At 43.4% G+C, this 53,223-nt stretch overlaps 1 protein-coding gene across 1 annotated transcript; it reads left to right on the forward strand.

Annotated features, from left to right (window-relative positions):
* Positions 1–2,043: 2,043 nt before the first annotated feature.
* On the forward strand, positions 2,044–41,889 carry synpo2lb (synaptopodin 2-like b). The gene is made up of 4 exons (XM_078199345.1): positions 2,044–2,284; positions 30,729–30,880; positions 31,922–32,757; positions 38,586–41,889. The coding sequence occupies exons 1-4, from the start codon at positions 2,180–2,182 to the stop codon at positions 41,390–41,392; spliced, it is 3,900 nt and encodes a 1,299-aa protein (XP_078055471.1). The 5' UTR covers positions 2,044–2,179; the 3' UTR covers positions 41,393–41,889.
* Positions 41,890–53,223: the final 11,334 nt, after the last annotated feature.

Consider the following 53,223-nt stretch of genomic DNA (forward strand, 5'->3'; position numbering starts at 1 on the left):
AGATCTAAAGGTGTGGAAGCATCAGTAATTTCATCAACTGTTCATTAATTCAGACACAGATCCAGTGGAAACACCCTGGGACATGAGGACCAGCAGTCAGCACTGCACACAGCTGCCAGACCTGCTGAAATTTTCCAGAAGTCTGTATTTGTTTCAGATTCCAGCATCCGCAGTATTTTGCTTATTTTAGATGACAAGAGGGAGCTGAGTCAAGGTTTGGAATTTGCTGCAGGTGAATGGCATTCCTTGTGAAAGATTAAAGAACTCACAATGGAGTCTTTGCCTCAGTATTAATACCCTCCTCCCCCTGTTGAATTGTCATGGAGAAGGGAGCTCGTGTTCAAAGTTGTGGCTTGATGTATAACAGGGTATTCAGGTCCGAGTGGTGTTAGTGGCGTCCCCATCATTGTAGTGGGTTGTCAGAGTCTATGAAACCCCCTTGGCCAGTATGGTTAACGCCCCTCCCCACATGATATCCCAGTATATCATGATGTTATAAAGCTTGGAGAGGAATGAAATGATGGTTCCCATGACATTGCTGTTCTTGTCCTTCTGGTTGATAGTTTGAGGAGAGGGGGTTGTGGAGGATTCTGCCCTTTATGAACTGTGTGAAATTTCTCTTCTGAACAGTAGAAATAAGAACTCAATATTTACAACTGGGGGCTTGTAAATGGTTCACATGTTGGAGCTTTCAACATGAGACTGCAACGTTTCAATAGGCAATTTCTCAAGGGCAACGAGGAATGGATGATAAATACTGGCCACCCAGCGACACCATGTCCCACGATTGAATAAAAAATAATTAGCATGACCCTCCTCATCATCTCTGTGTTTCGGAAGTGTCAACTGTGAATCATAGAATCCCACAGTGCAGAAAGAGGCCGTTCGGCCCATCAAGTCTACACCAACCACAATCCCACCCAGGCCCCATCCCCACAACCCCATGCATTTACCCTAGCTAGTCACCCTGACACTAAGGGGCAATTTAGCATTGCCGATCCACCTAACCCGCACATCTTTGGACTGTGGGAGGAACTCGGCACACCCAGAGGAAACCCACGCAGACACGGGGAGAATGTGCAAAGTCCACACAGTGACCCAAGCCAGGAATCGAACCCGGGTCCCCGGGGTAATACTAACACTCTCACCTCTGACTCAGAAGGCCAAAAGGCTTGGGCACAAAAAGCCAGGCTGACACTTCAGTGCCAGTACTGAGGGAGTGCCGCACTGTCAGAGGGTCAGTGCTGAGGGAGTGCCGTACTGTCAGAGGGTCAGTGCTGAGGGAGTGCTGCACTGTCAGAGGGTCAGTGCTGAGGGAGTGCCGCACTGTCAGAGGGTCAGTGCTGAGGGAGTGCCGCACTGTCAGAGGGTCAGTGCTGAGGGAGTGCCGCACTGTCAGAGGGTCAGTACTGAGGGAGCGCTGCACTGTCAGAGATGCCGTTTTATTTTAGTTTCCAAAAGAGGTTTCCAAAAATCAAAAATGTTTTCTGTAAATGCTGTGCAGCAGTAATGTGCATGCAGCAGGTTACTAATGAATGCATTTCTGTCCGTTGTTATAGCCTTTGGTAGTCAGGACTCGCAGGGAGTGCGAGAAATAAATGTTATTACCAAAGCCAATTTCAAATTAATATAAAATCTTGAACATGATCAGTCAGCGATCAGCACTGTTCCTTCACAAATCATGATGTGGAGATGCCGGCGTTGGACTGGGGTAAACACAAATCAACAGCCCAAAACTCTGTGATATCTTCAAACTGTAACATTCAGCTGGGAGACAGAGCTGGGCACACTGTCTCTACTGATGGCACAGCCCAGACATGTGCCTTTGCAAATGATCTTATTGCTCTTGGTTCTGACATGATAAACAGGACCCAGAAGAGTTTTTTGTCCGCTTTCTTTCAAGTCTGGGGCACCCATTCGCAGTTACCTTTCAGATATTTCCATAGCGCTGCTCTGAGATTGACGCAACATGTGTTGGAGTCTGGCTTTCGACCAAGACAGGATCGAGTCCCTGGTGTTAGCTCCTGCATTGCTGCACAGTCACACAGGAGACTGCAGCCGAGTGTCTCCCAGAGTCAGCAAGCAGCCAGCTCGGAGCCTGAAGTGAATAATGGCGAGGATCAGGGCGATGGAAAACTCTCAGGGACCCCCAGTTTGCTGAAGGGCAGCAGGAGAGGCGATGGGGACCACTAAAGAGGCGCTCGTCACCCTCGCTGGTGGAGCGCCCTGGGGCTTCAGGCTTCAGGGAGGATCCCAGCAACACAACCCTCTGCAAGTCTCTAAGGTAGGGGAGCACTGCGATCACTGAAAGCCCAGCCAGAGAGAGATCTCCAGAAACTCGCAGAGACCCTCAGAGAGAGAGAGCCCAGAGAGAGAGAGAAAGATCCCAACTGAAGAGAGACCCTCAGAGAAAGAGAGCCCAGAGAGAGAGAGAGAGCTCAATCAATGACCCCAAACACTCCCAGAAAGAGACCACCCAGACCCCCCCCCCCACAGAGAGACCTCAATCAGCATGAGACCCCAGTGAGAGACCCCAAATGGAGAGAGCCCAGAGAAAGAGAGAGAGCGCTCAAACAATGACCTAAAACACCCCCAGAAAGAGACCACCTAGGCCCCATACTTAGACTCCCCAAAGAGTGAGACCTCAATCAGAGAGAAACTCCAGAGACCCACATGGTGGAACTCTCCTGGGGAAAATGAACAGCAAGAGTCAATGTCTGGCCTTGCGTACTCTAATTCTCAGGTGTTAATTTGTCCTGATCACTGTGCATGTTCCAGTCTGAAACAGAATTGACCCAGGTCTTGTTCAATTGGTTTAAAGTTTCCCCAACTTGATCTCGAGGTTCCTGGGGTAAAAAAATGGAGAGTCAAACGTTTGGAAATTTGTAGATAAACTAAGTTTAATATTGAACAGTGTGGAGTGCAAACAGCAGGGTTTCTAAGAGTAGGATAGAGTCAGGATTCACAAACACCAGATCGTTTTACACTGCTGGTGATATCCATGGCTCAGACAGATTAATCTCCAAACTGTTCCTGTCCATTTCAAGCTCAGTTTTTTTTAACCCTTTTTACCCATGATTACAGAGCTTGGGCAATTGATTGCAGTAAATTCCTTTTGGATATATTTCAATGAAAACCTTCTCTTGCACTGATCATGTGTTTGGTGATTAATGGAGGAATGCTCACATACTTGGTGAGGGGGAGAAGATGGTGTGGATATGAGTCAATGTCAGATTGAATCAAACTATTCACCCCATTGAGTTAAACTGTCCTTGCAGCCAGAACTGGAGCTCATAACATGAACAAATTCAGGTTCCAAAAGACAGAGTCACCATCAATTCTTTTCTGAGCTGATTGAAAATTCTGGAATATAATGAAACAAAATGTTTTAATTGCTCCTAAATTCCTACATTACAAACCTGTCGGTGTTTTTCCATCTACTTAAGATAATGGACAGTACATTATAACAGTGACAACACTTCAAAACGCATTTCATTGGTTGTAAGTCACTGTTAAGACACCCTGAGGATGTGAAAGGCACTGTAGAAATGCAAGTCCTTCCTTTGGACCCCGAGTTATTATTATTGTTGTAAATCTCTGTAACTTGGTGATTGCTAGGCTTCTGTCTCTCGGGATAGGTCAAGTTAACTCAAGGTCAGAAAGCAAAGAGAATGGTTCACAACCATCATTCATAGTTACAAAATATGTCAATTTTCTCACTGAATGAACCATTGTTTTTGCCAGAAAAATAATGGTTCGGACTATTGGATGTAGATATAAATGTATGTACTCATCCCAACTGGCAAATCCCAAATCATTTCTGATTCCATTATTCAGATCGGTATTTGCTTTAATGCTCGGACAAACACATATTCATTCACATAGACAGCACAGGCACAATGGACTGAATGGCCTCTTTCTGTATCATTCTGTGATTCTAAAATGACTGGATTCTTTGCCCTCCTGGCCTGGAATTGTGATTGATGATAAAATAGTTTGCTGCAATTGTGCCAACATTGGAATCTGAGCTGACACTTGGAGTGAACTCACTAATGCCAAATGGGAGATTGTGACAAGTTATGAGGTGACAATTGTGCATTCGCATTGTTCCTAGTTGGAATGAGAGCACTTTAAAGGACTGATCACATGACGTCCTGATGATGTCAGCGGCCATTTGCATGGGCAAATGGGCAGTCTATCCTAACAGCTCTTGTTAGTTTGCAGCTTTGTGGTCTGCAATTTAATCCTTCAGAAATACCATAAAGAAAACTGGCGACAAGGTGGGTGATCCACACTGCGCACACCGGAAAAAGAATTGCAGAAATCTGGTGGAACAAGAGAAAAAGTTGTTGGTCCACGCTGCAGATATCCAGAAAGACTTAAGAAGTTAAAAAACAGCGCTGCATCAAAGCTGGTGACTGACGGATGCCGAACAACAGGGGCAGACATTGAAGGAACCAAAATTTAAACAAAGATCTCAGAGAAACAACATTGAAAAGAAGCTCGCCACGTGCTCCATTCGGAAAGATCTGGAGCAGTGCAGGGAGCATTATGAGTTGCAAGTACCCTGCAACAATAAGTTTAGAGCTGGTAATGTTGTAAAACTCGGAAGGAAACAGGCTGACCTCGGAGGTATCTTGTTTGAAAAAAGAAGAGTGGGAAAGCTAAAACAAAAAACTTTAAAGAAACATGCCATTGTCTTTAATGGGGAGCAGGGAAACATGATAGAGATCTCAGTCAAGTTAAAGATTAAGGACAACAGTCAAGCAAGATATTTGAAGGCTAGGTCAGTGCCATACGCAATCAGGCCTAAGGTGGAAGCAGAATTAGAACGCTGGTCAAGATGGGAGTCTTCAAACTGATGAATGTCAGTGATTGGGCCATGCCGATAGTACCCGTGACGAAGTTAGATGGATCGGGACACATTTGTAGTGATTTGAAGGTCACTATCAATCCGGTACTGTGTGCAGAGCAGTGCCCTCTGCCCCTGATTGATGATTTATTCCCAGGTTGACTGGAGACCAACACTTCAGAAAAATTGACCTTAGTCAAGCTTATCTTCAGATGACTGTGGATTCAGATTCACAGCAATACATGAGATTTGTGACACACAAAGGACTATTCAGGTATAAAGGGTTTCCATTTGGCATCATGTCCACACCTGGGTTGTTCCAATGTGATCCAAGTGGATTAGAAGGAGTCCTGTATTACTTGGATATCTTAGTGGAAAGAATGAGGAAGAATATTTCCACAACCTAGATGCCACACTCCAGAGACTAGAAGATTATGAATTAAGAGTACGGAAAGATATATGTAAATTTTTCAAATCTTCTATTGAATATCTGGATCGTGTCACAGACACAAAGGGACTGCACAAATCGTCTTCAAAATTCAAAGCATTACTGGGGCCCCTGCATCTCAAAACCTCAATCAACTTTGTTCTTTTTTGAGTTTATTAACCTATTCTGGAAGGTTTGTCTCTGATGTAGTGACCATCCTGAAGCCTTTCCACAACCTAGTGGGCGGGATTTTATGGCCCCATTCATCCCAAAACCGTAAAATCCCGCCCGAGGTCAACAGACTTTTCCATGTTCCAGCCTTCGCCCACTCCGATTCCTGTGACGGACGGGACAGTAAAATTCCAGCCATTGTGTCAAAACAGGAAATGGAAATATGTGGATCAGTGTGAGAAAGCGTTTGTACAAACTCAAGAAGTGCTACTAAAGTCAGAAGTATTGACAAACTTTGATCCAAATTTACCTTTGCAACTGGCGTGTGACGTGCGTGGAGCTGGTGGTTTCTCACAGAATGCCCAATGATGAAGTGAAGCCAATAGCTTTTGCATCAAAATTCTTGAGCAAAGCAGAAACAAACTATATACAGATAGAGAAAGAAGGTCTTGGAATCATTTTCGGAATCAAATATTTCTACCAATAACTATATGGCAGGAAATTTACCTCATTAACGGATCATCGACCACTGATAACAATATTTGTCCTCATGCTGGGATTCCATCTGTGGCAGCAAGCCGGATTCAGAGATGGGCATGGCTATTGTCAGCATACATAAGATAAAATATCATATGTCAAATCTCCATAGGAATGTTGATGGACTCTCCTGAGAACCTGACAATACTCGAAACAATCGGGGAAGACGGTATCTCAGTTGAGAACAATTCAACACTGAGTCAATCTCCGAACACTATGTTGACTGCGGTGAAGATAACCATGGACAACGTCCAAACTAAGCCAAAAGCAGAAGAGGTTGCAGTCAACATGAAAAAGCAGACGTCTGAGGTTCACCAACAACCACCCAGAAATCAACATTCTCCAAAACAGCTAACCTAATGACTGTTTATTAATTGTTCATATTGAGAATTTTGATTGTTAACGTTATATTGTATTTAGTTGCAGGAAACTCTGATGTAAAGCAGGAGGCAAGTGTTATATATATGAAGGTACTTTAAGGGACCAATCACGTGATGTCCTGATGACATCATTGGCCATTTACATGGGCGCTCTACCTTAAAGTTAAAGTTTATTTAATAGTATCACAAGTAGGCTTGCATTAACACTTAGAATCTTAGAAACCCTACAGCACAGAAAGAGGCCATTTGGCCCATCGAGTCTGCACCAACCACAATCCCACCCTGGCCCTACTCCCTTATCCCTACATATTTACCCACTAATCCCTCTAACCTACGCATCCCAGGACACTAAGGGCAATTTTAGCATGGCCAATCAACCTAACCCGCACATCTTTGGACTGTGGGAGGAAACCGGAGCACCCGGAGGAAACCCACGCAGACACAAGGAGAATGTGCAAACTCCACACAGACAGTGACCCAAGCTGGGAATCGAACCCAGGTCCCTGGAGCTGTGAAGCAGCAGTGCTAACCACTGTGCTACCGTGCCGCCCTAACCACTGTGCTACCGTGCCGCCAATGAAGTTACTGCAATGAAGTTACTGTGAAAATCCCCTAGTCGCCACACTCCGGCACCTGTTCGGGTACACTGAGGGAGAATTTAGCCTGGCCAATGGACCTAACCAGCACCCCAATAGCCTGTAGAGTAAACACCTCTCTAATAAAACTCTGTTTGTACCTTTGTGATCTGCAAGCTTATCCTTCAAAAGTATAACAATTTATTTGTAGAAATACTTCAGGACCCAGACCATTGTGTCAAAACCACTGTCCTTTCAGGTCTACAAAGTAAGCTGTCTTGGTTACAGATACACTGGCAAATTTTGGAAATAACTGACAAACTTGTGAAAACAATTTCAATTCTACGCCAATGTTGTTGCATTTCTAAATTCGGATCTCCTTGACCAATACTGTCTAATTGTCAACGTATAACTCAATGACATATTGTCACAACTTAAAATTAAAGTTAAAAAATAAAATTAAAAGAAGATAAATATTTGCATTTAAACGGCACCTTTTACAACAGCTATGGGGAGAGAGTGGCATAGTGGTAATGTCACTGGACTAGTAATCCACAGACCCAGATTTAGGGAACGTAGGCTCAAATCCTGCCGTGGCAGCTGCTGGAAAATAAATCTGCACTTGACAGACTATTCTCTACTTGATCTGGCCTACAAAAGCCTCTAGATCCAAGGCAATCTGGCCGATTAGGGATGGCTGACAAATACTAGCCTTGCCAGTGACACCCACGTCCCACGAGAGAATAAAAATAAAACTGCATGTCCCAAAGCACTTTAGGCTTAGGGAAGTACTTCTGTAGTGTAGCCTCTGTTGTAATGGAGGAAACAGGCAGCCAATTTACACAGAGCAAGCTCCAACAAGCATGAATATGGTCAGATCATCCGGTTGTGTGATGTTGAATCAGTGATAAATATTGGCCAGGACTACTAAATTAAACTAAGCACTGACAAAGTTGTAATATGAATGGCAGAAACTATCACGCTGTGTCAGGGTTAGCTACAAGGAGCAGAGCAACATTGCCTTTGAGTTAGAATGGGACTGGGATTGTGAGGAAACTTCATCATTTTCAGAGGGAGATACAAGTAGCAGAGGGGGACACAGTTATAGAGACAAAGAGAGACAAAGAAGGAGTGGGGGAAGGGGCTATGATCAGGAAAACATTTTCAGAGAAAATTGGTGAAAAAATTCTCAGCAGGATTTGTAATGTTGCAATGGGATTGTAGCAATCTTTTGGCCAGTGTACATTTAGGGTTAGAAAAAACGATAGAAACACAACTGAATGAAGTTACAGCTTCACATCATATGGAGTACATTTGAGAGTGGTGTGTGTTGACTAAATAGACCTATTGTATCTATGGAAACATTTCATGCAACAGATTCATTTATCTCTTTTATAAAAGTTGGTTGATGGTTTAGGAAAGCTGCAGTCTTGTTTTGGGGGTGGAGTTAAGGCAACCTGGTACCTGGCCTTAGGCAATGGAACAATGGAAACCGTAGCCTTAATTTAACGTAATTTGAAGAAATTCAGAAATGGAGGCTTGATTTGAGATGCAGGTTAGTTCAGCAAAAACAGAAATTCTAACCTTATTTTGTTTAAAATTAGGACGAACTGAGAGGTTGTTCTATCATATAATTCAGGAAGAAGTGCCCTTGTTTTTCCAGTGAGTTTATAATCAGTGAAATGTGCAGCCTTGTTGATTGATATGACACTGGAACTTGTCATGAAAATATGAATCCTTTGGTGCAACATAAGAAATAAGAGAGTGCATAAACTATATGGTCCATCTAACCTACTCTGCCATTCATTCTGATCATGGCTCATTGTGGCGATTGTCCCTTTAAGAGCAACATAGCAGAAGAAGGTCACCTGGCTTGGGGGGGGCCGAATGGGACCGAGAGTGGGTAATCATACCAGGGGGCGGAGTTCTCTCTTAGGCAGAAAACATCGAGAAGGCATATACGGACTGGAGCAGCTGGTAGGGTGCTCCAGGGCAGCTGGTGGGGTGCTGGCCTCTGTACAGTTTTTCCAAATTAATAAATACCTCTTGTATTCCTGACTAAGCCTGTGAGCATGTAACAGTATACCAATCCTCTGCCTCAACTCCATTTCCCTGCCCACTCTCCTTATCTCTTGATTCCAAGTGATTGAAAAACCGACTGTCTGATCAGAAATCTAGCTACAGTATCAGACAAATGCTATAAAGCGAATTCTAAATTAAATTGCAATCATTGGTATGAGGTCATGTGTGCCAGTTTTCAAACCTATATTACCTGGGAAGTACAGAAATTAAAGGGCATCGTGCAAAGTGCCACAGATATGAAAGCTGTGAGGTCACTGTTGGTATTTTTGTGTATCTGTTGTCAGCTCCGGATTTGTGCTACTGCTGGTTGGCAGTGCTGGATATTTTGAAGGTTACTTTGTGGACACCTGTCCTTGCTGTCACGTTGAGGGGAATGTTTCAGTACAGCAGAGGGTCACAATAGGAAATGTTGGTACTCAGAGGGACCTGGGTGTTATGGCCATGAATTACAGAAAATTAATAAATAGGTACAGCAAGCAATTAGGTCGACAAATCGTATGTTAGTCTTCATTACAGAGGGTTTGGAGTACAAGACGAAAGAATTCTTATTGCCTTTGTGTAGGACCATGGTGAAAATACACCTGAAATGCTGTCTACAGTTTTAATCTTATAGGAATACAAGAAAAAGGAGCAAGAATAGGCCAATTTGTCCATCGAGGCTGCTCTACCATACAATACGACTGTGACTGAATTTTTGCTTCAACTCCATTTTCACACCCACTCCCCATAGCCCGGAGGGACTAAAAATCTGTCTATCCCAGCCTGAAATGTAACCAACAATGGAGCATCCATAATCGTCTGTCTTAGAGTATTCCAAAGATTCACAACTCTTTGAGTGAAGCAATTTCTCCTCATCTCTGTCCTAAATGATTAGCCCCTTATCCTGATGCAGTGACCTTGTGTTTTAGGTTCACCAACAAGTAGAAACAATTTCTCAGTGTCTACCCTATCAAAGCCCGTCACAGTTTGTAGGTTTCAGTGAGATCACCTCTCATTCTTCCAAATTCCACAGAATATAAGCCTCTCAAAACAGGACAACCCACTGATCCAAGAGATCAATCAAGTGAACCTCCGCTGTACTACCTTCAGTGCAAGTATATTCTTTCTTAAAAGTGGAGATCAAAACTACACACAGTAGTCCAGATGTGGTCTCAGCAAAACCCTCTCTCCTGAGCAGATAAAGGACACACTTGCCTGCAAAGGAGTGGGATGCAGGTTCACTGGACAGATTCCTGAATTGAGGAGATTGTCCAAGAAAAGAGATTGAATATATATTCCATGCAATTTAGAAGCATCAGGGGTGGTCTCATTGAAACATATAGCATTGTTAAGAACTTGATCAGGTAGATGTTGGGAGGATGTTTTGCATGATTGGTGCTCCATGTTTCTTCAGAAGGAACCCTTCAAAATGCAGCAAATGAAAATACAACAAAACTTTCTCCAACTTATAAATCAAAGAAAGGGTTTAATAAAGAAACTGCATTACTCCAAACTTGGGGCCTCGTCCTGGGCCACTCCAAACTCTCCACAATTCTACATAGTTCCTTTTTTATAGTGAATCAGCTGGTCAGCTGACTATTACATCACTCTGTAATTGGTTCCATGGTTTACTGGGTCAGCTGACCCTTACATCTTGTTCCCATTGGTCACATTACCTCCAATACAAAGTTGTCACCGGTTACATTCTAACACTCTAGAGTCCAGTGCTTGGGTCACATTCTCAGAATAAGCGGTCAGCCATTTGGTTCTGGGGTGAGGAGGTATTTCTTAACTCAATTGGTTGTGAACTTTTTGAATTATCTACTACAGGGAGGTATGGACATCCGGTTACTGAGTAAATTCAAGACAGATCTCGACAGGTTTTTGAGCACTAAAGGAATCTAAAGGAATGGGGATAGGGAAGGAAAGTAGAGTTGAGGTAAACAATTTGCCATGATATTATTGAATCAGAAAGCAGGCACCTCGAGCGAATGGTCTACTTCTGCTCCTATTTCTTATCTTTTTATTTTCTTATGTTCAAAATGCCTGAGTACCTCGCACCACTTTGCCAGGCCCAGTGAGGTGCCGTATTTCAGCTCGTTTGACTTAAGACATACCAGTGAAAATTATGTTATTGATTTCCTTTTGGGACTTCAAAGAAGGTTCCTGGGAGTGTGCCAATATTTTCAGAAGGTCCGATGCACAAAATGAAGTTTGAAAACTGTTGTCCTTACCAACTGATTTCACTTGGTGAGATTAAAGTTAGTTGGTGTGGGAAATAGAAAACTTCAGAACTTTTCACAGATTCGGAATAAGACACATAATTGGAACAGAGTACTTTTCTGCAACTAAACTTGAAGTATCTGACCTGAGTTGGCTTAGAGTGTTTAAAAGGTGTGGTGGATGTTACGATCCCAGCTGATGTCACTACTGCACAGTCAGATCCTGGAGTAAACCCTGGCTCAATAGACTGTAATTTTTAATTTTTGTTTTGGGATGTAGATGAACAGACTCACAGGATGGCTGATTAACCTTTAATAAAATAACAAAATATTTATTAAACAAGAAATTATTAATTATAATACACCACTCCTTCATCCTAGCTGTACCTTGACAGGTATTTACAGATTTATAAAGAATAACCTCTTTCAGTATTGCACTGCCCTGGAACACCATATGTATTCAAGCTTGCACACAATCTCACAGGTACCCAACTATGCCAACAGAACACTGTTTCAAAGGCTGTATTAAGGAGTCACCAATCTTAGGGTCACCACAATGTCTGGCTTTTCGCTAGCTGACTTCTACAGGTCTGAACCTTGCAGCTCTGTGGCATGGTGGCAAAGTGGTTAGCACTGCCGCCTCACAGCCCCAGAGACCTGGGTTCGATTCCTGCCTTGGGTCTGTGTGGAGTCTGCCTGGGTTTCCTCCGGGTGCTCTGGTTTCCTCACACAGTCTGAAAGACGTGCTGGTTAGGTGCATTGGCCATGCTAAATTGTCCTTCAGTGCATCCGGACCAAGTCACCGGAGTGTGGTGACTCGGGGATTTTTGCAGTAAATTCATCACATGTTAATGTCAGCCTACTTGTGACACTAATAAGTAAATACTGTGAGCCTCTCTCTGTCCCTTTCTTTAACGTCATTGAACAGTACCTTTGTCGCTTTGACTCCAGTCTTCCTGCGACTCCTCACGCCTTGGTTTCTGGAAATTTCTGTTCTTTGACTTTTGGGAATTGCTGCCTGCCTCTTACTCTATTATCCTGCCTGCACTGGCAGTTTCTGGGAGTGCTGCTCTCTTCTGGGTTACCTGGTTCCAACTGAACTCTTAACTGTTTCTGCTTTTAGTTTGGGCCTCTGCTTGCTAAGCAATAATTTAATTTTTTTAGAAGTCTGTTATTGCTTTTATGTCATAAATCCTCAATTACAATGCAGGCGAAGTTTAAAGTGAAACTAAAACCTAGAGACATGCAGGCACCTTTGTTTAACATGAAGCTAAACTAAAGTTTTAACCCTTCCTTAGCACACAACTGCAAAAACACAAATTCAACTGAAACTTAAACTTATATCTTATTCCTAACACCCACAATGCAAACATAAATTATTTAAACTATCTCTACTTCCTAACATGGAAAATATCTCCAGCTGCTGAGACAATGAAAGGCTGAGAAATACAGAGTCGGAATGCTCCAGTCAAGTCGATGTCTGGGCTGTGTTCGGTGATCTCAGCAGGTCTGGCATTTTGGGGTCTTAGTACTACTGGGTCAGTGAGGGAGAAGACCCACTTGCAAATTTAGTGTAAAGTCACAGAAAGAATACATTGAAGAAGTTTTTTTCTGAGTACTAGTATTTTATTATTTTCTAAAATATTGTCCTACTTCCTGTTTTATGTGTAAAATATTGTCCGTTGAGTTCATTACAAAGATTTACTTTCCACAATGTAATTAAAAGGGGACATTGTTATATATATTTTGTTGGGAGATCACTTTCACTCAACCCATAGACAGGAAATAATCCCTTCTTCTGCTGGATGTTCTACAAAGGATTTGGATTTGAGACATCCAGATGTGGTTATGGGGAAGTGAAGGGCTGTTTAAACACTGCATGTAAGAGTAACTGTGTGTTTGGTGCTTGGTCTGTAATGATGCCAGCTGGCTTAGACTATAGTGTTCTGTGGTGGATGCAGGCTCGAGTATATTGCTAACACATCACTGCAGGATCTGAAGAATCGTTCTTTGCACAAAAAGCTGTGGTAAAAGTGGCATAGGATTTGTTGCAATGAGATAGTACAACCATGAAGTCTTTACCAGAAAGCTCTCTCAGTATCCAGCATTCTGTGGCAAGACCTTCTTCGCATTTCCTGATTCAATATTTTAAGCTCGTGATACATCTTTCATGTTGTGGAGATGCCGGCGTTGGACTGGGGTGGGCACAGTAAGAAGTCTCACAACACCAGGTTTAAGTCCAACAGGTTTATTTGGAAACATGAGCTTTCGGAGCGTTGCTCCTTCATCAGGTAAGTGAGTGACCACTCACCTGAAGAAGGAACAGCGCTCCAAAAGCTCGTGATTCCAAATAAACCTGTTGAATTTTAACCTGGAGTTGTGACACTTCTTACTGATGCATATTTCATGGAATAATGCAACCCAGAAAGTGGCCATTCATTCAAGCAACCCACTTGATTGGCATCTCTTCCACAAACATTCGCTCCCTCCACCACCAATGCTCAGTGGCAGCCGTGTGCATCATGTATAAGATGCATTGCAGCAACTCATCAAGGCTCCACAAGCAGCACCTTCCAAACTCACAGTGCTACCATCTAAGAAAGACAAGGGCAGCAGACACATGGGAACACCACCACCTGGAAGTTCCCCTTCAAGTCACTCACCACCTTGACTTGGAAATATATTGCCATTCCTTCACTGTCGCTGGGTCAAAATCCTGGAACTCCCTCCCAAACAGCACTGTGGGTGTACCTACACCACAGGGCCTGCAGTGGTTCAAGAAGGCGGCTCACCACCACCTTCTCAAGGGCAATTAGGATGAGCAATAAATGCTGGCCTTGCCAGTGACACACGTATCCTATGCTGGTTGTTTAAAAGAGCTATCCATCGCTCCTTCTCCCATAGCCCTGCAAATTTTCCCCATCAAGTATTTATCTACTTCTCTTTTGAAAACTATTAATGAATCTGGTTTTACTGTCTTTTTAGGCAGTGCATTTATGTTGTCATTTATCTCAAGAGGCTTGGAATACAAAAGCAGGGATGTACTTCTGAGGCTTTATAAAGCACTGGTTAGGCCCCATTTGGAGTACTGTGAGCAATTTTGGGCCCCACACCTCAGGAAGGACATACTGGCACTGGAGCGGGTCCAGCGGAGATTCACACGGATGATCCCAGGAATGGTAGGCCTGACATACGATGAACGTCTGAGGATCGTGGAATTATATTCATTGGCGTTTAGGAGGTTGAGGGGAGATCTAATAGAAACTTACAAGATAATGAACGGCTTAGATAGGATGGACGTAGGGAAGTTGTTTCCATTAGCAGGGGAGACTAGGACGCGGGGGCACAGCCTTAGAATAAAAGGGAGTCACTTTAGAACAGAGATGAGGAGAAATTTCTTCAGCCAGAGAGTGGTAGGTCTGTGGAATTCATTGCCACAGAGGGCTGTGGAGGCTGAGACGTTGAGCGTCTTCAAGACAGAAATTGATAAATTCTTGATTTCTCGAGGAATTAAGGGCTATGGGGAGAGAGCGGGTAAATGGAGTTGAAATCAACCATGATTGAATGGTGGAGTGGACTCGATGGGCCGAATGGCCTTACTTCCGCTCCTATGTCTTATGGTCTTATGCATTCCGGGCTATAATAACCTGCTGTATAAAGCAAATACTCCTCATCTCCCCATTTATGGGGAAGGAGCTGTAAGACCCATTGTTCATCAGACCATACTAAGGACATACTTACCGTGACAATGAACCATTTTATTTCATTTTATCTTATGCCTGGCCACATCAAACTTTGCAGCATAGAAAGAAGCTATTCAACTCTTCATTCCTGTACTAAACACTGTGAAAAAGCGATCCACTTGGTTCCCATTTTCTGGTCCTTCTGCTATTCTTTTAAAAAGCTTTCAAATGTTTGTGTATTTTCCTTTTGAAAATGATTCTGGAATCTCTTTCCCTGCTCTGTCTGGCAGGATATCCCTTGTCACAACAACCTGATACATAAAAATACTCCTAACATCTCTTTTAACAATTTTAGTAATAACCTCAAGTTCACAAAGTTACTGACCAATGCGAGTAGCTTATCCTTATTTATTTAATCAATATTTTTGGTTCCAATTATGAGCCGCTCTACCAGTTTTTCCTTTATGGTAGTCATGACTGAATGGCTTCTTTTTGTGGCGTCATGACTCTTTGGTTCATCTTTGTGACTAAAGCTAGTCATTTCTGGAATCATCTTCATCATTTCATTCAAATGTTTTACCAAGACGTGAATGTGGCACTGATGTTCCAGCAATAGTGACTGTACAAATCTATCGGATCCTGAACACAGAGCTCAACCTCACTTCTAACAAAGTATACAAACTGTTCAGCAACTGGAACTAAAAAGTAAGCGTAACATTTCTGTTAAACCATGAAGCCAGTCTCCACCTTCACTGTCCAGGAGGTGATCCGATCATCCACTCCTTGTGCAATCCTCTTGATTCTCAACCCATTGAAATCAATAGAATCGCACTGGGTGGGTTCCACAAAGAGCAGTCGATTCACTCCACCAGGCTGTTGCCCAGGTTGAGAAGGTGAAAGTTATTCTTTGTGTGTAGCCTAGATCCATGAAATACACATGTTCAAATCAACATTATAGAACCATATAACCAGAACTATATTTAGTTAAACTCTCAGCACAAGCTTGTGACATATGGTACTATCTCAGTCCTAAACAAGCTCTCATGCATTAACTATGCAATGACTCACACAGCTCTGGGTTTAAACAGTTTCAGGTATGGGATCAATGCTGAATGTTCAATAGTTGGACTAAAAAAAGCTTCAGACATTATTCAATGACCACACGCCGCAAACTGATTATTTTACAGAATACTCCAAGTTACCCCAAATCCCAAATTGCAATTCAGACATTTAATTTCTTACTTAATCAACAAAAGAACATGATGAAGAATCTGACAGGAGTAAATGTTGTAAATATATTTTCTTTAATAAACACAAATCCATTTTTTCTTCAGAGGAAGTGAATCATTTTCATCAGTGCTATTTAAAGTCCGACTTGGCTGTATTAAAGTCCTTATATCAGAAAGTAAATATAGAAACACAGATTGCCTCAGGATCCAGATGATCCCTTTTTGTTGTGAAACCGTACAAACTGGATCTCACAAAATGAATTGAATCGTATTGCAATTGTGATCTTGACAGAGAAAGGGTTGGTCCTGTTGCTACACCGGGACACTCAAATACTGACCAGCAGGAACAAGTAGTCCAAATCTCTGCACTTTCTTTCACTTGCTTGACCCAGATGAGTTACTGGAGAAAATGGGGAAAGAAATCTGGAGAAAACATCTTACACAACCCAAGTCTAGTTGCTGATGATCCAGCCAAAGATGGTTGGCAACACTCGCATCTAGATGTTGGATAGCTTACTTTCTGTTGGAGGAAGGAGCAGAAAGGAAATAAATCAAAGTTATATTCACGAGTATTTGTATTCACGAGTTAATTTTTTTAAACATGTAATCATCAATATTAGTCAGATTCCACTTAATGTTCTTGATATCGCATTAAATGTAGGGGAAATGTTTCCAATAGTTTCACCACATCGGGTAGATCAGGAATGTCACCAGTTGAAAGTTTGAGGAAATGGAAAAAGCAACAAGTTCTTTACACACAAAGCTCCAAAGATCTTTTGTCACAATAATCCAGTATAGTTCTCATGGCTAACAATGGGTCTGTCATTACCCCATCAATTGTTTCCCCTTGCACATCCATCGCCCTCCTGCCCAATTAACCCCTTTCGCTCCCTTTCCTGAAGGAGTTACCTCTTGCTATGATATGGGTGTTACAGGTTTTTGTGTTGTCAGCCCTCTGGTAGTTTGTCTAAAGGGACATGTTTAACGTGTGTGTTTCAACAATGAGCTTTAGCAAAATCCTTGAAAATGAAGGGCATCTTCATCGAGTCTGATCTTGTGCACACCCATCATCTACACTTGTGCCTCTTCCAGCAAGGTTACTAGATAAGTAACTAGAAGCAGGTCCCTTGGTTGATACTGAGGATAATTGTTGCCCCGTTGCTATCCCAGCACAAAGGGTTAAACCAGAGCCTTATCTATATTATATGCTGTTGTTACATGTCATACAAAACACTTATTATTCACTAACAATGGAGCCAATTCGATCTTTCCTTTAAGGACAGTGAGAACACAATGGCTTCATTCCCTTAGGAGTTAACTATGCATGTTCCTCGAAGCAGTGTTGTTTTATTATAATATCAGGAAGAAATAACTTGCATTTATACAATGCCTTTCACAACTTCAGAATGTCAGAAAGCACTTTGGAACCAATGAAGCAGGATTGTAGTAACAGGGCAGCCAATGTGCACGCAGGAAGCTCTAACAAACAGCCTTAGTGATGTTGGCTGAGGGATAAACATTGGCCAGGACAATGAGGACAGGTGAACACTGATCCAAGGCTGGGCACAAAGTCAGTAATAAGCTCAGTTTCTGATTTACTTAAATAAAAGCAGCACAGGTCTCTTTCAAAAAATATATATGAATAATCACCAAGAGTTGTAGCGAGAGGGAATAATTATAATTAAAGGAATGTGATGTGGTGAAGAGTTTGAAAGACTGACATTTGCGGATATGATTGATTCACGTGATGTGTTACCTCAGTGCCCATTGCAGCAGCAACCAAAACCACAAGCTGCCAGGAGGTGATCTTGTGCCCGTAAGCCTCCCATCTGCAAAGATCGAGCAAGATCATAAGTGGAGAGCTAAAATCATAGAGGAGCAGATTCAGAGTGAAGGTGAATCAGGCTGCTTTTATGGATATTATAGGCTGAGGAATAGCATTGAACAAGTGCTCAGAGCAGGCAGTCCACCTGTTATCTGAGCTTTGGAATAATGGAAAGGCAGACAAAGGACAACAAAGAATGCAAAAAAAATCTAAATTGAAAGAATGAATGCCATTCTTCTACCTCACCAGGTTGTGAAACTGAATAGAAATCAGTTTAACATTTCATACTGAGTATGAAACTCCTAGAACCAAATGATAAATCAATTCAGTTTGATCTCGTTTATCCTCTGGCTACGAGAGAAGGAACTTCTTCACACAAAGGGTTGTGAATCTGTGGAATTATGGTGAGCGGGCGGGTAAGTGGAGCTGAGTCCACGAAAAGATCAGCCATGATCTTATTGAATGGCGGAGCGGGCTCGAGGGGCCAGATGGCCTACTCCTGCTCCTAGTTCTTATGTTCTTATGTAACATTAGCAGAGACTAAGAGGTGGGACCTCTGGATTACCCCTCCGCCTCCCATCTCCTCCACCAGCTCCCTCTCTCTTTCTTCCACCACCTCCCTACATTCATGCCCCCATCTCCTTCCCTTCCCCTTTCCTCCCTATTCTCTTTCTCTCTTCTTCCTGAGTCCCGCTCCCTCCCCCATCTTCTCTCTTTCCCTTCTCAGTTCCCTTCCTGAGTAATGCAGAGAGGTGAAAGGATTACTGTCTTTCTGATGTCTGGCATAAACTCCCAGCTGTCTGGGCTTCTCTTCCAAAGGCAATGTTTCCATGAAGACAACGAACCTGTCTTTTTCATCTTCAAGCTGATTTGTTGGGGTTTTCTTTCAGTAAGATCCTAAACTGACTTTGCAGCAATGTGGATTGCTCCCTCCCCACTCCATGTACTATTTCTGGACAGTGAAAAATTGGTTGTGCTGGAAGAGTTTTATTTTTACCTGTGGCTTAACATACCACAGCACATGTACACCCACATCCTTCATATATAGACTGGAAGGAGAGGGGGAGGGCAGGAGAATTGGGGAAAGAGTGGCAATGAGTCTAAAGTCACGTAACTACAATACCAGACGATGCTATTATGGGATGGAATCTCTAGAGCAGGTGCAATCCAGACCACAAGTGCTTTTTAAGTGCAATATTTAACTATTTGATTATCAGCAAAGTCGAGTATAATTTTGAGGAAGTCAGTCATCGATCGGATCACGTTGAGACACCCTGGAGTTGATTGAAAAGAAGGGTGAGATACAGGGTGGGAGAGAAAGACCCACGCAGAGTTATTCTTAGTTAAATTAATGTTGCAGTACTGATGGCATCATCAGTTGTGGCTCGGTGAGTAGCATGCTCACCTCAACTCCCACTCCAGAACCTTGAGCACGAACATTTAGACTGACACTGCAATGCAGTACTGAAGGACTGCTGCACTGTCAGTGGTGCCCTCAGTCCAATGAGATGATAAACCACCTTCTCTTTCAAACAGATGCAAAAGACCCAGCAGTGTTCTTTGGAAGAAGAGTAGGAGAATCAAAATGTATTCCTCAACTCAAACCTAAAATAGATCACCGACCATTTTCACATTGCTGTTTGTGGAAAATTGCTGTGCGCAATTGCCTGCTATATTTCTGACATTACAACTGTGACTAAACTTCAGAGACACTTCACTAACTATGAAGTGGTTTGGGGCATTGTGAGATAACGAAAGGTGCTATATCAATGTTAGTCTGTCTTCCGATATGCAGTGAGCTCAGATTAGAATGTTAACCTAGGTTCCTTTATCAAGTGTTGTTGAGCTGATATGTTTTTCCAGTTCTGTTTTATTTAAGATTATATTTAGCTGTTGGGGGAGGGCTGGTGGAGAGGAGAGTTTGCCCAGCTGACTCACATAACTAATATATGGTTGAAAATAACGCGACAGCATGGGTTCAATTCCTGTTCTGGCTGGAGTACACTTAGGACCCGTCTCCTCATCCTACTGAGAGTGGAAGGCAATAGGAAAGCACCACTGACAAAAAACTGCTCAGGAAAACATCTCAAGCTGAAGCATTGAGCCAAGAAGCTGCCTTTGTTTGGAGCACTCATGGAATGGAAAATTTACTTGTGTTGTGTTGAAGTGAATTTTAGCTTGCAGACAGTAAATGGCAGTGTGCAGCAATAGGGAGTGACTTTATTTTCAAGAGTACTCCCAATGTCCAAAGACTTCTTCAAACTTTGAGTTGATAAGTCAAGTGTCAATAGTTCCCTGGGAATCTGCTATTTTAATGGAGTCATTAAACCATTTAAATGAATAATTTGTGAGGTAACATCACAGTTTGTGAAGTAAAAACAGAAGGTTCTGGAAGAATCAGCAGTTCCTGAAGCATTTGTGGAGAGAGAAATAGAGTTAATATTTCGAGTCCAATCTGACTCTTTATTGGACACGAGATTTGCCAGGTTCTTCCAGTTCTTTCTGTTTTTATTTCAAATCTCCAGCTCTGCAGTATTTTGCTTTTATTTTCCTTGTGTGTGATATTGCCACCTGAAAATGCAATGGTGTGGAACTTTAGAGAAACTGAGTGAATCTCAGGATTAAGGAGATATTTTTTCTTAATTTATTTGAGATGATGCTGGCAAGATTGTGATTTATTGTCCATTTCTAGTTGGCCTTGAGAAGGATGTAGTGAGCCTTCTCCTGCAGTCTCTGTGTGTAAGTACACAGTGCTGTTCAGGACGGGGTTCCAGGATTTTAACCCAGCAACAATGAAGGAACAGCGGCGATCCTGACCGAGTCAGGGTGCTGGGTAACATGGAGGGGAACTTGCAGATATTGGTGTTCTCATGTTCCTGTTGCCATTGTTCTCTGAAGTGACAGAGGACAAAGACGAGGGAACACTTTAAAGTCCATGCTCCATTCACAGAAGACTAAGCTGTTACCTAGAGCTGAGAATAAAGCAAAACCTGAGAGTCCTAACTTAAAGCAGAATAATTGCCAATTTAAACTTCGACTCAGTTAGCTTTTGACTTGTGAATGGGCAATGAAGCTGCACTTTCTGCTGCTCTGCTAACGAAGAGTTTTGACTCTGACATGATAGTTATTTAGAAAATTGCACTGTGATCTTTGTGATAGTTGCCAGGCAATTATCCGTCCTGTTCCAAACATCGATAAGACCTGTGAGCGATTCAACTGTTAACCTTCTAAATGTTTCCTTTGCCGAAGGTGTTGATTCTGGCTCAGGCCAGAGTTGTGGCGGCCAGGTACCCTTTGAGATCTCACCCAACATTATTTATGTGTGAGTCGAGGCGCCGAAAGTTGTGATTTTAATCAACCACAGGAGAGGTCATGAAATAACCAAATCATGTCCTGACCCAGCACCTGCACTGTGCAGTCAGGGAGATCACATGAACTTCACCTCCAAGGGCCCAAGATAAGTTATCTCCCCACCAATAAATATTTAAATTGAGGGAAAGAGAAAAGGAAGAAAATATATCTGGAAATAGAAAGACAAATATCATGACAGTGATGGAAGCCAGTGGAAATATATGTGACTTTTAAAGCAGATCAGTGCTAAATGTTCCTTGTGTGAGAGTAACTGTCTCACTGCTTACTCGGCAAGGGCATACACACATTCCAGATAAGTTAATGCCTTAAATAAAGTGTGTGTGGGGAGATAATGCATGTGAAATGATAGACATGTGTAGTGCCTGGGATGTGTGGACTGACTGGAATGACACCTGTCACTGAGCCACTGGCTGGTTTTGGCCACAGAGGGATTTGCCTTCAGCTTTCAGTCCAGCCAAGCAGCAGAGCGACATTGCAGAGACATGCACTCATCTGTCAGTGGCCCTTGTACTGGGCAATTTTTAACTGCATCAATCACTTCACTGTTCAGCTGAGCAAACATAATAGACACAAGTACTTTTAGATTTCATATCCTATACGCAAGGGTTTCACATTTACTTTTTATCTGATTGTTTTTTAGAGAAATGATTAAAAGCAGCTTCTTGATTCTGAGACATGAGGTAATATGTTGAACGAAATCACACTGCCAGTTCCCATCTGCTGCTTCTGCATTCTGCTTCTTTTTCTCTTTGTCTAACTGTCAGGCGGTCACACTGATTGACAAACACAGGTTTAACACCTCACTTAGCTAGGTTTGTGCAAATGATTGTAAAATAGCAAATGAAGCCTGTGACTCCAAATGACTTTTCACCCAGAATAATGTGGTGGGCTCTTCACTGCCCTCTAAGATGCCCGCTCAGTTGTATCAAAGCACGACAGAGAAGCTAAAAAGGAATAATAGTGGACAGACCAGCTGACAATGACATCAGGAGTGGCAGCAACAATGGCATACCCAGCTTTGTCACCCATGCAAAGTCCTCCTTTCTAACATCTGGGGACTTGTACCAACATTGGGAGAGCTGTCTCACAGACTAGTCAAGCAACAACCTGACGTAATCGTAGTCACGGAATCATAGCTTACAGATAATGTCCCAAACACCACTATCACCATCCGTGGGTATGTCCTGTTTCACCAGCGGGACAGACCCAGCAGAGTGTTGGCATAGTGGTATACAGTCAGCAGGAAGTTGCCCTGGGAGTCCTCAACATCAACTCTCGACCCTTTGAAATCTCAAGGCATCTGATCAAACAAGAGTAAGAAAACCTCCTACTGATCACTACTTACTGCCATCCCAGAACCCATGAATCAGTACACCTCCATGTTGAACATCACTTAGAAATCGCACGAAGGTTGGCAAGGACACAGATGTACTCTGGGTGGGAGACTTCAGTGTCCTTCACCAAGAGTGGCTTGGTAGCACTACTGACTGAGCTGGCCAATTTCTGAAGGACATAGACTGGGTCTGTGGCAGAGGGAAAAACCTCTTTGACCTCATTCTCACCAATCGACCTGTGGCAGAAGCATCAGTCCGTGACAGCATGGGTAGGAGTGACCAAACCAGTATCCTTGTGAAGACAAAGTTCCAACTTCACATTGAGGATACTGTCTATTGTGTTGTGTGACACTACCACCGTGCACCGTGGATAAATTCCAACAGCTCAAAACTGAGCATCTATGAGGTGCTGTGGGCCATTAGCAGCAGCAGAATTGTACTCACCCACAATCTGTAACCTTATGTCCTGATATTTCATTCACTCTACCATTGCCATCAAGCCAGAAGATCAGCTCTGGTTCAATGAAGAGAACAAGAGTGCAGCTTGTACCAGGATTACCTAAAATAAGGTGCCAACCTGGTGAAGGTACAACACAAGACTATTTGTATGCCAAAGAACAGAGGCTGCATGCAATAGACAGAGCTAAGCAATCCAACCAACTGATCAGATCAAAGCTCTACAGTCCTGCCACATTCAATATTAAAGGGAAGTGGACAATTAAATAACAAACAGCAGGAGGATGCTCCACAAATCTCCCCATTCTCAATAATGGGGGAACCAGCACACAAGTGCAGGAGATAAGGCTGAAGAAAGGCTGAAATATTTGCAATAATCTTCAGCCAAAAGTGCAGAGTGGATGATCCATCTTGGCCTTCTTCTGAGGTCGCCAGCATCAAGGTGCAAGTCTTCAGCCAATTCAATGTGATACAAAGGAATGCTGAAAGCACTGGATGCTGCAAAGGCTATGAGCCCTGACAACTTCCTGAAATCATACTGAAGACTTCAGCTCCAAAAGTAGCCACACCCCTAGCCAAGCTGTTCCAGTGCAGCTACATTATTAGCACCTACCTGACTTTGATTGGATCTTCCAAACCCATGACCACTAGCACCTCGCAGGACAAGGACAGCAGATGTAAGGGGACATCAACATCTACAAGTTCCTCTTCAAGCCACACACCATTCTGATCTGAATCTATATCTATTGCTTCACTGTCACTGGGTAAAATCCTGGAACTCCCTCCCTGACAGCACTGTGGGTGAACCTACAGTACAGAGACTGCAATGGTTCAAGAAGGTAGCTCGCTACCTACCAAGGGTAATTAGGGATGCATAACAAATGCTTCAAGGACTTAACATGAAAGAATTTTAAAAAGTGGAGAAATTCATCACATCATCACAGTTCTGAAAAGTGTGATTTTAAGTGAAACAGTGCTTATGCTGAAGTGAATAACTTCACATTTTCCACGTTATACTGCAAATGCCATGTATTTGCCAACTCACTCAACTTGTCTAAATTGCCTTGAAGCCTTTTTACATCCTCCTCACCACTCAATTCACCGATTCTTGCGGTACACCATTAATCACTGCTTGTCACAGAAACATAGTAACTAGAAGCAGGAGGAGGCCATTCGGCCCTTTGAGCCTGCTCCACCATTCATTTTGATCATGGCTGATCATCGAATTCAATATCCTGATCCCCCCTTTCCCCCTTATCCCTTGATCCCTTTAGCTTCAAGAGCTATATCTAGCTTCTTCTTGAAATCAGACAATATTTTGGCCTCAACTACATTCTGTGCTAGTGAATTCCACACATTCACCACCCTCTGGGTGAAGAAATTTCTCCTCACCTCAGTTTGAAAAGGTTTACCCCTTATCCTCAAACTATGACCCCTAGTTCTGATCCCCCACCATCGGGAACATTCTTTCTGAATCCACCCTGTATAACCCTGTTAGAACTTTATAAGTTTCTATGAGATCCCCTCTCACTCTTCTAAACTCCATTGAGTGCAATCCTCACCGACTTAGTCTCTCCTCATATGACAGACCTGCCATCCCAGGAATCAGCCTGGTAAACCTTCGCTGTACTCCCTCTATAGCAAGGACATCCTTCCTCGGATAAGGACACCAAAACTGCACACAGTACTCCAGGTGTGGCCTCACCAATACCCTATACAATTGCAGCAAAACATCCCTATCCATACACTCAAATTCTCTTGCTATGAAAGCCAACATACCATTTGCCTTCTTTACTACCTGTGCGCTTACTTTTAGCGACTGATGCACGAGGAAACCAAGGTCTCCACTTCTCTCAATTTACACCCTTTCAAGTAATAATCTGTCACTCCGAAAAAGACCCATTTATTCCTACTCTCTGTTTTCTGTCTGCTCACCAATTCTATGCCATATACATGCCAATATATTACCTCCAATCCCAAGTGCTTCAACTTTTTACACTAATTCCTTATGTGGGACTTTATCAAAAACTTTCTGAAAATCCAAGAACCACATCCACTGGTTCACCCTTATCTATCCTATGAGTTACATCCTCAAAAAAGCTCCAGTAGGTTTGTCAAACATGATTTCCCTTTTATAAATCCATGTTGACTTTGGTTAATCTTGTTGATATTTTCTAAATGTCCTGAAATTGCATCCTTTATAATAGACTCTAGTATTTTCCCTGTCACTGATCTTAGGCTAACTGCTCTGTAATTCTCTGTTTTCACCCTCTCTTCTTTTTTAAATAGTGGGGTTACATTTTCCACCTCCAATCTGCCAGGACCGTTCCAGAATCTACAGCATTTTGGAAGATGACAACCTACACATTTATTATTTCCATGTTCACCTCCTTTAGTACTCTGGGATGTAGATTACCAGCCCTGGGGATTTATCGGCTTTCAGTCCCATTAATTTCTCCAGCACTATATTCTTATTCATTGTAATTTCCTTCAATTCCACCTTCCCACTAGACCCTTGGTTCCCTTGCATTTCTGGGAAGTTATTTGTGTTTTCTTCTGTTAATGCAAAACTGCAGTAGTTGTTTAATTGCCCTGCCATTTCTTTGCTCTGTATTATAATTCCTCCTGATTCAGGCTGTAAGGGATCTACACTTGTCTTCAACTAATCTTTTCATTTTTAGACTAATAGAAACATCGACAGTTCGCGCTTTATGTTCCTTGCAAGTTTACTTTCATACTCTATTTTTCCCCTCTTAATCAACCACTTGGTCCTCCTTTGCTAAATTCTAAATTGCTTGCTACTTTTTTGAGCAACTTTAAAATAAAGTTTATTTATTCGTTGCAAGTAGGCTTACATTAACACTGCAATGAAGTTACTGTGAAAATCCCCTAGTTGCCACACTCTGGCGCCTGTTCGGGTACACTGAGGGAGAATTTAGCATGGCCAATCCACCTAACCAGCACACCTTTCGGACTGTGGGAGGAAACCGGAGTACATGGAGGAAACCCACGCAGACACAGGGAGAATGTGCAAACTCCACACAGACAGTGACCCAAGCCGGGAATCGAACCCAGGTCCCTGGTGCTGTGAGGCAGCAGTGCTAACCACTGTGCTACTGTGCTGCCCTGATTCCTCTTTGGATCTGGTACTTAATTTATTTTGTTCGCCATGGTTGAGCCATTTTTCCTGTTGTGTTTTTCCACTAGAAAGGAATGTATAACTGTTGCAATGCATGCAGTTATTGCTTAAATATTAGCTATTGCCTATCCATTGTCACGCCTTTTAATTATATTCTCCAAACTGTCATAACCAACTCATGTCTCTTACCTTTATAGTTTCCTTTGTGTAGATTTAGGACCCTAGTCTTGGATTGGACTGTTTCATTTTCTATCCTAATGATGAATTCCATCATTTTATTGTCACTCTTCCCTAAAGGACTCCACACAACAAGCTTATTAATTAACCCCTTCTCATTGTACTGTACCAAATCTGGGATAGTCTGTTCCCTAGTTGGTTCCTTGATGTACTGGTCTAAAAACATCTTGCGAACACTCCAGGAATTCATCCACCACAGTATTATTGCTAATTTGGTTTGCCCAGTCTATATGTAGGTTAAAGTCACCCATGATTACTGTAGCATCCTTGTTACATGCATCTCGAATTTCCTGTTTAATGCCCTCTCCAACATTATCACTCATGTTCAGAGGCCGATAGGCAACTTCCATTAATGTTTTCTTAGCTCCACCCAGACTGATTCTACATCTAGATTTCCCGAGCCAATAGCTTTTCTTACTATTGCACTGATTTCATCCTTTACTAACAACGCTACTCCTTTTCCATTTTGCCTGTCCTTCCTAAATACCAAAGTCTCTTAGACAGTCAGTTCCCAGCCTTGGTCATCCTGCAGCCATGTCCCTGTAATTACAATCATTTTGTACCTGTTTATATCCATTTGCACTGTTAATTTGTCTACCTTATTGTCAACGCTCAGATATAGTGCCTTGAGACTTGACTTCTTAACATTTTCACATGTTGATTTGATTTGATTTATTATTGTCACATGTATTAACATACAGTGAAAAGTATTGTTTCTTGCGTGCTATACAGACAAGGCATACCGTTCATAGAGAAGGAAATGAGAGAGTGCAGAATGTAATGTTACAGTCATAGCTAGGGTGTAGAGAAAGATCAACTTAATGCAAGGTAAGTCCATTCAAAAGTCTGACAGCAGCAGGGAAGAAGCTGTTCTTGAGTCGGTTGGTACGTGACCTCAGACTTTTGTATCTTTTTCCCGAAGGAAGAAGGTGGAAGAGAGAATGTGTGGGGTGTGTGGGGTCCTTAATTATGCTGGCTGCTTGCCGAGGCAGCGGGAAGTGTAGACAGAGTCAATGGATGGGAGGCTGGTTTGTGTGATGGATTGGGCTATATTCACGACCTTTTGTGGTTCCTTGCGGTCTTGGGCAGAGCAGGAGCCATACCAAGCTGTGATACAACCAGAAAGAATGCTTTCAATGTGCATCTGTAAACGTTGGTGAGAGTCGTAGCTGACATGTCGAATTTCCTTAGTCTTCTGAGAAAGTAGAGGCGTTGGTGGGCTTTCTTAACTATAGTGTCGGCATGGGGGGACCGGGACAGGTTGTTGGTGATCTGACACCTAAAAACACGAAGCTCTCGACCCTTTCTACTTCGTCCCCATTGATGTAGACAGGGGCATGTTCTCCTTTACGCCTCCTGAAGTCGACGACAATCTCCTTCGTTTTGTTGACATTGAGGGAGAGATTATTGTTGCCGCTTTTTTTGGACATCAGATTTTGTGAATCAGATTTGCCCATTACAAGTATTGTAAAAAGTGGAATTTGGTTCTTTTGCACATTTCTCTAGCTATAAAAATAAATAAGAAATAAAATGATATTGTTATCAGTTTGGGTGAGTTTTGTCAGAGTTGCTCCGTGCATCCCTGTCGTTCTCATTCTGTTTTGGAGAAAATTCCTTCTCCTTACTTCCAGACTGATTAAATAATTGATGTAAAGTCTGAGTTATTTACAGAAGGTCATTCATAATTTAAATCCTGTGCCTTAAAGTCTCTGACTGTTGAATTCAATAAAAGAGTGAGGCTGATTTCATCGAGACAATTAAATTCTCCTTGTCATGGTCCTCTGTCAAACAATGTTATGGTGAACATCACAACATTCAGAGATTATATGTTCTCTGTGGTATTGAGATTAAAAATCCTGGGCCATTGTTGACTGAATCAGCATTGAGTGAAGGATCCTGTAGTGGCTCTTGCACCTGGGTGTCAGCTGTTGAGTGGAGATGCCTTCTCAATGGGATTGACCTTATCTCAAATTGATGAGTTTGTTCATATTGCAGATGGCTTTCTGCTTTGAGTGCAATTGACAATGAGGGTGCAAATTGTTCTGTTTCTCCCAAGTGATATTTTTGCGCATCCAAGTTTCCAACTCAAACTTATCTGCCTGTTGCCAAACGTAAGTCTTTATAAACTGGTATAGTCAGATATAAACTAATATAGTCGGACAATGTTTTAGAATTTAATATTCTTGCGTTAAAGATATTCCTGTGTATTTAATAGTCATAGCCTGTGAGTAACTGGATTTTAAATAATTCAAAATGACTTTTAAATAATCTATGCAGAATGTGTGTATATACAGCATTCGAGTAAACAAACTATTTTTCAATGTGCGATTGTGTCATTATGCCTACAAAAAGAGTTTCATTTTTAGACCCTCTTTGAAACATATAGAAACATACTTCGAAAATAGAAGCAGGAGTAGGCCATTCGGCCCTTCAACCCTCATTCCATCATTCATCATGATCATGACTGATCATCAAATTCAACATTCTGATCCCGCCTTCCCCCCGTATCCCTTGGTCCTTTAGCCCCAAGAGCTATATCTAATTCCTTCTTGAAATCACACACCATTTTGGCCTCAAGTACTTTCTGTGGTTGTGAATTTCTCAGATTCAATCTCTGGGTGAAGAAATTTCACCTCACCTCAATCCTAAATTATTTACCCCTTATCCTCAAACCATGACCCCTAATTTTGGACTCCCCCACCATCGGAAATATTCTTTCTGAATATACCTCATCAAATCCTATCAGAATTTTCTAAGTTTCTATGAGATCCGTTCTCACTCTTCTAAACTCCAGTGAATATAATCCTAACCGACTTAGTCTCTCCTCATATGACAGTCCTGCCATCCCAATAATCAGCCTGGTAAACCTTCATTGCAGTCTTTCTATAGCAAGGTCATCATTCCTCAGATAAGGACACCAAAACTGCACATAATACTCCAGGTGTGGCCTCATCAATGCCCTATACAATTGCAGCAAAACATTCCAATTCCTATACATATGAAGGCATATACATATTTGCCTTCTTTACTGCCTGCTGTGAGTGATGCAGTCGGTCACCAGTGTCTTGCTGAGTATCCACCTCTCTCAATTTACGCCCATTCAAATAATAACCTGTCTTCCTCGCAAATAGGCGCAATTAGTGGAATTCACCAAGCCAGAATTTCCATGGAGTGGCAATCACAGTCCGCTCTGCTCCTATTTACTAACACTTAAAATCAGCCACACTTTTCTCACCCAACCTTCCAATTGAGGCTGGGTGAGAATGCTGCAGTGGGTTCCTGAGGCATTAGTCCAGTACAGCAGAGTCAGGGGAAAGGAAGCCATGCCCACTCTTCATGGCACTTGCTGCTGTAAAACAGCTGAGTTTAAAGGTCCCAATACTTTGAGAAGCCAGGGGAAAGTTAAGTGTGTAAGTAAGTGGATAGCATGGTGCGGGAGGGATCTGGTGGTCAGTTGTGGGGGGGGGAGGGGGGGGGAGGGGGGGGTGAGGTGATCAGTGGGAGTGGGGTGAGTGGGGGTTTGGGAGATCAGTGGGTGGTTCTGGTTATTAGTGGGGGTTTTCAGGGGGATCATGGGGATTGGGCAGTCAATCGGGAGTGGTGTGTGGTCAGTGGGTGGTTTCTGTGGGGTGATTGGTGGGGGAATAGTCAAGGGTTGGGGGGTAGTCAGGTGGTCAGAAGGGTAGTTGAGGGTCAGTGCTGGGGGGGGTAGTCGGGGGTCTGGTGCAGGATTGGGGGTCAGTACTATGGTAACCTAGGAGTTAGAAGTGGTTTTAATTCTTCTAATTTTCCAGTCAGAACCATCAATGTTGACTAAAGGATGGTCCCCAGTAAGTGCCCAATGGAAGTTTGAACTTCCCGGGCACTTACCAGTCAATCTTTACCTGGGGGATTCCGGGGCTACTTCAGTGCATCTTTGGAGTGTACCCCCTTGGTAGGATGGCCTGGAGATTGGAAGCTATGGACCAGTGTATAAGATCCTGGAAATTCAGTTTGCGCTGGATGTAATTAGCGTTTGGAGTGGCTGATCTGGGTGAATTGAGCTGGTTACCAGAAACTCTGCATCCAGGCAGATTGCCTTCTCATTTTATTTCCAAAAGCAAAACTTCAGCAACTTCAGCTGTTCTTTCATGCAATCTATGTATAGGAGACAATAAAGTCTAGCAGTGAATCTAAGGCAGCAATGTAACTTGTTCGTGTCTGCGACTCGATTTACTCATTATTGCAGATCCGGAAACGTGGGAAAGCTTGCAGAGCCGGACTGCTTGAAAAGGACGTCCTGTTAACCATCAACGGGAAATCCTGCAATGGAATATCACACGCTGATGCCATGAACATCATTGATTCGTCCAATGGAACTCTGGCCATCTGGGTCAAAAGGTACCAGATAGGGACTATAAATATTGCATAAAGTACCTTGCAAATTCCTTTGACTTTAGATGGTCAAAGCCAATTGAATTAAGATTTGATTTATTATTGTCTCATGTATTAGTATACAGTGAAAAGTATTGTTTCTTGTGTGCTAAACAGACAAAACATACTGTACATAGGGAAGGAGAGAGTGCAAAATGTAGTGTTACAGTCATAACTAGGGTGCAGAGAAAGATCAACTGAATACGAGGTAGATCCATTCAAAAGTCTGATGGCAGCAGGAAAGAAGCTGTTCTTGAGCCGGTTGGTACGTGACCTCAGACTTTATCTTTTTCCCGACGGAAGAAGGTGGAAGAAAGTATGTCCGGGGTGCGTGGGGTCCTTAATTATGTTGGCTGCTTTGCCGAGGCAGTGGGATGTGTAGACAGAATCAATGGATGGGAAGCTGGTTTGAGTGATGGACTGGGCTTCGTTTACAACCCTTTGTAGTTTATTACGGTCTTGAACAGCGCAGGAGCCATACTAAGCTGTGATACAACTGGAAAGAATGTTTTCTATGGTGTATCTGTAGAAGTTGGTTAAATCTTTAAAGTGATAAAGGGTATAAATACAGAGAAATTGTCTCAGATAGTGGGTAAATGCAGAACAGAGTCAGTGTTTTAACCATGGACCCTGCTTTTTTCCTCCTTCCCTCTCTGTCTGGGAGAGTCTGTATAGGGCAGAAACTGTGATGCCTCTGTGGTTGATCATCCTGCATGGCCACACTCATTGACCAAGTTCCACAAACTGAAGGTGGCCATTTGGTTGAAGTGTACCGCTCGCTGGAAAGATATCCTGTCCCTTTGGAACAGATGCTGGTTGGGAGTGAAGGTTTGCCCCTCACTGTCTTCCCCACCCCCCAAACAAATCCTTCAGGTCGGGCGGGGGAGGAGGGGGGGAATGGTCAGTGGGGGATTGTTGTATTGCAGTGTGTGTGGGGATAGGTCCATCTTGGGGTCAATTGTCCAGTTGCCATGTTTCTGATGCCAGTAACTTGATTCTTGCTTCTAGAGTTTCCAGCAGGCCAGCATCTGGCAGCTTGCAGTCGGAGCCCAGCCTCCAGGTCACCTCCCCCTCTGGCCGGAGCCAGGAAGCTTCAAAAGGCTCTGTCCCGATGCCCCAGTCCCGCAGTGTGAGCCACAAGGCAGAGAGCCGGGGGCAGCGGGACAGTTACACCTCCCCCCCAGACAGCGAGGCTTATTACGGAGAGACCGACAGCGACGCCGATTATTCTGCCGGGGAGAAGCAGCGCAGGCAGAGGAGGAAATGCCCCCCTGCTGCCCCCCGCCAGAACCTCAACTCCTTCCCCAGCTCGGCTGATGAAGCTTCCGAACTGAGCGAGTACGACAGCGCCACGGAGCCCCCCCGAGCCCGGCAGAGCCCCCCTGGTAGCTCCAGCTTCACCCAGCCGGACCCCAAAGCCCACCCCCCACTGGACCAGCCCAGCCTGACCCCCAGAAGCAGAGAGATGATGTTCCAGCCCCGGAGAGTGGAAGCCAAGATCAACATCTGGCAGCCCAAGGTGGAGGTGGCTGTTTACCCCAAGCCCATGGACAACCCCCACCCCAACCCCAGCAGCACTGAAACCCCCACCTACCCCATCAGCTGGTCTGCCCAGCCTGGCACCGAGGACATCACCAACCGGCATGGTGGCATGGGCACATCAGAGGCTGACAGTGGATTCCAGGAGGTACCTGCCCACGCTGCCTCCCCAGAACAGAAACTGCTGCCCACTCGCAGCCAACCCAGCCTGAGAGAGACACAACTAGTGCCCATGGTGGGACCTGTCAGCAACCCAGTCGCTGAAATCCTCACCACCACTTACAAAGAGAAGGCCAAACAAGCCAGTAAGTACCATGAACCCTCGGACACAACCTGAAATGATTTAAAAGCTGAGGTCTGCCTCTGATACTCTGGCCTGTCATATGAGCAACTATTCAGGGACGATGAGATCATGGGGATTCTAAGGAAGTGAGTTCAACCCTCAGAAAAGCTTGTCAGTTGCTATTTGTTATGTGATAGTCAGAGGAATCTCATTGTCAGACCCAGTTGTTTAAATACAGTAGCTGTGATAACTCCACAGGCAGTTGATTATTTTTGGATGTGTAATTCATTAAAGCTGCTGGAATCAAACAAAATGTTAATTTACTGTTTCAAAATTAAACAATATTTCACCTTCGAGAAGGGTAATATATGTGAGGGCCACGTTTAAGTTTAATTCCAATTATGTGATGTAGCTTTAATAACACTTCCCAATGAGATGTACAGGAAATAAGTGGGGGGGGGGTGGTTTGGGGGGCAGATTTGACTTCGAGAAGTGGGGAGGGAGGCCATTGGATGTGAAACACTTTGGGAATGCATTTCCATAGTGTTTAATGAGTAGAAAGGCCCTCAAATTTTGGAAGGGAACAAAGGAATGGCCAGAGTCAGCTGATTGAAGAGCACAAATTGGGGATTAAGGATGGGGCAGGTTGCAGGTAGGGTAGGACAAGGCTGAGGAGAGATTTACAGATAACACAGAGGATTTTATCTAACCTTGATGAACTGCTGACAGCGATATTCTATTTAAACATTCCGTATTTAAAATTAAACATGCCATGAGTTCCATATAAAGAAAAGAGTTGTCTACTTATATTGGTTACGGCTATACTTTGCAACCATGTTTCCATCATTCCCATCAGAGGTCAATTTATAGATCAGAACAGTTTGAAGCTTTGGACTCTTTACTGTACTCTGGGAACAATGTCCAAGACTTAAGGGTCGGAAAAATATTTCAGTCAATGACATCTCTGTCAGAGACCTTGCAACATCTCACTGGTTCATACTTGTACTAATCGCCACAAAGGTTATTTTTAAATAGGGCGCTTGTTCAAATCAATCGACTGAAGACCAGGGTGAACATAGACAGGTGTCGCAACCCATCACACAGCCGTTTGCAACGTAGTTGGGTAAAAATAGTCAGACTGACAGAAGCTGTTCCATCCATCCCATTGTCTGATTAGACAAGGGGCGTAAAAGGCATTAGAGAGAGATTGACAGCAGTAGAATTTTGGTTGCACTCCAGCCTCTGACAGCCTCCAGTCTGTATGGAAGCAAAAGGCACTGATTAACAGTCCAAGGATTTGCAGAATGCAGAGATTTGAAACTCTGGAATCAGAAAAGAATACCAACAGACATCACATTTATGCAGGTAATTCACATGTTTAAAATAATTGCTTATTTTCTGACAGAAATGAACTGATGTATTTTGTCTATAGCTAGAATTTATGCAACTGAAGTTCCTATCGCATCCATAAATCAAAGATTAGAATTTCAACACGCTGTAATTTAACTTTAATATATTTCAAATCAGAGATGTAAAACAAATCAATTTATTCTTGCAGAAACTTGACTGTGGACACAGGCACTTGAATTTCTTGTAAATCATTTTGTAATCACTTGAAAATAATAGACAGATCATTTAAATAGTGCAATCAGGCTGGCAAGTGTTTGCTTTTGGATCAGTTATGTAGGAAACATACATTAAAACACTGCATTAAGCCTGCAAATATTCAGTGTGTGCATATGGACAATAATCCTTCATGCAACACAGTTAGTGTGGAAGCAATGCATACTTCCCACTTGAGATCTAATTACTTATATAAAACCTAGAATGTCTGTTGTTATTTTAAATTCTTTTTGGTGCAGTTTTTTCAAATGAGAATCCAAACAAAAGGATTTTTTTAAAAAAGATTCTGCCTCAGGACATGTTATTAATGCAGAATACTGGAGATAGTGATATTTTCAATGATATAGGTCACCCAATTTTGTACAGTGGCAGTGAAAGGCAGAGATTTCCACAGTAGCTCTTTATAGTCAGATGATAATTATTACCCTGGCTTTGTTATAAATGAGTCTTTGATTTCACTACACTTGGGACAAAATAAATCTTCTCCTACATAAACACTTGTCTTTTTCAGTGCCAGAAGAGAGCAGGCTTCCATCGAGGATACATTTTCCAAGTGGCTTCTGTCTAAACATTTCAACAATACTGGTGATTTAGATACGGAGCCTCTGTTATTCACTTATTATTCCTTGTGGCTTTTTATATCAATGTTTTAGGAAAACCAATACTAGGATTGTTAACAAGAAAATCATAAAATGGGGAAGTGAAAATTAATGGGTTTAAGAGTTCTTGTATTTTCCATATCACTTCAATAAAGCTTACAAACGCAGCTGCATGAACCTGCACAGAGAAGGGTTTTAATGTCTTTGTGTTCTTACACACATTAATAATTAATTAAAGACAATGGTCAGTCCCAAATCAGCAACTAACTAAACAATACATTGTGCAATTCATCGAGGCTGTTCGGTTCTCCTTTCTCGGAGAGAAAAGTAAAACCACCTCTTAACAGAAAGATATATGCAACATGTTAAGCATCTAATCAGAAATTTTAGGAGTGTTTTTGCGAAACTTGTGAGAAGCTGCTGTGGGCTACTAACAAATTATTTTACTTCGATCAGTTTAGAAGATTTATTAATTACTTTTAAAATGAAAAACATGTCATCATTTTATAATTCAATTTATAACTCACATAGTTTGTAAAAATCTATATAAATATACTGTGAATACATGGTCAGGTCGTGGGCTAGGAATCCTGTGGTGAATAACTCACCAAACCCTCTCCATGAGCTACAAGACAGAAGTCAGGAGTGTGATGAAATATTCTCGATTTGCCTGGATAAGTGGAGTTCCAACAACACTAACGCTTGACACCATCCAAGACAAAGCAGCCGAGTTGATTGGCACCCCATGCACAACCTTAAACATTCACTCCCTTCACCACTGGCACAGTGGTAGTAGCGTGCTGGATAAACCAGATGCACTGCAGCAGCTTTCCATGCCTCCTTTGACAGCATCTTCCAAATCAGCAAACTTTTCTACCTCGAAAGGTAAGGGCAACAGGTGATAGGAACCTGCAAGTTCCCTTCTGAATGACACACCATCCTGACTTGGAACTATATTGCCGTTCTTTTACTGTCACTGGATCAATTCCTAGAATGCCCTTCTCAATAACAAATACCTATCCCACATGGATTTTAACAGTTCAAAAAGGTGTCTCAGCTCAGATAACTAGGAATGAGCATTAAATACTAGCCTTACCAGCAATCTTTACATTCCAAGAGTGAGTATTAAAAAAACTAGCCAATCTTTCACTACATTTCACACCGAAAGTCATGATTAAGTGACATTCTTGTGCTGCAGGATTAAAGGGCTGGGAAGAATTAGCTCACAAGCAACTCTTCCCCATTTTAAAGTCAAATGCTCCGTCCTTTTATACTTGAGTATAAATTCCTCTGTCTACGTTTCCAATGGGAAACTTGTCCTACTTCCACTCTGCTGCCAATGGTGGCTGAGCAGCACCTCTGCTGGGGGAATGTCAAATTGCAGCCTGACAGAGCTCACATTAACAGGTTCCATTCTAAATGAGGACATTGGAATTATATTTGGAGAAATTCACATGCAGCCCATGCAGATGAAAGGTTTTGAATACAGTGGATATATTTATAAAAAGTTCTGCCTCTGGCAACCTTCCATCAGATTCCAGCTCCCACATTTATAAGTGTCACAGCTGCAAAATAAAAATAAAGGGCAATGGATTCCTCAGACAGGAATACTGGCCAACTGTAACTGGATGTGTATTTAACCCTCCGCACTGTAGATTTACCTGATTACATCACTTCAGTGTAGTGCTGGTCGCTTTGAAGAGATAGACCATGTAAAACACTGGATCTCACCCCTGTCCTCATCTGAATTTAACAATTTGGGTAGCGAGGTGGAATCTCCTGGACAGCATCCTGGCCAATCCCCCGAACCCCTTTGTGACTGAGAGACACAAGGGCAATATCTCTTTCCGTTTCTGAGTGGTCCACTCCAGCCACTCTACTGCTGTCAGCCAATAGAGCAGGAATGAGGGATGAAATGGGGAAATGACCTGGTTCGACTAATCCACATCACACGATATATTTCCTCAGATAGATACAAGTGGGGCTCTCTTTAGAAAAGTGAAAGTTGAGTTGCGGTTTGATAGAGGTGCTCAAAGTCATGAGCAGAAAGGGAAAACCGGTTCCCGTTAGTGGAAGGATCAGAGTCCAGCAATTTTAGGTAATTGGGAAAAGAACCAACACAACAAGATGAAAAAGTGCTTCAGATCTGGAATGCAATGCCTCAGAGTGTGGTGGAGGCAGATTCAATTGTGGCTTTCAAAGTGGTGGATCTTCGCTGAAAAAGAAAAGTGGGATTAGAGGGAACAGGCAGGGGAGTAGAACTAGCTGAGTCACTCTTACGGAGAGCCGGCACACTTATGATGGGCCAAATGGCCTCCTTCTCTGCTGTAACCATTCTATGATTTCCAATTTGTGATAAACTATGTCATTTTGCCATTAACAGCGTGTGAAGTGGGCTATCCTTTCTCTTGTAAGTATTGTTCTGAATGATCAGATAGTGAAGCAAGGATGATTTTGGAAATGGATTCAGTTAATTGAGAGACATTTACATTTTGTATCAACATGCCAGAACTTTGAATAATTTATCTTTTTTGTGCTGAATGCAGGATGAAGGTTCAGACTGATGGACAATGAGGTTCCTCCTGTGTATGCCACTGCCAGTTATTACGCACTCCTGCCTCAGCTCAGATGAAAGTTGGTGTTAGTGATAACCAGCTCCTGCAATATCAGCTCAGTTTCAGAAAAATGCTCCCATCATGGGTTCACAGTCTCTAGCCATCAGGACATCCCAAAGCACTTTACAGATAACTTTTTAAGTGTAGTTGGTGTTATACTGCCAGAAAAACTGGAGCCAATCTATGCACAGCAAGCTCCCACAAACAGCAGTGAGATAACGAGTGGACTATCTAGATGAAGAATGTTGGTTTATAGATAAATATTGATCAAGACATCTGGGAGACAATGCAGCTCTTCTTTCAATTCATATCATGTGATCTATTGTATCCATCTTAGACAGCAGACAGGGCCTCAGTTTAACATTACATCTGAAAGACAGTGCATCTGACAGTGCAGCACTCCCTCGTACTCCATTGTAGTCTCAGCCTAAGATTCTCTGGAATGAGGCATGAACCCATAACCTTCAGACTCTGAGATCAGTGTGCCAGAGCTGAACTCTGTGCCAGTAATGCTGCTGCTCACCAATACCAAAGGAGCCTTGCTTCTCTTTTGAGCGTTGCTTTTTTATCCTCTCTTGTGTTAATTCTCCAAAGGCCAAAGCTTGTTTCAATTCTCTGTATTCCCTTCATCATATTTCTGGAAAGAGCCTGCCCACCACAAAGCAGTGTTAGATCACAGCTTTCTGTTTAAAATACATTTGATTCGTTCAGGCCTTTCTGAGCAGATTATTTTCCTAGTTCTCACAGTGACTTGAGAGCTACAAAACCTTATTTACCGACTGCAGCAAAACATCAGCAGTGACTTTGGGATTTGCAGTTGTTTTGAACAAAGCAGGGTCAGGAAAATTAATCTGGTAGCTGGGGATTTCTTGTTTATCTTTCAATCTAGAACGGCAAACTCTCTAGTGTTTAAAGTAATGTTTGTACCTTCAGGAGGTGCGCCCATTTATTCTTCCCTGTTTTGTTTGAACAAGCAATAATTTGCGACCATCTTTTGTGTTTGGACTTTACAGAGCTCCATCGCAGTGAGAGCGTGCAAGAGAAGCAAGTGAAGGAAGCCAGAACAAAATGCAAAACCATCGCATCCCTCCTCACCTCAGCACCTAATCCTCATTCGAAGGGAGTTCTTATGTTTAAGAAACGCCGTCAAAGGGCAAAGAAATACACCCTCGTTAGTTACGGAAGTGTAGACGAGGAAAAGCAGAATACTGACGAGGACGGAGAATTGCTGCCAACCAGTGAGTCTGAATTTGAGGAAGAGGCATTTTCTGATGCAAGAAGCTCAACGAATCAGTCAACAGGATCAGATTGGGATGGTTCTTACCTGGACATTGAAAAATCCAAAACTGAGCCCCAGACTTTAACTGAAACTAAGGGGAAGGGTGTAATGCTATTTGAGCAGCAGAGACAACGAGCAGGACAGCATATAGTGGAGGAATCTGCTGCTCACAGCCAGCACAATCTGCAAATGAAACCAAAATCAGACGCTGAAGTGAGGAACTATAGCCTAATGAATGGAGAGGATACCTGGCCCCGAAATTCAAATGTGCACAGTGTGTCTCCTGTCCCTGATACTTTAAACAACTACACAGAAATGAACCTGTCTCCAAGAGTGCGTGCAGAGCCCAGTCTACAGGCGATGAAACCAACTGAACAGCACCATTCACAACACTTTGTACAAGGTCCTTCCTTACTGTCCGGTGTGACAAACAGGACTGCGAGACCATTTACTCCAGCCTTTCAGCAAAGTCAGGCAACTTCAACGTACTCTGTCTCTGCTCCAGTTTTATTCAGGAAAACTGCAGCTTCTGCAATGTCTTGGGAACAAGGTACAGGGAGAAACAAACCTGCAGTGCCATTCTCAGCTCCATCAGAGGTGGTCTGTATGCCAGCTGTGAATCCTATGACTCAACCTGCGACAGCAAAGAAAGCTGTAGCACCAAAGAGAATGGGGACTTCTTATTCATCAGCACCCACAGTGATGTCACCGCCACCCGCAGTGATGTCGCCTCCACCCGCAGTGATGTCGCCTCCACCCGCAGTGATGTCGCCTCCACCCGCAGTGATGTCGCCGCCACCCACAGTGATGTCGCCGCCACCCGCAGTGATGTCGCCGCAACCCGCAGTGATGTCGCCGCCACCTGCAGTGATGTCACCGCCACCTGCAGTGATGTCACCACCTCCCGCAGTGATGTCACCCCCTCCCGCAATGATGTCACCACCTCCCGCAGTGATGTCACCACCACCTGCAGTGATGTCACCACCTCCCACAGTGATGTCACCACCTCCTGCAGTGATATCACCCCCACCTGCAGTGATGTCACCCCCACCTGCAGTGATGTCACCCCCACCTGCAGTGATGTCACCCCCACCTGTAGTGATGTCACTCCCACCTGTAGTGATGTCACCACCACCCACAGTGGTGTCACCACCACCCACAGTGATGTCACCGCCTCCAATGAACCTTTATTCACCGTCTTTGGCTCCAGTCACTTCCACTGCTAAATTCCGACTTTCTCCAGCACCGGCCCTACAAAAAGAAGCTCAGCTCACTGCTGCCATTCGTGCAAACACTCAGGCTCCCTCCATTGGTAGCACCTCATCAACAGCCTGGTCAGCCAATCAGCAGTCAGAGAACCTGGCTACACGAGAACAAAGAATTTCAATCCCAGCCTCTAAAACAGGCATCTTGCAGGAAGCTCGCAGGAGGAGCACCAGGAAGCCAATGTTTACTAAGACAGAACAGGTCAAAACTTCCCCAAACCCTGAGCTTCTCTCTTTGGTACAAAACTTGGATGAAAAGAAACCAGATCATTTAGGGGCTGGATTTGAGTCAGGCCCTGAAGAAGATTTTTTGAGTCTTGGTGCTGAAGCTTCCAATTTTATGCAGTCCCAGGCACGCAGGCAAAAAGTCCCCCCTCCTGTTGCACCAAAACCTTCCTTAAAAACCCAGTTCATTGACAATGGTTCTCCTCTTGTGAATGGAAACACGACATCAGGGACACTCCAACTGAAAGGAAAGGGGGCTGAACTCTTTGCTAAAAGACAGAGCCGAATGGATAAATTTATTGTGGATTCCGTGCCCACGTACACTCCGCAGGCAAGGGCACCATCTCCCACTCCTTCACTGCCCTCAACATGGAAATATTCTCCTAATATCAGGGCCCCACCTCCTATTGGTTATAACCCCATGTATTCCCCATCATATCCACCTGCAGCTAGCAGATCTCAAGGAGCGACATCGACCACCAAGACTGAAAGAAAGTGGAAACAGGGAGGGAACCAAAAGGTGGGAATACAAGCCATTGATTTCATGAGGCACCAGCCATATCAATTAAACCCAGCTATGTTCAGCTTCAATCAATCCCACTTGGGGACACAGAGCTTACAAAGAAGTGCTCCATCTCGGCAACCTGGCCAACAATCCTTCACCTCGACGAAGCACGTTCCTGTGAAGACAACAAGAGCCTGCGAAATCCAACGTTTTTCAACCCCGTTGCCAACCATATCTCCCACTGTCATTGCCCCAAGGTCAGCTACGACTCTTGCTGAGCCAGTGTGGATGTCTGCACCTTTCTCCCCACCACCAGCACCAGTCAAAGTATCCAGTGTCCATCTTGCGGCTCCTCAAACTTCCAAACCAAACAGGAAGGCACTAGAGGGAAGCCAGGAAGTGACCTCTGAACCTACAATGCTTCACTTCTCATCAAAGGAAGACATTCAAATGCAAAAGAAAACATCACATCATGCCCCCAGACCAAGATTCTCAGCTGTAAGAGGTGGAATGAGTCCTCACACATGGAGACCGGGGTCTTTCTAAGAATAAAATATGTTTACAGTCTTCTTGATTCTTAATGAACAGTTGAAGATTCTTGGACAGAAAAAAGACTTTTACCTTAAAAGGGAAGAAATAACTTGTATTTATGTGGCACTATTCATGACCTCAGGATGCCCCAAAGTGCCTTACAGACAATGAAGTACTTTCTGAATTACAGTCATCGCCATCATTGAAGAAACACTGCAAGCAATTTGTGCACAGCAAGCTCCCACAAACAGCAATGGAATAAATGACAAGATCACCAGTCTTAGGTGTCGGTTGATGGATAAATCTTGGCCAGGACATTGGATCAATTCCCCCACTCCTTCTTTGATTAGTGTCATAAGTTCATAAGATATAGGAGCAGAATTAGGCCATTCGGCCCATCGAGTTCGCTCCGCCATTTGATCATGGACAATATGCTCTTCATTTCCTCATTTTCCTGCCTTCTCCCCATAACCCTTCAACCCATTACCAATTAAAAATCTGTCTAACTCCTCCTTAAATTTATATTATAAATTTATAACTTTAATTATCATAGGATGTTTCATTTAAGAAGGTTTTGCTTTAATGCCTCATCTGAAAGACAGCAGCTCCAGTGCAGCACTGGGAGCAGCAGCCTGGATTCAACGTTTCCTGCAGTGAGACCTGAGTCCACAACCTTCTGAGTCAGATGCAAGAGTACCAAGTATAGAGACACAGCTGGCACCAAGGAAATGCAGCAGTAAATCTCAGCACTTTATTCAGAAACTCAAAGTCATATAAAGAGCTCATTTACATGTTGCTGAGTCATTGAGGAAAATGGCTTGTAACATTTACTTCTTTTACGTTACAGGCAGTATCATACCTCTCTTTTTAAAATACATTGGAATGAGTTGATGTCATGTTGACGTTTCCCAATGCATTGTAATGATTTACTAGGACCTGCCACAGTTTGCTGATTAAGAAAAGATTACCATCTAAAGTTGAACAGAACTGAACATGACACAAACAGTGACAATCCTTCCTGTAGTATCTTATTGGGAGGACAGGAAGGACATCCGCCTGCTTTGTTATTGGCTGGATTTCAGCGTCGCTTTCCCTTCTATTTAAAATTGGGCAGGATTTTCTGGCCTTTCTTGCCGGCGGGATCTTCCTGTCCTGACAAAGGAGACCACCCCCCCCCCCCCCTCCCCCCATGGCGGGTTGCCTGGCGACTGGACTGGTGAGCCACGCAAAATGCCGTAGACATCAGCGGGACCTGGAGCTGCCTCCGCTGCTGAAAAACATGCTGCGGGGGGGGCTGGGAAATCCCACCCATACAACCCATCATTCTATTGTGTCACATGTATTAAATACTTGTATCTACTTTTGAATACAAAACTACCAAAGCCATGCAAAAGGACTTAAATGGCGGGATTTTCCGGTCACGCTCGCCCCGAAACCGGAAAATCCCATCCATGGTCAACGGACCTTTCCATGGTCCACCCCTCACCCGCTCCAATTCCCGTGGCAGACGGGACGGCAAAATTCACCCCAAAGACTTGGAGGAATTTGCAAATTTGAATTGTTCATGACAGTTGTCCCCTAGTTTCAAATCGCATGACATCACTCTGTGTGTGAGATAATTGATCACATTCATTCTAGACACCTTGCAATGGTATTGGATTGTTAGTATTGTCACACAGCTTGCTGAAGTGGTGACAATGATTTGGTGAAAAATAATCATAATCTCTTAGAGACTCTAAACAAAATGAGGATAAAATAACGACCAAAGTTGGTATCTGGAAACACTCTGTTTCCTCTGGGTAGGTGTTTTTATGTGAGGTAAAATCACCTATTATTCTGAGCATTAACTGTTGCTCAGCTGATTGTCTATGTAGCCCCTGTTGCCAATGTCTAATCTCTCACTTCAGTAGCCAAAGTGGGGGAAACATTACTGTATTGCCAATGATTTTCCATCATCCTTTACAAGCAGAGTTGAACATATATTTATTAATTGCACTAATAATGTTTAGTGCTGACTGTTGCATTATTTTAACACAGGTGGGATATCCCCCGTGGGCAATGCTGTCTCATTGGAACGAAGATTGGACTCTTGCTCATTTGAGCAGATCTAACATTGAGCTGGTTAATAATGCAGTGCTTTTTAAACATAAACTCCACCATAGCAAAGGATAGAAGTCACTTCAGTGTGTAAAGTGGTTTGAGGCATTTCGGTGAGATAAATTGCTAGATTAATACAAGTGTGTTAATTATTAAAACTAAATGATTTGTCCTGAATTATCTTCAGGAGTGACCTTAGTTTTGTTCAATTATTGAATATCAATTGCAGATCTTTTTAGAAGAGAATTAACTGGCGCTGAAAAAACTTTTGCTTTCCGAGAAGTTGAAAATACAATTGAGTGCATTATGAGCCATTCGAGAATGTGACAAAACTGATGATTGTGTGCGTTCTGTGTTCCTACTGTTAACAATTAAGATGAACAAGGAATATGTGGATACAATGTGAGGTAATTAGTGGCAATGGACAGAAAGGATGGGATTGATTGGAAATGTCAGGAAGTTGGATTGGATGAGACATGGTTTCTGAATGTGGTGAAGGAAGCAGAGTAAATGGAACTAGGGGTGACCTCAATGATCTGTGCTGGTTTAAGCTATAATGTCTAATATTGCAAGGATAAATAATTTGCAATATGTTCTTCATGACCTACTGACCTATCACTGAGCTCCTGGATCATTATTACATTTTAGTGAAAATCTTTACTTTTATTTGAAGTTTGACACAAAACTCCCAAGTGCCTGAATGTTTCCTGCATATTAGCATATCTGTTTTAGCAAGATATTTAGGTTTTTGAACTGGAAGTGCCAAAATGCCTCGAATTATTGATCCAAAGCGAAGAGTTTGATTTTTTTTTGGTGTGTAAAGCTGCTACAATTTGTAACCCCTAAATCTCAGAATATTCACCCCTTCATCATCACGATGCTGCATTGAGGTTTGAACAAACTGCGCTCAGGAGATTAACACATGTTTTTTTATCTGTGTTGCTTGTCCACTTTGCACGTTCGTCTGTGCATAGGACCCTCAACAATAGATGGCCAATTTTACCAAACTGTCAAGTAATTCTAATTCGAGAGCAAAATTCTCCCGATGCTGTAAATCTGAAATAAAAACAGTGAATGCTGGGAAAATTCAGCAGATCTGGCGACATCAATGGAGCGAGAAAACAAGTTAATGTTCTAGGTTAATCACTATCTCTGAGATAGACTTTGAGGTGAGGGTTCAGATGAATGCCGATTGACGAGAAACATGAACTCTGTTTCTCTCTCGATGGATTCTGACTGTTTCCAGTATTTGTGTTTTGAATTGGCAGGAATTACTGGGTAAAAGCCCACTGCAGCCAACGAGAGTAGAGTTTTGTTCTGGGAGTGTCCTCAGTGTCACAGATTGCCAGTGAAAGGGATGACATGCATACCACTTTTCATATGCTCCAGGACACATCTGACCAGCATGGATACAATTAACAAAGCAATGTGCTTGGCACTTTACTGAAAGGTGATAGATGTGCTTTGTTTCTAATAGATATAGCATTACTTTTTTTTTGCAAAACTATATGCATTTGTAAGAGTTTCAATGTTTAAACTGTGTTATGTATGCTGATGTAAAATAATAAAATATGATTAATTGATACAAATTGTGGACTATTCAGAGAGTGAAATGTGATCAGCAGGTACTGAAAGGGACATGACGGTATCTCTGGGACAGACTTAGAGATGGGAGTTAATGTGAGTCACTTGGCTCCTGTTGAAGGTAGTAAGAAGTTTAACAACACCAGGTTAAAGTCCAACAGGTTTATTTGGTAGCAAATGCCATTAGCTTTCGGAGCGCTGCCCCTTCGTCAAGTGGAGTGGTGAAATGCTCACAAACAGGGCATACAGAGACACAAACTCAATTTACAGAATAATGATTGGAATGGAGTCTTTACAGATAATCAAGTCTTAAAGGTACAAACAATGTGAGTGGAGAGAGCGTTAAGCACAGTTTAAAGAGATGTGTATTGTCTCCAGACAGGACAGCCAGTGAGATTCTGCAAGTCCAGACAAGCTGTGGGGGTTACAGATAGTGTGACATGAACCCAAGATCTCGGTTGAGGCCGTCCTCATGTGTGCAGAACTTGGCTATCAGTTTCTGCTCAGCGACTCTGCGCTGTCGTGTGTCGTGAAGGCCGCCTTGGAGAACGCTTACGCGAAGATCAGAGGCCGAATGCCCATGACCGCCGAAGTGCTCCCCAACAGGAAGAGAACAGTCTTGCCTGGTGATTGTCGAGCGGTGTTCATTCATCCGTTGTCATAGCGTCTGCATGGTTTCCCCAATGTACCATGCCTCGGGCCATCCTTTCCTGCAGCGTATCAGGTAGACAACGTTGGCCGAGTTGCAAGAGTATGTACTGTGTACCTGGTGGATGGTGTTCTCACGTGAGATGATGGCATCTGTGTCTATGATCCGGCACATCTTGCAGAGGTTGCTGTGGCAGGGTTGTGTGGTGTCGTGGTCACTGTACTCCTGAAGGCTGGGTAGTTTGCTGCGGATAATGGTCTGTTTGAGGTTGTGCGGTTGTTTGAAGGCAAGAAGTGGGGGTGTGGGGTTGGCCTTGGTGAGACGTTCGTCTTCATCAATGACATGTTGAAGGTTCCGGAGGAGATGTCATAGCTTCTCCGCTCCGGGGAAGTACTGGACGACAAAGGGTACTCTGTCCACCGTGTCCCGTGTTTGTCTTCTGAGGAGGTCGGTGCGTTTTTTTGCTGTGGCGCGTCGGAACTGTCGATCGATGAGTCGAGCGCCATATCCTGTTCTTATGAGGGCATCTTTCAGCGTCTGGAGGTGTCTGTTGCGATCCTCCTCATCCTCATGAACACCGCTCGACAATCACCAGGCAAGACTGTTCTCTTCCTGTGGGGGAGCACTTCGGCGGTCACGGGCATTCGGCCTCTGATCTTCGCGTAAGCGTTCTCCAAGGCGGCCTTCACGACACACGACAGCGCAGAGTCGCTGAGCAGAAACTGATAGCCAAGTTCCGCACACATGAGGACGGCCTCAACCGGGATCTTGGGTTCATGTCACACTATCTGTAACCCCCACAGCTTGTCTGGACTTGCAGAATCTCACTGGCTGTCCTGTCTGGAGACAATACACATCTCTTTAACCTGTGCTTAACACTCTCTCCACTCACATTGTTTGTACCTTTAAGACTTGATTATCTGTAAAGACTGCATTCCAATCATTATTCTGTAAATTGAGTTTGTGTCTCTGTATGCCCTGTTTGTGAGCATTTCTCCACTCCACCTGAAGAAGGAGCAGCGCTCCGAAAGCTAGTGGCATTTGCTACCAAATAAACCTGTTGGACTTTAACCTGGTGTTGTTAAACTCCTTACTGTTTACCCCAGTCCAACGCCGGCATCTCCACATCCTGTTGAAGGAGCAGGATTAGTGCCTGTTGAAGAGTCATGTCTTATTGAAACACTGGTTCACAATGTTGTTCCACACCATACATAGTAATCTCCCCATCTGCAGGATAGGCTTGGAGTCTCCAGGAATTGAAGATTCATCCCCAGGACACTGCTGCAAACATTTCCTGAGAGAAAAGTTCATGAGGACATTAAAATATTGTGTGCTTGCTTCCTTTTCTTTGAGCAGTTTTGTTTATTCGAATGAAACGTGGGAGGAAAGGCAGTTTAACCAAGCAAGACACTGAGAGGCAGGAAGTCTGGCAATGATACCTCCAGGAATAAGTCCAACCAGAGTTGGTGACCCTATCCAATAGCCTTCCTTTAAGTAAGGTTGCTTTATTCATTCATTGGATGTGGGCTTTGCTGGCAAGGCCAGAATTTATTGCCCATCCCTAGTTGCCCTGAGAAGGTGGTATTGGGCCTTTTTAATCCACTTTAACAGTTTGATACAATTTAGTGACTTGTGAGGTCATTTCAGAGGGCAATTAATGTAGGTGTTGGAGGGCAATGTCAGTGCAAACTGGAGTCAGCCTTTAATGAATCGCCATCTAATTCCTACATGAACCTTTTTACTTAGAACATATTTGTTATTCTCCAATATTTTTCTCAATGCATTCATATTCTCAAGCAGTCCTGGTGGGATTTGAATTCATGTTCTCTGGGTTACAAATCCAGCACCATAACCACTAGGCTACTGCAGCGTCAATGAAGTGAGGGTGCAAAAGTAGGCCCTTGACACACAGATTGTGGATGGGGTCTGCGTGTCGCGGACTGCTGCTTTCAATGATCCATTCTTGCTTTTCTCAGTCAGTACAGCAGTTACAGGGTGACCGGATGCCCTGTTCATGGTTCCCTGACCAGCTGCCTGACAGAAGGGAGGATGTCTGCAGGGAAAACTGACATGTACCACTCCATCATCTCTGAGCAACTGGTATCATTCCTTCTGGACTGGGATCAAAGCCAAGGCAGAAATAAAAGCAACTATGACAAGGGACATGAATAAAATGAGGAGCAAGACATGGAGAGAAATCTACTTACTGTTGTGGGAAAAATCCACCAGTAGTCAGACTTCGAGATTCAGAAAATACGATTTATTAAACGGAGCTCCGTGGAGAAAAGCGCTATGTTCATAGAACACTTTTTCTCAATTGTATACCGGGAGCGGTTCAATTTTATACCCTTTACACAATGGGTTAGACCGGTGATTCGAAGATTATCACATTTACAAGTATTTAACATTTCATGAATGGGTACATTTCCCCATATTTACAAGAATACAAACAGGTATAGACATTTAGCATTTTATGAATGGGTCTATCAATGGCTAGTTTCGTCTTGTGCGGGTGCTAATCGGTTCCCTCGCATTCATATTTCCCGCCTTCCTCTAGCATTAATCTAAGCTCTTTGTTTAGGGGTTTCCTTATCTTAAAGATGTTTCGACCCTTGGCTTTGGCTTCCTGAGGTGTTTGTTTGCTATGAGTCACTGTCTGTACTTTGAAAGTGGTTTGTCTGTCAGGATTCTGGCTTGACGTTATTTCTGAAAAGCAGGAGCCTGTGGCTGTTTTTCTGGCTTCTTTCCCAGTTAACCCTGTGTGTGCCAGGCAGCCATTTCAGAGTGTGCTTTCTTGTGCTGCCATTTTAAAGTGTGCCCCCCTTGTATTTTCCCCTTACATTACAAAGAACACAAGACGTATCAACAGCAGTTGCAATGAGCGCTGTCACAGGCTGCAGGCCTATCACTGGAACAGGTAATTCTGACCCTGGGCAGCCTGAGCTGAGAGTGTCAACTGAACTGCCTCTCCTCAGTTAGCAGTGCATCATGACGCAGTGTATCATGTGACCCTGAGTTGTGTGACCATGTGACCCTGAGCCGTGACCATGTGACACTCTGCCATGTGACACTGAACATTTGACCATGTGACCCTGAGCTGTGAGACCATGCGACATTGCTCTGTTACCATGTGACAATGTGATACTGTGCCGTGTGACCATGTGACACTGATCCATCTGACAATGTGACACTGATCCGTCTGACCATGTGACACTGGTGTGTTACCATGTGACACTGAGCATCTGACCATGTGACAGAGCCATGTGACATTGAGCCATGTGACCATGTGAAACAGCCGTATAAAAGAGCGCCATGTAATGTTTATTAGATCGTAATTATTAATCTATTCACACTATCAGTTCATCTGTTTTGTTTTGAATGCTACGTGCATTCAGGTACAAAGCATGAACATTTATTCTAATTAATTTTGTACCATCCAGTCTTATCTGTTGATTTATTTTTAGACTTGTACTCTGTCCCTTCCTGTCCCATCATTTCCAATATTAATACCTCCCTCTCTTTCCTTGTTTCTGTTCTTTGATATACACATCCACACCCATTTGATTCCTTGCCCATTATGAAGTTTAAAACTCTTTCTCCTTCCCCAGTTATGTTTTGCAAGAACACTGGTCCCAGCATGGTTCATCCCAATGGTATAACCCCCACTTTCCTCAGTATGGTGCCAGTGCCCCATCAACTGGAACCCACTTCTCCCACACCAGTCTTTAGTCATGTATTCATCTCTCTAATTTTATGTACACTATGTCAATTTGCATTATAATCCAGAGATTATAACCTTGACGGTTAAAGTTTATTTATTAGTCACAAGTAGGCTTACATTAACACTGCAATGAAGTTACTGTGAAAATCCCCCAGTCGCCACACTCCGGCACCTGGTCGGGTACACTGATGGAGAATTTAGCATGGCCAATGCACCTAACCAGCACGTCTTTTGGACTGTGGGAGGAAACTGGAGCATCCGGAGACAACCCACACAGACATGGGGAGAATGTGCAGACTCAGCACAGACAGTGACCCAAGCCGGGAATTGAACCCGGGACCCTGGTGCTGTGAGGCAGCAATGCTAACCACTGTGCCACCGTGCTGCCCCTGGCACCAGGTTTTGTTATTTGAGTGCCATGCTCCACATATTCTATGTGCAAAACCTCTTTCCTCCTTCTACATATGTCGTTGGGATCTACATGGGCCACAATAACAGGATCATCCGCCTATCATTACAAGTTCCTCTCTAGCCTGGAGCAGATGTCCTGAACCCTGGTACTGGGCAAGCAACACTGCTGTCTGAACTCTCGCTCCTTGCTGCAGAGAACAGTGTGAATCCCCCTCACTGTATGTCCCCTACTACCAATACACTGCTTTTTGCTCCCCCCATTTTAATGGCTTCCTGTACCTCAGTGCCATGGTCATGGAGCTCATCCAGCCGACTGCTCCCACTCTCATCCAAACGAACAGAGAACCTCACATCAATTGGACAATTGCAGAGGCTGACACTCGTGCTCTCTGGGTCTCCCTACCTGTCTCACTCAGTCACAGCCTCCAGTCCCTGACCACTGACCCAATCAGAAGACCTATCCAAGTGCTGTGACTAAAAGCAAAATGCTGTGGATGCTGGAATCTGAAACAAAAATAGAAAATGCTGGAAAATCTCAGCAGGTCTGACAGCATCGAGATTTTCACAGTAACTTCAATGCAGTGTTAATGTAAGCCTATTTGTGATGCTAATAAATCAACTCAACTTTGAGAGAATACAGCCAGTCCTTCGAGTCTAGACGACCCTTCCTCAGAGCTGAGAGCAAAGAGAATCAATGGAGATTTATACTATGAGGGTGGGCGGGGTGGAATGGGACATAGGGAGTGTAAATGAGGATACAGAAGGCTGAGAAGGTGCTAAAAGTGTCCATTAAGTGATCAGAATGCTCGAATGGCAGAACAGAGTTTCAGATTGTTAAAGGACTGCCTGAGGAATGTGGCAGTTGCCCTGAAGGGGGAAGGGGAGGGGGAGGGGTGGGGCAAGAAGGAGAGCTGGAATGGAGAAGTGGAAAAATGGAAGTGAGAAAGAAGGATGATAAAATGGATGAATGAGATGAAACAAAATGAAACAAAATAAATGGAAATGGGGTGAAGGTGGAGAGTTCATGCTCTGAAGTTGGTGAACTCAATGTTCAGACTGGAAGGCTGTAAAGTGCCCAATCAGAAGATGAGGTGCTGTTCCTCCAGTTTGCGTTGGATTTCTCTAGAATATTGCAACAGACCAAGGACGGACATGTGGGCAGGACAGCAGGGTGGTGTGTTGAAGTGGCAAGCGACAGGAATGTCTGGGTCCTGCTTGCAGATGGACTGAAGGTGTTCAGCAAAGCGGTCACCCAGAATATGTTTGGTCTCTCCGATGTAGAGCAGACCACATTGGGGGCAGCGAATGCAATGGAGCAGATTGAAGGAGGTGCATGTGAAGCGCTGCTTCACCTGTGCTGTGACTGTCAGTTTGCTGTTAGCACCTCCTTCACCGAGTGACTTGCAAAACATCTTCACTTTGTATGTTTGTTTTTCTCATTTTTCTTATTCCATTATCTCTTCTGTAATTTATAAAACAATGGAAGTTGGTCTGTTCTCAACACAGGAACTGGCAGTGGGCTATAATTGTTCTGGTAACGTACTTACAAACATTCCATTACCATTAATCTTTATTTTTTAAGCCAGAAAAGGGACAGTTTTAAACAGGAGCTGGACCAGTGTCCGTGGAGGAGAATTCAAAGCTGTAGAGAAATTAATAACAATCCCTGATTTTTTTCAGAGAGATAGGAGGGGGGATATATTAAGTGAAATTCTGCCCGATTTACAACTGTCCAATTCATAGCCCACCCAACTTAAATCTGTTTTGTCCAATCACATTTTTTCTGGAAAGATAATAGGCTGCCAATGCACCATCACCTGTTTTGTGTTCACAACAGCAAAGGAACATTAAATTTATATATCAACTTGAAGGTAGGAAGGTGTATAATCAGATAAAAGTTGAGTTCAGAGATCTTGGCAGTCTGTCGAGCAAGAGGAAATTAAGGAGAGAGTTGGAAGCTCAAGGAGGGATTTCTAAACAAGAATGAGGATTTTAAAAATAATAAGAATAACTTATATAAGTCAGTAAGCACAAAGGTGATGGATGAATGGGACTCAAGTGTGAGTTAGGCTATGGATAAAGAGCTTTGAAAAAGCTGAAGTTTACACAGGTGAAAGATCGGACCAGGAGAGCATTGAAACATTCAAGTTGGGAGGTATCAACATGAAGGATGAGGGTTTCAGCATCAGGTGAGTTGAGACAAGGACGGAGCCGGTTGATGTTGAGGAGGTGAAAGTAATTAGTCTTTATGACAGATGGGATTATAGAATCAAAAGCTCAGCCCAGAGTCAAACAAGGAACGAGGTACATTTCAGCCTGAGGCAGGGACCAGGGAGGGGAATGGATTTCATGGTGGGAGCCCATTGGAGGATATTGCGTCTTAACCACGACTGGTTCTTGGACAAGCTCACTGATAACAAAGAAAGTGGAGGGGTCGAGAGTGATAGATGGAGCTGGATGTCAGCATTGTAAAAAAGGAACCCAATGTTATTTCTTCCAATGATGTTGCTGACGGGCAACTTGCAGAGGAGGACACCAAGAATAGGGGAACTCGAGAGATAACAGTGTAGGGTGAGAATAGAAATTCATGACTGTAGTTTTTATTCAAGCTAAATTTCACTATGGGGGCGATCTTACCAAAAATATTCCAAATCATGAATGAGTGTGAAAATGGGTGAAATTCACGCCATTTTTTAGGTGACTTAAAAATCAAATCTTACCTGGCTTTGTCAAAAGAAAAATCAAGGCAAACTTGGAATCTGCAGCAGGGGGAATGGGGGGGAACTAAATCACCCGAAAGCCGGCTGGTAGCAGTAGAGGGTGCAACTGCGCATGTGGGCAGAGCGAGCCAATACGATTGTGAGAGAGTTGAGAAATCGGGTTCACACCCGATTTCTCACCTCTCGCAATCCTATCGGCTCACCCCGCCCATCGGCCAGCGAGGTGAGAGGGTAAGATCGCCCCAATGTTTCTGAATGAAAGAACATGAGAGTGCATTATTTGAGGGAATGCTTGCAAACTGGAGGGGGAATTAATGGTTTAACGGTTAGACTTTCTTATATACTCATATTTAACAGTACGAGTCATCAAAAAATTGAAACCTGTCTCACATCATGCGAGCACGGGGTTGCAGAATCACCCCAAGGTTTGGTGTGTGATTGTGGCCCTTGGGTTCCTCATCCATTTTCATGTTATGAGCTGAGCAGTGACCGGTGCCAAACTGTTCAATCGCATTGTTGAATCACAGTAAAACCTGATGCCAGCTCACTCCACATCCAAACCAGCCATTTTCACCAACATCAGGAACCCTGGCTGATTTAGCCCTTTCCTCAACTGGAGACAGGTGCACCAATTCCAACAGCTGAGTCACCATCCTGGATAGGA

The sequence above is a fragment of the Mustelus asterias genome, chromosome 28 (assembly GCF_964213995.1).
Source record: "Mustelus asterias chromosome 28, sMusAst1.hap1.1, whole genome shotgun sequence".
NCBI classification, from domain to species: domain Eukaryota; kingdom Metazoa; phylum Chordata; class Chondrichthyes; order Carcharhiniformes; family Triakidae; genus Mustelus; species Mustelus asterias.

What these genes read in the sequence shown, in the direction of transcription:
- synpo2lb (XM_078199345.1), top strand. Translation starts at nt 2,180, where the DNA reads ATGGGGACCACTAAAGAGGCGCTCGTCACCCTCGCTGGTGGAGCGCCC. An exon ending in ACCCTCTGCAAGTCTCTAAG is followed by an intron (nt 2,285 to 30,728) that starts GTAGGGGAGCAC and finishes TCATTATTGCAG; the next exon opens with ATCCGGAAACGTGGGAAAGC. An exon ending in CTGGCCATCTGGGTCAAAAG is followed by an intron (nt 30,881 to 31,921) that starts GTACCAGATAGG and finishes TCTTGCTTCTAG; the next exon opens with AGTTTCCAGCAGGCCAGCAT.